The sequence below is a fragment of the Phyllostomus discolor genome, chromosome 15 (genome assembly GCF_004126475.2).
Source record: "Phyllostomus discolor isolate MPI-MPIP mPhyDis1 chromosome 15, mPhyDis1.pri.v3, whole genome shotgun sequence".
NCBI classification, from domain to species: Eukaryota; Metazoa; Chordata; class Mammalia; order Chiroptera; family Phyllostomidae; genus Phyllostomus; species Phyllostomus discolor.
The window spans coordinates 13,113,275-13,174,222 of NC_040917.2; the positions used below are offsets into that span (position 1 = coordinate 13,113,275).

At 44.9% G+C, this 60,948-nt stretch overlaps 1 protein-coding gene across 1 annotated transcript; it reads left to right on the top strand.

Annotated features, from left to right (window-relative positions):
* The first annotated feature begins 3,631 nt into the window (after positions 1-3,631).
* EFCAB2 (EF-hand calcium binding domain 2) lies at positions 3,632-60,482 on the top strand. Its single transcript, XM_028531380.2, has 7 exons — positions 3,632-4,278; positions 31,154-31,238; positions 48,363-48,435; positions 55,362-55,441; positions 56,056-56,098; positions 56,195-56,261; positions 60,068-60,482. Exons 1-7 carry the CDS (start codon positions 4,248-4,250, stop codon positions 60,181-60,183), a joined length of 495 nt encoding a protein of 164 aa, XP_028387181.1. The 5' UTR covers positions 3,632-4,247; the 3' UTR covers positions 60,184-60,482.
* The last annotated feature ends 466 nt before the right edge of the window (positions 60,483-60,948 follow it).

Sequence of the window (60,948 nt, forward strand, 5' to 3'; positions counted from 1 at the left end):
CTCTGGCACTGAAAATGCTCTTGGCCAGGGATGTAACACAATCTTCCCTCATTACGGGAGGATAGAAACCTCGGTGTGCAGGAAGGTAGGGAGGCAAGCGAAGTAGGTGAGCGGATGAGTGCTTTTTGCCTGCTCTCCTGCTGTGCAAGAGCCAGGCCCGTTAGTTGAACTATTTGTCTGGCCAGTCAAGGACAACGTGTGTGGCATTATCTGGTCTCCTTAAAGTCTCTGAGTCCCAGTCAGTTGTTCTGATGTTTTGAAGATGTAAAAATAAAAAAAAAAAAATAATAAAGGTAGGATGAAGATGAGTGATTTCCCCCAGAATTTTTGTCCTTAGCATAGCATTCTTCTTGAAATATTCAGGTTACTAAAGAGAATAGGACAATGCTATCTTCTATTTATAAACAAGTAGTGTAGCACCGAAACCAGGATACCAGTATCAGCCTCATAAAGAATGAAAGAGATAATGTATACAAAGTACTTAGAAGTGTTATTGTAATTACTCTAACTGTAATGAAACCATACCGTTATTCTGTTGTATCCTGATAAGGTTTCCCTTTTGAGATCACAGCCTAATGCTATTTGCATTATGGTTGGAGGTAGTGTTTTCCTTGAAGGAAAGACACTTGATGCTAATTATCCAGGAAAGGGGTATATCCTCAGTTAGGAAACTGGGATTAGACCAGGGAAGTAATTCTTTCCCTCTCATTTTACTGGGCCTAGAACTCAAGAAATCTAGATATGCTTAAGGCCACTCCTGCTTAGTAAGGTTTAAAAACGCCAAGGTGGGAAACAGGAAGGGGTCAGAAACTGAAGATGGTGAGCTCCATCGTGTAAACTAGACCGTCGTCACACAAGCAGCAGATTCTGGGAGTGGCGAGTGTAAGAAATGGAGTCAGACCACCTACACTCGCTGAGTAGCTGGGCCATAGGAAAAGCAAACTCTCCAAGTGGAAGCCGAATCTTGGGAAAGAAGCGGGGGTTTATTTCACGTAAAGAGGGTAGATTTCTTTGCAAGTCCTTCAAACGTTCCAAAACTTTCAGTTACATCTATTGAGTCTCATGAAAACTCTAAGGTAGTTTGGACACCAGTGTCTGTTTTTCTGAGTTCAGGTTCAAAGAGATTACGTGACTCGTCTGTGATCGTGAAGTCAGCACACAGCAGTGACTGAGGAAAATCCAGTTTTTGTTTTTTCACCAATTCCTAGTGCAAGATTTCAATGATTTCTACACTAGGAGAGTCAACATGCTGTGAAGGTTTTTCTGCCTACCATTTTGCATTATTCACATTACTTATTATCCTTTCCATGTCACCCATATCTTTAAAAAAAACTCTTTAAATTGCATTTTTTGGGTGGCATTGGTTAATAAGTTACAGAGGTGTCAGGTATACACTTCTATAATACATCATCCGTATACTTTAGAAGAGATTTTATTTATTTTTAGAGAAACAGGAAGGAAGGAAGAGAAGCACCAATGTGAGAGAGAAACATCGATCGGTTACCTCTTTTATGCCCCTGATCAGGGACCAAACCCACGACCCAGGCATGTGCCCTGACTGGGAATCGAACTGGTGACATTGTGCTTTGCAGGATGATGCCCAACCACTGGGCCACACCAGTCAGAGCTATATTTTTATGTCTAATTAGCTAATTAACCAATTGAAAAGTATGTATTAAGCTCCTCATATGTGCCCCAAATTAGGTGAGGTACTGTGGGTATATAAAAGGTGTATAAAAGGCTTTTATCCTCATACCTAATTGGGGGGAGGTGTTAATGAACATATATTAAAAATTTTTTAGCCATTCAAACTTAAAAGGAACAGTATTGTCTTAAATATGCTGTAGGAGTTCAGAGAAATAGAGACTAATGTGGTTTGGAATAATCTAAATAATAAAAAGCTTTGCTTCTCGGGAAGCCATTGAGAAGACTAACTCCTATCTTAATTTTTAAAATATATATTATTTCAGACACAAAAATTGAAAACTTATTCTAGGCACTGGGGATATATGGACAAATAAAGCACTTTCTGTCTTCAAAAGCTTAGAGTTTGGCAGAAGGAAACAAATAAATAAACTATTAAAAAAAGAGAAACAGCAGGCCAAAATGGAGTCCCTTTTGCTAAGCATGTCACTGAACCAAAACTTAATAAACTAACCTAATTGCAGTCTCAGCTGTTTCTAGGAGTGACATTTTAAACCAATCATTCTGGAATTTCCTGACCAACCCTAGTTAGTTAATATGCGCAAGACCCTCTGCCTTCCCCTAAGGGAGAGTGTCGTTGCCTGAAATAACCCAGTGTTTTAGTTTGTTATTCCCACCTCCTTTCAGTCTATAAAATCTTCCATTTTGTTCAACTCATCAGAGTTTCTGTCTCGTTGCTAGATGGGATGCTGCTGGATGCATGAATTGCTTAATGAAGCCAATGCGATTTTCAATTGTACTCGGTTGGATTTTGTTTTTTCACAAACCAAAGCCATTGCATATCTAAGTGAGAAGTTCTATGATATGAGTACAAGATCACAGAGGAAGAGGTTGACCGGAAAAGCTTCAAATAGTAACTGACCTTCAAGGAGGTCAGGGACAACCAGGAGGGGACAAAATGCCTGTGTGGGCCTGCTGGTGAATGCTGGGGCGGGGAGAGGGAAAGGAAAGGCATTCTAGCAAAGGCGAACTAACTGCAAACAGCTCATGAAAAGGCAGGGAGAGTAGGCAGTTAACCTGAGAGCAACGTTGAGCTTTGCTCTATTAATAATTTCAAAGCCCTTCACGATCTCTGCATGGCAAAAAGGACTCTTTAAAAACAAATAACTGGACCCCCGCATAGAGTGACTATGACATTTAAATACAAATTAATGCTAATGATTACTTTTTCATATATTGGGGTGTTATGAATCTACTGTAAAAAATTGTATTCACTTTATACAAGTACCTATCTTCCAATATGAGCCATTTTGAGATGATCCATCATTTATTTTCAGTTTCAAAGAGAATGCTGATCACAGCACCATAAGAATATCTTCAACATAAAAATACTTATTTTTAATAAATAGTAAGTTTGTTTTAGGTTTTACTGAGATTATAGAACCAGAATTAATAAAAAGAGCATAAAACTTAAAATCATTGAATACTAATACCTTGCATTTGGAAGGCCTTTTAAAATTTACTTAACTATTTATAAACTGTTTTTACATAACACCCAGTCATTTAAATGAATAAATATAAGCACCGAAGATCTAAGACTAACTTTAAATATATATATAGTCATTTGACTCTCATCATTAGACATATTATGCAAAAATCACTTTTAAAAATAAAATACTCTTGTTTAGTGAACTTGTCCGTAAGACGAGACCAAAATTTAACATCATGCTCCAGCCGCAAAGCTTCAGAAAAGTGTGATTTAAAGCTTTTCCATAGTGCAACAATAAACACAACGTGGGCATGTTCTCGTTGCTATGAGACCCTTCTATTTTGTATCAGAAATTGCAGGCAGCCCTGACGACGCAATGCTTGTGCCTTTTTTTACACGTTTTTCTCCAGCTATTCCGCTCCCCTAGTAATAACAGTCTAATGGCTCTCGTTTCCTCCCGTACCCGCCCGTTTCCGTTTAGCTCCAGTTCTACTGGGCTGCGCTGTCGCTGTCCCTGGGGGCCGGCGGCGAGCCCGGGATCAGAGCAAATCCGGAGGGCGGGAGTTGGGGCAGGTCGGTCTCTCCGTCCAGCCGGCCGCGGACGCCAAGGCGGGGTGGCGGGCGAATTCGGTCACCCCCTCGGAAACTGAGCACTGCACCCAGCTTTCCAGCTGCCTTTTAAAATCTGCAATTAAAAAAAAAACCGTCGTCCAAATAGAAGGGGAGGGGGAGAGCAGTGTGTCTAATGTCCCCAAATGGATCAGAAATCAGGGAAAGGAGGCGCGCCGAAGTTTAGCAAATAAACCAGGGCTCGTGCTTGGATCTGTACGAAAAGGACTGCAGCCCAGGGTGTCGCGCGGGGTCTCAGGCTGGGAGACAAGTGCTTCTGATCTCGCGGGAGCGAGAGGGTCGCGGCGGGGATGGGGGAAGGGCGCACGCTCGCAGGCTCCCCGCGAACCCCCTTTACCCCCCCCCCCGCCCTAGGGTCTTCTCCCCTAGAGATTCCGAGTCCTGGGCCCCGTAGGGCCCAACTCGCCGCGGGGGGTGAAGGGGGCGAGGACGTCGCGACCTGGGTTAGGGACGGTCGTCTCCCGGGCAACGGGCTCCGCACAAGATGGCGGACGATAAAGAAAAGGAAGGCAAAGGTAAGAGGCCGCCCTGGTCGCCCGCCGCGACCCCGGCCGCGACGAGAGGCGCCACGTGGCGCTGGGCCACCCCCAGATCTAGAGCTCCCACTGCTGGGAGTGGGGTGACTGTGGAAGGGGCCGCTCTGCAGGGGACGCCGCCCTCCCCCCCTCCCGCAGCTGTCACGGCGGACGCCTGGGCCCCGCCCTTTCCCCCTCCCCCTTTCCCCCTCCCCCTTTCCCCTCCCCCCCCGTCCCCGCCCCGCCCCGCCCGTGCTGTTCCCCTCCCTCCCGCCCTTTCTCGGGCCTCTCGGGAGACCGATCCTCGGTGGCCGCGGGGCTTGCGGCTCAGGCGCCGGCGAGAGAGGGCCGTGATGGCGTAGTTCCTCGTAGTCGCGGGGACCCTGCCTCCAGACTTCTCGGGGCCGCAGACCCCGTGCGGGCGGCGGCCCGTGCTGTGGGCCCTTGGCCGGCCCGGGTGAGGGCAGGTCCGCCGCCCGTAGCTGGGTAGCCCTCTCCGGCCGCGCCGCCACCCCGCCCGGCCCCGGCGGCGGCTTTGGCGGCCACCATTTTGCCTCCTCCAGGACGTGGGAGGGCGGCCCCGAGGTCACGGTCGTCCCCTGCACGCCTCCACCCTCTGGCTGCGCCACCCGGCTGGTGGTCGGTCTTATAACACAAAAACAAAACACAATCTTAATAAAGACGAAAGCAAAGCGGGGCGGGGACGCGCATGACTCCAGTGTGCCGGCCGAGCCTCTGCGGCGCACTCGGCCGACTCGGGGCAGTCGCGGTCACGGTCACCGGTGCGGCGGGCGGTGGAGGGAAGGGGCTGCCCGGCTCGTGGTCTCTAGAACGGGGGGTTGGTGTGTTTCGTGTGTGGAGGAGGGCAAAGCGATGATCCACGTTTATTTGCAAGATCCGATCCTAGGTTACCATCCTGTCAGTTACTCATGATAGACTTTATGTTTGGTCATTGACATCGCAAAAGAGCCATCAACAGTAGAGATAAACAGTTTAGAAAGGAAAATATTCCACATTTGTTTCCTTTCTTGACTGCTTACCATATCAACATAAATAAGAGGAGGAAGTAATTCTGTCTATATAGGAAGTAATGACTTAAAAAGCTGGACAGATGGGTGCAAGATTTGTCAGGATGATCACTCACTGGGGTGTACACCTGAAACTAGTATTATAATGTATGTCAACTGTAACTGAAAAATAAAAATATGATTAAAAAAAGATGGATGTCATTCATTCAGTTAGTACAGATACAATGCCTATCATACGGAGCTTTGGAGAATATAGAGGTGGAGAAAACCATCATCTTCTCTCCCAGGAATGGTGAGGTCACTAAAGGAAATAAGACATCACAAATGGGAGGGATGAGTGAACTGGGCTGAGCAGCCTGTGTGCCTGGATGCTGTGCCAGGTGTGTGATAGCCCCTCCTGGCCTGTGGCTAGCGGCCTGCGCATCACTGGGAGTTTATCAGAGAAAAAGAACCCCAGTCCTTACCCCTCACTTGCTGAATCAGAATTTGCATCTTAACAGATCTGCAAGTGATTTCATATGCACTCCAAAATTCGAGAGGCACTGTTACGTGGTATATCTCGTTTATTCTGAACAATTTTATGAGTTAACTAGAATGTAGTCTGAAGCGCAGGATCGAAATAAAGGTATGTTTGTTGTCTGAGGATAAACTGGGGTCTCATTTGATGATACATCTTGGTATGGGTATTGCACTTCTGTTATTTGATTCTCAGCTCTGAAGGGTTAGAAATTACATCTAAGCAATTAATCACAATTACTTAGCTATTGGGGAATTACACAAGCTATCTAAGCCCATGAACAAACCGGATTAATGGTTTATTAACATAAATGGGGTATGTGCATACACTGACCAGAAAGCTGATCTCTGCAATGTAATACAAGGTTTTCCAGGTTTTGGGGAGGATGGATTTATATTTCAAAAGTTGCTTGATGAGCATGGAGTTACACAAAAGAAAGGATAATTTTTGAGGATGTATACGTTACCCTGAAAGCGCCAGAGGGTGGAGGCTATTTTCTGACCTGTTATTCTGAGTGTTTTTCAGAGTGCCAGCACATGGTAGGAACTCAATATTTGTTGAGTGTAGATCATTTGAAATGAAAGATGTTAATGTTTTAACCAAAGCGTTACTTGCTGTTTCCCAAAAATCTATTCTATTACCTAAAGTATATAAAACTATTTTAAGGGGTTCCCCCCTTTCTTACATGTAAGCTACATGCTTCTGTTTCATCTCACTGAACAAACGTTTTTTTGAGAACCAAAGTATTCACTGGCCTGTCTTTCAAAAACAACTATTATACAGAAGTCCTCTTTGTAGAGACATATTTTGAGGGTTTTTATAATTATAAAAGAGGATTAAGTTTGTGAGTAGCCATCATATCCAGCTCTCTTCAACATTTAAGGATTAATCTTGATATAAGTATTGAGACTACAGGGGTGGGCAAAAGTAAGTTTGCAGTTGTGACACTCTTTTGAGTTAATAAAGCTGTTGTAATAATCATAGCCCGCCTGTCTTTTTCTGTACCAATAACTGTAAACCTACTTTTACCCATTCCTGTATTGGTCAGGGGCTGGTATGTTTTAGTTATGAAATTTTCTGTAAGATTATGTACTTTGAAGTTGTTATGCTTATTTGTAGCATTTTTGTGCTTTAACATAGTATGATTTAATTTTTCTTATATTAAAAAGTGTCTGTTTAAATGGAGAATCAATGCAGTTGTTGATTCTTTGGATCTTTGAATCTTATTTTGGTGTGTGTGTCTCCTAGAGAGTTTTATATAGGACTGGAAGGATCTTCTGTCTGTAATTAGAATCATGCCTAGGAAACAAACCGCTTAGAAATAAAATTTCACTTTTGGCAGTCCAGTGAGCTTTGGAAGGTATGCCAGTTTTTTTGAGTAAGCCTCAAATACCCAAAGCTCTCTCTAGGATGAGCTATTTTTGTTTGTATGGAAACGTTCTTTGTTACTTTGCATGCTTTGATAGCATTGCTTGGTGAGTGCTTTCTATACAGTTAATTCCAAATCGAAAAGGTTTTACAAGTTCATTATTGTTATTATTTCTCTGCAATTGTGACATTCCCCTTGAAAGCTAACATATGGAAATCTAAAGTGAAAAAACAGAAGTTACAGGTGAATATTACTTTTTGAAAAAGGAAACTATTGGTGGTGCAGAACATAGTGTGGGACAGCAGGACAGGCGAGCTTTGGAGTGAGACCGGAACTGAAGTTCAGCTTCCCCAACCTCCGTCTGATCTGAGCCGAGATGTTAGACCCAAGGAGCCTCGGGTCCCTCAAACGTAACGTGGGAATAATTACACGTATTTCATAGCGTTGCTGTGATGGGGACAGTGTCTTCTCATTCCTCTTTACGTCCCCTGTGCCTACCGCAGTGCCTGACACTAACACTAAGGGAAGTGCTGAGTAAGTAGGAAGGCAAGTGCTCGCTGCACTTAGGGAGTAGGTATTGGTCAGTGTGTGACATGGAGTCTCAGGGGTAAGAAAAACCTAAATCTGAGTCTTCCCAATTATTGATCACATATGATGCATTTGTACGTATATTTGGGGCCATTTGACAAGTTTTGTCCCTGCTTTGGACTGATAAACATTTAGGTAGAGACCAAATGAAGAAGAAAACTGGCTTGTTGAAACTTAATTTACTTCCTCTAATTCAGAATTAATAAAATTTGCAGAGGAACTGGATTTAAACATATCTTTGACTAATCTATAAAAATTTGTCAAACACTCATCATTTAAAAAATCAAACGGACATGGTGATAACACTTCACACCTGTTATATTGGCTACTGTGAACACGGTTGGAAAGCATGGGAAAACGGGAATCCTTGTGCATTGTTGATGGAATCCAAAATGGTGCAGCTGCTGAGGAAAACAGTGTGGCGGTTCCTCAAAAAATTAGACACTGAATTACCATGTGATCCAGCAATTCCACATCTGGGTTTGCTCCCAAAATAACTGAGAGCAGGAACTCCAAAGAGATATCTGCATGCCCAAAGTCCATTATTCATTGTAATCAAAAGGTGGAAACAACTGAAGTGTTCATCAGTGGAAGAATGGATTAAAGAATGCATTATATACATACAATGAAATATTATTCTGCTTTGAAAAGGAAGGGGATTCTGACATATGCTACCACAGGGGTGAACCTTGAAGACATTATGCTAAGTGCATTTAGCCAGTCACAGAAAGACGAGCAGTGTACAATGTCACTTACACGAGGTACCTGGAGTAGTCAGATTCATAGGAACAGAGAGTAGAATGGTAGTTTCCAGGGGAAGGGGGAAAGGAATAGTTATTTAATAAGTATAGAGTTTTGGTCTTGCAAGATGAAAAGAATTCTGAAGATTGTTGCACAATAATGTGAATGGACTTAACTAACACTACTACATTGTACACTTACAAATGTTTAATGCGATTCATTTTTTGTTATGTCTATTTGACCACAATTAAAAAAAATCAAGTGGAAATGCTGAGCATATCCAAAATGAAAACAAACAAACAGTGCATCATTTTTGGAAGGCAATTTGGAAATTCCTATTAAAAATATCTACATGCTGTGATTCTTTAACACACTGCTGAGTATTTTATCCTTAAAAGTACATTCTGAAAAGAAAAAAAGCAAGCACAAAAATGATTAAAGTGATTTATACATTTGAAAATATGGACAAAATCTTCTTGTCCAGCAAATGGGGGCAAATAAGCCAAATAAGTTGTAATGTATTGACTTTCTGGGTTGCAGCCATTGAAAGCAGTATACCGAAATTGTGTGTGTAAATGGGTGAGGATGACAGGGGCATGGAATATGATGTCAGGGTGGTTCGGTTTTCAGGAGCATTTATTTTTGTCTCCTTATTTTCATGTCATTTCTACAAAAGTTTTAAAACCCACTTAGTGGGCAACAATTGTTATATTTTAAAATCTGTATGGTAATTATAAATTATTCTTATCTATTTGTGAAAACGTTTGCCACATCCTGTATTTGACAATGCTTTGTAAACCTCTAGTATGGATTTTATAGATATTGAGTGTGATAAAATAATTTATTTTTTAAATGCAGCAATAAATTAGGAGTCTAAAGACCAGGGCTTGAATTTGGACCCTGCTCTTCTCCCTGCTTTTACTTGGGCATCTCATTTAATTTCTCTGAACTTCAAAGAGTTCCCGGCCTAATGAGCACTTACTCTGAGGTAGGCCCTGGGCTAAATGTTTACCTTAAATGACCTCATTGAATTCCATGTGTGAGACAGCTCTGTTACAGTAATCCCCTTTCTGTAAGTGAAGGAAGAAATACGGGGCTCAGAACGTGCTATCAGGGTGGTTAAAGGGACTTCTACTTTTAGCTCCAACAGGTAAGAGCTTGGAAGTCATCCCGTCTGTCACTATGAACTGGAGGAAACCCTAGATCATGGCTGCAAATTGCTGGAGGCTTTGTGGACTACCCTAAGTTTGAGAACCTTCGGGAGCCTGTAGTCTTAGGAGGTCCCGCATACTTCCTTGGGCTTTACTTCTGGGAAACCCACCGGGTTTTCTGGTAAGGAGCCAAGAAAAACCTACCTTGTAGCTCCAGTAGCTGAAGGGGCAAAGTAACCTTTCTGAAATATGAGTGTTCTTCATAACAAAGAGCCTTTGCCACAGCCTTATCCTACTTACCTGCATTTAGCCTGGAGGAAATACTTCCTTAGAACTTCATTCTACATACCACAGTGACTCAACTCCCTAAACTCTAGCTCCCTAAAGCATTCCTGTCTCATCTAAAGGGGTGGGGAGAAGATAAAAAATACTCCGAGAGGTCACAGCACACAAAGACACAGGTCCAACCCTGGCTGGGTAGCTCGGTTGGTTAGAGCCTTGTCCCAATACTCCAAGGTCACAGGTTCAATTCCCTGATGAGGGCACATAAAAGAATTAACCAATGTGGAACAACACATTTATGTTTCTCTTAAAAAAAAAGTCCACTGAAAGACTGAAATTTAAACATGAGATTATGAGAGATTAAACATGAGGAGAGAGAATACTTCTCTCTTCTCCCACACCTTACACCACATCACAGTGCCACGGTACAGTAACAGTGGGTTACAGCAGAAAGAGGCGTGCGGTGCAGATTCTTCTTCTTTTTAAAAAAATTGTATTTTTTTCCATTACTACCTATTCCCCTTATACTGGTGCAGATTCTGTTTAAGGAGTTCTTAGAGGAATCTGGTACCTACGGCTACAGCAAACATTAAACACAGCCCTACTCCTAGGCAGGCTGACGTAAAGGCTCACACTGAGGACCTCCAGTTCCTATTACCTGGTGCATCACGGTCAGCTCTCAACAAAAAATTAGAGGGCATGCTAAAGGCAAACAACACAGTCTGGAGATAAGCAAGCATTGAGACTAGACTCAGAGATACGATACATATTCTAGAATTATCAGAGAATTGAAAAGAGCTATGATTAATATGTTAAGGCCTCCAATGGAAAAAAGTAGACAACACACAAGAACACATGGATAGTGTAAGCAGAGAGAGGGAAACTAAGAAAGAATCAGAAGGAAATGTTATAAATCGAATGCACACTAATGGAAATGGAGAATGCCTTCGATGAGCCCATCAGTAGATGCAACTTGACCGAGGAAAGAATCACTTGAAGATGCTGAAAACAGGAACTTCCCAAACTGAAATGCAAAGAGGAAAAAGAATGAAAACAAAACAAAACAAAAAACAGAGCCTTCAAGAACTGTGGGACAATTGGAAAAGGTGTAAAATACACATAAATGGGATACAAGAAAGAAAGGAATGAAAGAACAAAGCAGAAGAAATGTGTGCAGTAATAATGACCAAGAATTTTCCAAAATTAATGACACTACAGCAGGTCCAGGGAGACAAGAGAACACCAAGCAGAGTAAATACCAAAAAATCGATGCCTGGGCATATCACATTCAAACTGCAGGAAACCCAAGACAACATGAAAGTCGTTAAAGAAGCCTGGGGCAGCGGGGATGCGGTGCAGTGGGAGACCTTACCTAGACTGGTCAGCAGCCATGTAAGTCGGGAGAAAGCAGAGTGAGATATTGGAAGTGTCGAAAGGTAGGTAAAGCAGTGTGACCACAGTTGCATGGCTAAGTGGCGAAGTGAAGGCTCACATTGAAGTCTGACTCCAAAGTCAATGCCATGGCCCTCCGTGCCTTACATAGGGAAGTGAAGTGGACATTTATTTAAGGAAGAAAAGAAAATTCACCCAGGGTCTCATTATCTCGAGCTTTAGTGTGATAATTTGCATTTCTAACAAGTTACCGCTCACCATTGTAGTGTATTTCCTTTAAGGTTTTTTCCTAGGTAGATTTGTATTGTGTTTGTTTTATAGAGTTGAGGTGATATTGTATATAGTTTTATATCCAGCTTCTTATTGTCAAAGCACTTTTTCATAAGTATTTATCAAAAATATATATTTTTTGATATTTTGGTCACTACCCTCTACCCACTTTGGAAGAATGACTTCATTTACTCCCACCTCTGTTGGTCCTTAATAATTACTAATGGAGGATAGTCTAATTTCTGAGTTCTGTGAGTATCTTCTGATCCTTTTTGTACTAATGACATTAGTTTCCAAAGTTTTTCATTAATCAAAGAGGCACAACTGCCAATCAGTTTATGATAATCTCAGTGTGGAGAATGTAGTTAGTTACTATAAACATTTGTTGAATGAACCAGGAGTAACACACTGAGTAAGGAAAGTTAATGTCACGCTACATGGTTATTATGGGTAAATGTATGTCTCTGCTAACTTTTTATTTTTTATTATTTTTTTCTGCTAACCTTTAAAAAATATCGACAAGAGCTCAGTGCTACCCCCATTACACGTGCAGGCACTCAGGCTGGAAATCACGTATCTGATCCAGCCTTACCATGTAAAAGCTAGAATGGCACTTCCACTCCAGCATGGTGATTGAGCACACATATTTATTGTTACCCTTCATGAAACCCCACTAAAATGACAGTAAGAGAATAAAATAAGACATAGGCCTGTAAGCATAAATAGGAGAGGAGATGATAGTAGTTTGTAAAAAGACATTAGGAGGAGAGATGCTAAATTATTCAGTGGATGGATGGGTGGCAACCAGCCTAGCAGAACCAAAGGAAACAAACACAGGCCTGTAGAGGAGGGAGCCGGAAAGAAGCAAAGCAGTGGATCTGTGAAATCCCGGCAAGGCTCAGGATTGGGGGCAGCAGCCATTTCTGAAGGTGTGTGTGTGGAATGATGCTGAGTATAGGATGGGAGGTTTGGATGAAAGTCATAAGGCAAGTGACTGGGTCTCCCATCCCCTGGAGTAAGCTGGTGATTACTTCCCCTTCATCCATGCGGATGACTGGAGGTTTATGCTCTATACTTGAAATAGGAGAGGCTTAGGGTTTAGGGATACCTGGTCCAGCTGATGGTAGAGAGTGATGTGCCATAATAATTATTATTATAATCTTTATATAGTTACTGAAATTTTAAAATTTGCATGAAATTCAGTATTATCACATAGATTAAATATTCTGAGTAGCACCCAAGATCATAAACCTGAAAAGTGGTAGTATGTCTAATAAGATGTCAAAGAAACAGGGATCTGAAATTCTCTTTAAGATCTTCATTAGCAGATGAAGGAGGAGGAGGAGTTACGTACCTCTTTAACTGGTCAGAAGATTTGCATTGGTAACTACATTATAATTAGTATAAGCACTAAAATCTTCAAAAGAAAAGTAAAGGGGAATTCAGAGGTTAAAAACTTCAGATGAAATCAGTAAATAAAATGAAATTTCTTATGAAACTGCAGTATAATGAAATGAGGGGGAACTGTCAAATGTTACCTCTGTTTCGAAGACTTATGTCCATCACATCTCAGTCCCCCACTTCCATGACTCAACCGCATGGTTGCCCTGACCTGGAATTGTGTTGCTTCTGAAACTCTAAGTCCAGACATTGCATTCTTGGCCTGTACCTTACTCAGGGTTAGTGACTGAAAACATCATTTTGGAGATAATTCAAACTTCGTGGTTCACAAGAAGAGTATAGAGAATTCCCACATTCCCTTTACCCAAATTCATTAATTTCAACAACATCTTGCCACATTTTTATTATTCTCTCACATGTAACATAAAACATATTGTAATATAACACTGTACATATTTATTTTTTACTTGAAACATTTGAGAATATGTTATATACACTTGTGCCACTTTATCCCTTAATACTTTGGAGTGTATTTCCTAGAAACAGAGATAGTCTCTTATGTAAAGTCCGTGATAATTAACTCGGATACAATCTCTTTATCGGATGCTGCAGCCCATCCTGCGCGTGCGTCCGCGTCCCGGTGGCCCGCAGCGCCGTTTGCAGCACTTGCTGCAGGTCTGCCTGTGGCACATTGAGTCCATCCCGTCTCTCTAGTGCCCCTTGGGCTAGAGTGGTGCCCGCGTCTGTCTGCGTGTGCCCCGCCGGCAGGGTGTTCGGTTTCTCCAGTTTCTTTTCCTGATCACATGTCTGGTACCGCCTTCCAGGCTTTGCACACTCCATCATGGCGAACACCTCGCCGTTTCCACAACGAAAGGGCATTTGGTTCCTCACCCCAGGCTTCATTTCGTCAACTGTACGGCCGAGTGAGTGGTTAAGAGCGTGAAATCCATGGGAAGTCCTTATGGACTCACATTCCAGCCCCGCCGGGGAGCTGAGCGACTTTAGCGGGGGCACCTAACTGTTCTAACTTCTTCGCGTGTCAGACGAGGAGTGGAGCAGAACCTACTTCGTTTGCCGGTAGAGCGTGTGGCAGAGCTTCACGTGTAGGAGGGGCTCTATACATGCTGCCAATCATGCCCCACTGTGCCAGGCACTGTGCTAGACATGAGGGCAAAACCGGCCTTGGGCCTTGCCCTCTTACAGGTTCTAGTACTGGAGAGGGGAGAACCCTAACTACAGTTAGTTATTCAGCTTCATTTGGGGTAAGTACTTCGAAAAAGTTCCCAGTTCCAGAAGAGGGAGGCCTGACTTAATTCTTTTCTTACTTCAGGGACTTTGCATGTGGCATTCTTTCTGTGGAAAGCCTACTAGTTTTCAGCACAAGGAAGTGCAAGTTCAAAAGCTGGCACAGCGGTAAAGGAGCATGGCCTGTTAGAGGCACCGAGTGAGGGCTGGTGTCCCCGCAATGGAGAGTGAAGGTGGTGAAGTGGGGTGTGGAGGAGGTTTGTGAAGTAGCCAGAGGCTGGGCCTGCTGGACACCAGGTCAGGGGGAGCTGACATCTATTTAAGGGCAAGAGGAAGCTGTTGAAACTTTTTATTCAGGGATATAATACCATTCGGTTTATGTTTGTAGAATGCCACCTGTCTGCACTATGGCAGATTGGAGCGTGCCGGCAAGAGCAGATGATGGTGGTATTTTGGGCTAGATGGCCGCAGAGGGAGCGACTGAGAAGGTTTTAGAGTTTAGAGATTCTAAATTTCTTTGTGACTGGGTTTGGGGTTTGGAGGTAAGGATTAGGGATGAATTAACACCTGTTCATTTCAACCTCTGACTCCCTTGGGCTTTACCCAAGTCCCACCCTCAAGGCGGGGGTAGATGCCACCCGTGTGCTTCTGCAGTGCTGTCCGCTCACCTGGCTGGGTTTCAGCACATCTACTGTTACCGCTCCACCGTAGCTGGGTTCTTTTCTTTTTAAAATTAGAACATATTTGTAGTAGATTATCAATAAACATTCGATAAAATGGAAGCACAAATTAACATACAGGTAGGTGATGAGTGAATATAGTATTTCATTTTTAAGCCAGGCAAGTTGTTTATAAAATAAGGATTTATGAAGAACGGCTCCCTCCTCCTCCCCGCAAAAAGCCTGGAACGGGGCTGACCGTGCTTTAACTCCGTGTCTGGAATAGGTGCCAGTGTTACTTGGGTCTACAGAGCAGTAACAATATCTGTGCTTACAGTTAATTAGCCTTCAGGGCATTTCCTTACCTCCTGTGCTGCGTGTTTTAAACCGTTCTCATGGTAAGGGTTCCTTTTGGGACTTATTATTTTATCTTAATTTCTGTAGGTAGGGTTTTGAGCACCAAGTTAAATATTTAAATATGTATACAGACAACTTAGCTTTAGGAAAAAAAAAACTTCAGCTGCACTATTTGTTTCAAAACTTCTCTATAACCTTGAGGGCTTTGAGTTTTATTTTGGTTTTGATAGCTCTCTCTGTATTATTGATTTCTTCTTTTGCAATTAAATATAATTTTTTTCTGTAGTTGGGTTTTAACTTGGTAGAATGGCTAGTTTTTAGCCTTAGCATTTCCATTGTTAAAAAACAAATATGTCAAATTGTTGGCTCTGGTAGTGAATTAATTTGGACTTAAGGAGAAAAAGAAATTACTATACAATAATAGAACTTGCCTCTGTGACTTTATCACTTAAAAAGGCATTTTTAAAATTTTATTGATATATTAATTTACTTGTATTTATTTTTTAAAAGTTAAGTTTATAGGGGTGACATTAGTTAATTAAATTACATGGGTTTCAGGTGTACAATTCTGTGACTCATCATCTGTATGTTGCACTGTGTGTTTACCACCCAAAGTCAAGTCTTCCACGGATTGCCCCCCTTGACCCTTTGCTGACCCCTACTCTCCTTTCCCTCTGGTAACTGCCATACTGTTCTGTGTGTTTAGGAGTTTTTGTTTGTCTTGTTTTTATTTGTTGCTTTCAGTTTTATATTCCACATATGGGTGAAATCATGTGGTTCTTGACTTTTTCTGACTTATTTCGCTTAGCATGATGTTCTCGAGATCTGTCTGTGTTGTTGTATGTAGAAGTATTTCATCTTTTCCTAGGTCTGGATAGGATTCCTTTGTACACATATGTACCACGTCTTCCTTGTCCGATCACCCACTGAAGGACACTTTGGTGTTACGAAGCAGTCTCTGGGAGATGCCCCTTTGGTATCATCATGAAGTTGAACAGTCGTATGTGGAACCATCCTAAGTCAGGGAACATCTGTGTGTTTGGGGGGGTGGGCGGATGCCCCTTTAAAAACTTGGGTTGTTAGTTTTCTTCCTGTTGAGTTAATAAAAATAACTTCTAATAGAAAATTTCTTTTTTGTATTAGTCTCATTATCATTCTGATTGCATTCACTGAGATCTTGTTTACTATGCACCGACTTTATGATAATCCCTTTATCTACGTTATTACATTCAATCTTCATCACAACTTTATGAACTGTTCTCACTTTACAGATGGAAAAAAGGCTAGTGGGAGGCAAGGGCTATTTGGTCAAATACATAGTTAGCGATAGGCAGGCTCAGGCTCTGTTTGGTCAGGATTATGCTATTAGCTGGAATTTTAAACTTTTATATTAACACTACAAATTTCTAACAAAACCACATAAAAACCTTGACATTTATTTTTAGAGAGAAGGGAAGGGAAGGAGAGAGAGGGAGAGAAACATCAATGTGTAAGAGAAACTCTCACATACCCTCAGTGTTCCCTGGCTGGGAATCAAACCGGCAGCCTTTTGGTTTGCAGGCCAGCACTCAATCCGCTGAGCCACACCAGCCAGGGCCTGACATTTCTTTAAAATCAGTAAATACAAATTCATAGGGAAACTCAAGCCTTTTAAAAAAGGTAATTTTTTTTTCCTGGCTTTTATGGTGTAGAAAGTAAAGAAAGGTGTTAAAGTGGACTTTCTGGACTGGTAATTCAAGAAGAAATCAGCTGGTTTTTAGAGAAGTTCTTTCAGACTTTGTGTCTGTGTTTTTTAAACTATAAAAACACAGAGTTAGGGAGAGCCAATGGGGAGTTGCAAACTGCAATATGACAGACATCTTTATATAGACATGTCTGTGATTACATTCTGTTTTTAGGCGTGAAACTTTTTTCATCAAGAACCTTTCCTCAACATTTGTAAAACCTGTTGACAGTAAAATAGCAAACTATGACAAGACAGAAACCTACCCAGCTCTTTTCAAAGCTCAGTCGGCCCTCATTTCCCTCAATGTGTAGACAACAGAAGCAGCAGAACACAACTAAATATATGTTTAGTGAGGGAAGGGTTTTTTTTCTAATACTTCCAAAACAATTGTTCAGACCTTGAATTCTGTATAAAATTGAGAAAGTGGCAAATCCAGATGAGAGAAGGCAGGGAAAGGAAAACTAATCCGATTTAGCAAAATGTGTTAAACTGAGATTGCAGAGATGAAGGAATGAATTTGACACATTCCCTGTATCAGATAACTATCATTTTGAAACTATTTACCCCCAAACCTAGAAACCTAGCAGCTTAAAACAACAGACACTTACTGTCTCACATAGTTTCCAGGTGCAGTTTTACTGGGTGATTCCAGATCAGAATCTTTTACGAATCTGGGCTCGCCCACACGGCTGTTAGTAGGAGGCCTCAGGTCCTTATTGGTTATTGGCTAGAGACCTCAGTTTCTTTCTTTCTTTTTTTTTTTAAGAGGGAGAGAAACAAAGAGAAAAGCAGTGATTTGTTGTTTCACTTATTTATGTGTCCGTTGGTTAATTCTTGTATGTGCCCTGACGGGAATCAAACCCACAACCTTGGCATATTGGGACGATGTTCTAACAAGCTGAGCTACTCAGCCAGGGCTTGGAGGCCTCAGTTTCTTGATATATGGATTCTCCATTGGCCATTTGACTGTCCTTATATCATGGCATCTGGCATCCCCCCAGAGTGAGTCATCCAAAAAACAGAGACAGAGATCAAGACAGAAGCCAGTCTCTTGTACAATCTAATCTCAGAAATGACATACTGTTATTTTTGCCATAGTCTATTAATGACATGGACTAACACTAGTCTAATCTGGGAGGCGGCTCTGCAGTGGTGTGAGTACCAAGGGGTGGGAGTCATGGGCACCACCTGGAGCTGGCTCCCAGTTTCCCAGTTTCTGCTCTCAGTGCTTCACACCCCTCCCACATGTGGGATATGCTCACCCTTTCCCAAGGCCACCAAAGTCTCATTTGATTATAGCATCAGCTAAAAATCCAGAGTGTCATCTGGGTGTGGATGGATTCCCTTGGCTGTAGTTACGTAAGTACAGCTCCTTGAGTACAGCTTCCCGCAATCTGGAGACATGTGAACTAAAGACAAGTTACTTGCCACCCGACATACAGTGGTGGGAAAGGTCAATGATGACCTCCATACACACTTCTATTAAAAGGGGGGAATAGGAGGTGCACGGAAGTCACTGGTTCATAAAGTCCAGTGGGGCAAACACTGGAAGGTTCTTGAGTAGGACTTGGTCGTACCACCCTGAAAGATTCTAGGTGGCTTTTAGCTCTGTCCCCTGGCTCTTGGTTCTGCCTGCTGTGTCACCATCCTTTTTATGAGAGACAATACATGTTTTTAGCTAAACAGCTTTCTAAACCTATTTACTACCAATAGAATTTTTGGGAGCCCAACTGTGTGGGGTTTTTTTTGTTGTTGTTCATTTTGCATTCTCTTTATCCTCTTTCAGTCCATGCTGGAGGTGCAAATATAATTCTCCTAAAGTCATCATGGGTCTCCTATGAATCTTACTGTCTGTTAGATAAGAGCCACATACACCCGTTTGTCTGAGACAAGCCGTTCTCGACTTCGGGCTTCTGCTGAGACAGCTGAGAGACTTTGGGCTTCCTCTGAAGCCCTGTCGTTTGATTGGTAAGATCTCTGAGTCACACCCTCACAGGCCCAAGAGGTTCTTTTGCTGGTTTGACTGTTGCCCTGAGACACCATGTTTGACTCTGTCCCATGCACGGACTGTGTTTTCCTGCCAGTGCCCCAAATTCAATTTTTGCCGAGAAGCCATTTCTTATCTTAGCATCTGTTGCTATCCGGGGCGGCAGGGAATTTCATAACTAGCAATATCTGGCTTTTTAAAAAAAATCACTCTTTCCTTTAGGCTGTCTTTCTCCTCCTCTATTATATGCAGCCAGAAGGAATGACGGTGCATCTTTAATAGTTTTTCTAGACACTTCTTTATCTAGACTACATAACTCATCAGGAATATTTCCTACTTTGCATGTTAATAGCACATTTTTTTTTTTGCTATTCATAAAAAGGATTCCCCTTCACAGTTTGCAATGTGATTTTCTTCACTTTCCTTTAAGCTCTGACCTACGGCCTCCTCAAAGGCCAGCACTTCCTGACTCTGAGCCCCCTCCCACATTTCTAGGCATTTGTTACAGCACCATCTCACTCTCAGGCACCAAAACTCCGTGTTATCTAGTGTTAACATTGGGTAACTATTGCCCAAGTGGTGTACTCTTACTTTTGCCATATTGTGTTGGTCACACCATCAGCCCTGGTATAACGTGAAAGGGGACTAAAATATGCGGGAAAAGCAAGAGGCAACGATCACGGGGAGCCATCTGGAGGGTGTGCGCCGTGTTCCTGCCTTTAAGAGTCTAGTGGCCCAGTGAGCATTTACTAGTGCCTGCAGGTTGTAAGTGCTGTGCTAGACTGCCACGTGTTCATTCGGTATTTACAGTCCTGGAAGGCGCAGCCACCCCAAACTGAAGCTTAAAGAGATCAAGCAACTCATCAAGAATTCACCAAAGAACCCAGATTTGAATGTAAGTTTGGGAAAAAAGACTTAGAAGCCCAGGCCTTAGGTAAAAAGGTGGGAAAATATGCTATAGGATTATTGTCTTTGTATTTAATATCAATTGTCTTCAGTAAACTTATGTTCAGCTGTTTGACTTCTGTTTCATGGGCGGACATCTCTGGTCATTGTATTTCCCTGGAGTCCCTTCTTTGTATAGCTCTGGCCTTCTCTACCTGTCCTTTCTCTTCCTCCCACTGACTTCCTTCTCACTGCTTGGTATGGAGTCCTTGGTTCCTGAGACCTACTCCAGTGTAAATAAACTTGACAAACACTCCTTTTATAGCACACCCCTCATCTCTTTTTCCTAACTTCATCTCAGCCTTCTCTCTGGCACACCACTTCTTTGGGTGCCTTTCGAGTAAGGGCTGTTCATTCTCCCCCGTCCCTTTGCCTTCAGGCAGTAACGGCGAATCGGCCCACTTCCAATTCCAAATTATTGCTCTTTCATTCTTACATAAAAATTCTCCCTTTGAAATTCCTTGTCACTGTCTCCCTTTTGCATACTCTTTGCTGATCAAAGCCTTTGGCATTTCTTTATCAGTGTTCTGTCCGTTCCAAATTCCATCGTCATTCTGGATGACTTCAGTGACTAGGTAGCCCAACACCAGTTTTACAATTCTTTATTCTTTTCAACTTCAGGGACCTTCATTTCCATTCTTTTTCAGTGTCTTACTCTCATGGCCAGATCCTGTGAGACACTTTGAAATCTTTACTTTTTTTATGCTGTCCACTGACCATTGTTTCCTGGATTTCCAGTGGTGCTCTGCTGCCTTACATATACAATACCTGCTGTTGGATCTTATCAAGACCTCTAGTTTCTTTGATCCTTCTATCCTTTCTCCCCTCCCAATTTATCAGTCAGATGAAACAGATTCTGGCTAGCATAAGTAGAAAAGGAATTTATTAAGAGATTGCAGGGAGCTCACAGAGTCAACAGAGAGTCTGGAGAATGAGCCTGGACAACCAGCATGAGCCAAGGAGGCGCACCAGCCTGCACTGCAGCCAAGGTCATGCTACAAGGACAGCCTGGCTAGTTTTTCACTGCTGGCACCCTGCCCTTGGACCACCGCTACTAAAGTTCTGCTGTATTGCTTTTGCCATCCTCACATGTAATTAAAAAACTATCCCTAATTTTTGTATTAACTTCTTAAAATTCAAAATTCAGCACAAGAATATTTGAATGGCAGAGCCTGAGTCACATTCATGTTCCTTTACTGCCAGAAGACTGGGAGAGGAAAGATCTATTCTCTGGCTTATTTAGGAAGATGACATTGCATTCTGCTAACGTACACAATAGGGATTCCCTCAAAATAGGAGAGTTTGGATCCTGGTTGCCAAAAACAAACATACAAAAAACACCCCCCAAAACAAGGAAAAGGTGAGGAAGAAAAAGAGGAAGAGGAAAACAGAAGGAGAAGGAGGTAGAAGATGAGGTGGAGGAGGAGGAGGAAGAAGAGGAAGAGGAGGAGGCATCCAGAGTGTCTCCCTTAGCCGCCCACTGGCTTGGGGCTGGTGCTGGTGGGGGAAGTCTACTTAAAGTGGTTTGGTCCAGTGTCAGCCTCCTCGTTCTCAGTAGGTGATCTTGATTTGTACCCCTGAAAATGGTAAACCTTAGCCCTGAGCTCCCTCAACTTGTTGCCTTTAAATATAACTTCATCAACACCCTCCTCTCCTACCCTCCTTTAGTTATTTTAGTAGAAGAGCTGTTCCTTCTCTCGTTCAAGGCCGATTTTCTCATTTGTGTTCATGAGCTCATCCACTTTTGTGTTCTCCAGGACTTGCCTTCCTTAATTAAGCCTTTCATCTCTTTAGTTAAGATTATTCATTAATATCCCTTTCATGCCAGACATTGTTCAATGCCAGAGATGTAAAAATGAACTTGATGTAGCTTTGAAGGACTTAGTATTTAGTGGGGAAAAGCAGACGCAAATAATTGATTGCAGTGCAATGACTTGATCACAATCAAAATTGCTTATGTAATTTTTAAAATATCTTACTTTTCACTGGAATGTCAGCACATCAGTTTTGTTCTCTACGGTGTCTTCAGTGTCTAGTACGTCACAGGTGTGCAGTAAACGCTGCGTGAATGAAGAAGGGAGGGTAACACAGGGTGCCGGGTAATCCCAGAGGATGGGTACTGGGCCCAGCCTAGAGGACGAGAAAAGGAGGATTGGGCTGTGTGAGGGTGGAGGCTTGGTGGAAGAGGACCCTCTTGGTGGAAGAGGATCTTAAAGGTTCAGAAGTCAGCAGGGAAAGAAGGAGGGGAGAGTACCAGCTTGAGAGAGCAGCATGAGCAACGGTAGGGAATGCGGGGGCGGGGAAGGTGGGTGGTTTGTTATTAACAGTTAACACGGAATGTTTACATTCATAGTTAGCATATGTTTACATACATATTATAAAAGTATTTTATATGCATCTTGGTTAATACTTACAGTGTTTTGTGAGTAGGGTATTATTCTCATTCTAGGAAAGAAGTGTCTTTGATCCTGAGGGAAACTAAATAACTTGCCCAGACCCACTTAGTCCGTAAAGGTTAGAGCAAGGATTTGTGTTTTGGGTTGTTCCTGGTGCAAAGCCTGCTGCTCTTTAAAACTATGCTGTTGTATCACTGCAGCGATTCCCGAACGTGGCCGCTCGTCACATGCCCTGAGGCACGAGGTGGTAAAAATACAGATCCCTGGCCCCATCCGGGATACTGACGAGCAGGACTACCTGATAGGTGGAGGCGCTTTGCCGTGTGTTGTGTTGCTGAGGACCTTTGACTCGACCCTGACGTGACGGGGCCTTTCTGAAGGGCCGCGAGCTGGAATCTGGTGTAACCAGCTGCGTGTTTTTAGGCACACTGCTTTGGGAACAGTGTAAAGGAGGAAGCTGGAGGTGCAAGGCTGCAGACACTAAGATCACTTATATGTGCAGATTTCTGTCTTCATTGATTTCTTCCTTTTTGCCCTTCGATGTTCTCCAATTTCTAAAAAATTTTCTCTTAGTCCTACCAACCTTTCATTTGTGTGTTTCCTCGTTTTCCTTGCTAAATTCCTGAAAGAATCCACTGTGGTAGTCCCCCCTTACCTGTTGGGGGATGGGTTTCAAGACCTCCAGTAGATGTCTCGAACTGTGGATGTTACCAAACACTTAAAACCTTCCATGTACTATGTTTTTCTTACACATACATACCTATGATGAAGTTTAATGCCTTTTCTGTCTTAATTAAGCATTTACGCTGTGGCCGTAACTTTTTCAGTTTGAGGTGAAACAGCAAAACTAGCACAAACTTCTTTATCCTTTTCACAATTTAACGGGCAGGAGATTTGTTCTTCCTGTGGATCTTAGCAACCACAGCATACGATTTTTTTTTTCTTTATTTGGTTGAGAACTTTCTTTCACCTTGTCACTTGAAGGAAACACCTCATGGCTTCTCTTTGGCATGTGCGAATTGCCAACATCACTGCTCTTGCACTTGGAGGCCATTCGTGAGTACAATGAGGGTGACTGGAATACAAGCACCTGGGCCGTCGGTGCGATAACCGAGACAGCTACCGAGTGACTGACAGGCGGGGGAGCTGCAGATGCTGGACGAAGGGACGAATCATTCCCCGGGTGGGATGAAGCGGGGCGGTGGAAGAGCCCATCGTGACAGTCACAACAGCGGCCAGTCTAAAACTTGTGAATTGTTTATTTCTGGAGTTCTCCATGTAATATTGCTGGATGCAGTTGACTGGGGGTACCAAACTGTGGAAAGAAAAACCACGGATAAGAGGGACTACTGTATACTCAGTGCTAGGTTTTAATCAGTTCAGGAAATATTTCTTCTCATTTTCTTCATGACTTCTTCACCCTTAACAGTCCAGCTTTCACCCATTACTCCATGTCTCCTCCAGAGTCATCTTTCATTCAAGAAGTATTTATTGAATGTTGTTTGTGAGCATGGTCATTTCTCAGATTTTGGTTTGACGTATTAATATCTGGGATCTACGACTGGTATCCAAGGGAATAAAGAGAATCAGTCAGTGGTGGAGAAATCAGTCAACAAAGCCTTAAAGTATGAGCCTATTTTAGAACTGGGGGTGTAGCTCTGGCTGGGTGGCCCAGTGGATTGGAGAATTGCCCTATACACCAAAAGTCTGTGGGTCCAGTCTTCGCTTGGGGCACATACCTAGGTTACGGGTTCAATCCCCAGTTGGGGCGTGTGTGGGAGGCATCCGATCGGTGTTGCTCACATCAGTGCTGCTCTCCCCCCGCCCCGCCCCTTCCTCTCTCTGAAATCAGTGACTGCATCCTTGAGTGAGGAGTAAAACATAAAAAGGAAGAGCACTGGTGGCTTAAGGAGACGGCCCACAGGCAAGTGTAAACCGAGGGCCCTCCATCTGGACGTGGATGAAGGAGGGGTCTGATGGACGCTGGAACTCCGGTTTGTGTTGGGGGAGTTGGAGTTTGGGGGAGCTGAGCTGCGCAGTGGAAGCACAGGGCTGTCGCTCCGGGGGGAAAAGGGCAGCAAGCTAGAGAAGTGGACTTGGTGGTCCAAGTGCTCAGACTACCGGAGTGCGCACTTTATGCATTAAATTCATGAAATGGTTTTGTAATAATTTGTATATTTGTTCTTGTTTATACCATAAAAACAAATTCTCCTGCTAAGGAATGACAAATGTATCAAGAAGATTTTAGTATATTATGACACAGTAAAATTTAAAATTATATAGGATTCACTTCGATTTTTTGGCTTGGAGCATACTCATATAAAAATGAGTATGGTCCTATTTTACCTGAGTAAAAAAAGTGCTGTCTCTTGTATATTTTATACACTGCCCCCATTTTTATGTGTTTTCTATTCAAGCTCCATATCCCTGATTTTGGTTTTTCTGTTCCTTCTATATTTCTTTTTTCTTTTGCTTTATTCCCCACTAAGTTATCTCTGTAAAGAATGAAAATCAACCTAATTCTGTTCATTAAAGTTTTGGGTCTATTTCTACTCTTTTTTTTGTTTGCTTTTTATAGTTGTTATAAATGTTCCCTGAGAGTGGGTAAGCAGAAATGTAATAAAATAAGACTTGTTTGCAAACCTTCATGTCTGGTTAGAACCCTTAGTTTGGTATTATTGCATGACCTATAATTTTTAAGACCCTATGGTAGTAACATATTAAAAATGGTCTATAAAACTGTCCATAGTTGGAGCAATTATCTTCAATAGGAAATAAAAATTTAGGATCCCCAAATCCTATTTTATCATGTGCCATATATTTAATGTGAAATGAGGCAGTTCTTTGTGTCTTTTTTAAAAACTACTGCATATACAAGTAATATGAAACTTATAATGTAAACATTCCAAAGATTCAAAACTTTTTAATGAATTATAGATATATCAATCTTGAAAGTCAAGTCAGTTGTGTATATATTTAGTTGTAATCTAAGCACTTCATAAAAAAGCAATGAGAGGCAGAGTAATATAGTTTGAAAGAATAGAATCTTTGAAAGCATACAGACTTGGGCTTGAATCTTCAGTTTTCGATTTACTATTTGTTTGTTTTCAAGTCATTTATTTAACTTTCTAGGCTTCGATAACCTTCTCTCTCAGCTAAGGATAGGGTACTAATGCCTACTCCTGGTAATTTTTAGTGAGACAGAATAAGGGCAACTCACGTCTCACGGGTACTCCTGTGCTCCGGGGTCTGAACGTGCCTGGTCCCCTTCAGTCCTCACAGCAGCCCTGGAAGGTGGCTGTCGTCGTTGTCGTCACCATCCCCACTTCAAGGAAGAGGAAGCTGGGCCTTAGGGAGAGTTGGCGGTTTGCTGGAGTTAGTAAGAGCTTCAGGATCTAGCCAATTGTGCTTGACTCCAGAACTTTGGCTTTTAAATATTTAGTAGAATCATGTACATAAAACACTTTTTTAAACAAGGTTTTATTTTTTTATCTTTAGAGAGGGGGGAAGGGAGAGAGAAAGAGAAGAAGACAAAGATCAATGTGTAGCTGTCTCTCACGCACCCCTGCTGGCGACCTGGCCCGTGCTAGGCACATGCCATGACTTAGAATTGAACCTGCAACCCTGCAGTTTGCAGGTGGGCACTGAACCACTGAGCCACACCAGCCAGGGCTACATAAAACACTTAACCTGGCATACACTACATGCATAAAATTTCTTTGTTCAAACCTGTTCCCCACACCCATCATGGAAATGGAGCTAATGCGCCCATCTTTGTTTCACATTTTCGGGTACAATGTAAAGGCAGTCTCCAAACAAATTCCCAATTTAACATAATAAAAGTAACTTATGTTTTTGAGTGTTCACTGTGTTCCAAGCACTTTCCGTATGATAGTCAATGCCCACAATAGCCCTAAGGGATAGGTAACTACCATTAGGTCCATTCTATGGACCAGGGACTGTGGCACAGAGAGGTTAAGTGACCTGCACAAGGTCACTGCCACCTGGCAGAGCTGGGATCTGAACAGGGAGTGCAGAGCATGCGCACTGCATTGTTCACAAGTGCTCTGAAGGGCACAGTGCCCAGTATACAGTTGGGACTCAACACATTTGTTAATCGAGTGAATTAATGAATAAACTAGTGAATGAAACAAACACGGCCATTCCTTTACCCTTCTCACTGTAGGCCTTCAGTTACTAACAGGCTTATTTGGGTAGCACCATCTGAAATTATTTGAACTGTTCCGTCCTCATCGCCGTCTTCATTCTTTCTAGGCAAGAATCATGCAATCGCTGTGTTTGCGGTCTCGACTGTGGCTGCACGTGGTGGCGTGTGTCCGTTATTACAGGGCCTGGGAGGGCGAGGCTAGAAACTTGCTTGGGCTGTAGTGTGCAATGCTTATGGTTTAGCATCTGTACAGTGTATTTATTTATTTACTTATTTATTCATTTTTAAATTGAATTTATTGGGGTTACATGGGTTAGTAAAATTATGTAGGTTTCAAGTGCACAATTCTATAACACAGTATCTGTATCCTGTACATTCACCACCCGAAGTCAAGTCCCCCTTCTTCACAGTTACCCCCCAAATCCCCTCTTCTGCCTGCGCCCCCCACCCCCTCTCCCTCTGGTAATCACCGCACTGTGGTCTGCGTCTGCGAGGTCTTTCATCTTCGTTATCCCCTCACCTGTTCCACACGGCCCCGCCCAGTGTGTGTTCTCTGACAGCTGTTCTCTGGGTCTGGGAGTCTGTTTCTGTTTTGTTTGTTTTGTTCATCCGATTCCACGTGTAAGTGGAATCTACGGTATTTGTCTTTCTCTGGCCGGCTTATTTCAGGGAGCGTACTACGCTCTCAAAGTTTACTGAGCACTCAGTGCCCACCTTGTGTTTGCTGTCTGCTAGAGGCCTGGGGATACGGCGGTGATGAGACGAGACGAGGCTTCTGACGTTGCTGAATGTGCGTCTAGTGGGGTGGAGGGGAGCAGAGGAGCAGTTACCGTGTTATGGGGAGCGTGGAGTGCAATGGGGAGCATTGATCCCCTTCCCAGGGTCCCTGTGAGTCCCTAGCGATCCCTTACCTCCGGTTGCAATTGCCCTTATAGCAGTAAGACTGATCTTCCTGACTGTAGAGCTAACCAGACAGATACTCCCTGCTTTGTAAATCTTTGCCTGCTATCTGTTGCCCTTGGGATGGAATCCAAATTCCTTTCATGTGTTTTACAAAAACAGACCCTTAATGATCTCCAGACTGTCCCCGCCTTGTGCTCTCTCATAGCTACTTCCCATTATAAGGAAGCTCAGAAGCAAAAACTTGAACTTTTCCTCATGCTTTTTAGTTTTTATTTTTCCCTGAAACTGCATTGTAGTGCAATTTTGCTTTTTATTATTTTGAACTATTTTTTAAGGGAGAGAAAAAATGGACCAAGTTAATATAAAGGACATTGTTTTTAAAAGCGCACTTAAGAATTAGTATCTAGTAAACGCCCATAAGAATGCACGGGGAAAGGAGGATACACAGTAATTGCCGAGTGTTCCTGTTTAACCCCCAAATACCTCTAAGATTCTTATTTTATCAATGTTGATAACCTTTAGTCAGGTATACAACACACTTTAAAATACATAAGATAGTCTGAAATAAGGCAGGTATTGCAGTGGTTTTTTTTTATAAAATGTGTTTGTTAACGAGTATTTCTGGTATTATTTCATGATCTGACCCTCTTATAAAGTGCTTATTTCCACATACGGTCACTTCACTTTTCGCTAGTGGGCACTCTATAAAAAGTAACGTTTTCTAGAACAGCTGCTGAACACGATAGTTCTGTGAAAATAAGTGTATTATTGCTAATATTTTTATCCAAGCTTGCTAAAATTGCATATACCTTATTGAAAACCTACATATCAATTTTAGCTTCATTTAATAGTTTTAGATAATACTACTGATTCTGAATTGGATGTAACCATGGATTAGATAGAATTACTTGGATTATCAACCGGACAGTTTCTCATATATGTTAAGGTTATAGTTTAAATATGGTCTGTGGCAAGAAATTGATTATTTCCAGAGTACAATTATGAATTACAGCTTTATTTGCATTTCTATTAACATGATTAGTCAAGAGTTAAGTTTAAATAAGATAAGGAAACTGAGTATGGGTCTTTAAACACATTTTTAAGACCGCAGTGAACACATTTTTCACTTGTGGTGGCCACAGTCAGCACAGTGCTTTTTAAAAACAAAAGTGATGAGACCTTACAGTAGAGAACGGGAGGCCAAACCCTGACGCATGACCGCAGAAGCATGATGTTTCAGAGGGGATTTCTTCACTCGTTGAAAGGGCCAAATGACATCTAAATTCTCTTTCAGCTCTCAATCCTGTGGTTTTTAATTGATTTTTAGTTTCCTACTAACCTAAATGTGTCATCAGCCAAACACTTCATGGAAGTTTCTCAAACTTTGTATAAAATCTCAATCTGTGATGTGTTAATAAGAATTAAGGAAGACATAAGGGACTCCAGTTAGCACTGTCAGTGGCAACATGGCACCCGAATGTTACTGACGACTGGGCCTCGGTTCAGCCACCTCAGTCCCGGAGCTCTGGCTCCGAGGGAATTCAGGGCGAAGACTCCAACCCGAGTGAAGTCCATTTAGAAAGGCACAGAGGTAGGGAACGTGAGCCTCGGGAGAAGTGAGCAGACAGTACGTAACGCAGGGAACAGAGGTGGCGAGCAAGCCTGTGGGTCGTTACTCAGACTCATTCGTAATGCAAGAAGTGTAGCGTTAAATGACACCTATTTTTACTTGCTATATCAGCAGAAGTTACTCACTGCCATGAAAAATTAATACCAATAATTGTGATATCTTTCTTTGGTACTATTGAAAATGGGAGGTTATATAGATTATGTTGCAACCTGGAAAAATATAATACTTGAGTGAAGTCATTAGGAGTTGTGGTTTTCACACCAGTGAGGTGGGGTGGGGGCTGAGAGCGAGCAGGACCCCACAAGTCAGAAGAATCTGGTTCAGTCCAGCTCTGCCACTCAGTAACCCAGTGGTCCTGGGCCAGTGCACAGGCCTTCCCGAACTTCGCTGGTTTTCTTCTGTCCCTGAAAGGAGATTCCGCTCTGCTTGTAAATGCAGACTCAGCACCTGACACAGAACCTGATACAGCGTTTATTCAGTGAGTGTGTGTTGAATGAATGAATGTGGTTGTTAAATGCTTTAGATGGAAGGTTGTGTATGAAGGAAGATTAGAGGAAAATACAGCAAAATGATAATGCCTATGTTAGGGTAAAGAGGATATGAGTTAATTGACATTTTCCCTATTTTCTATAATTTGATAGAATTTATAATTAAAAGAATAATCTAAACTTATTTTTAATCTTTCTCTTTTGGGTGTCCTAGCATACTTACTATTTGAAGAACCAATCTTGGGACTTGATTAATTTTTAAAAATTCAAACACCTTAGAGTCAACCTCGACCCTTTTCTTTCTCTCTCCACTTTACCCTTTCTACCTTATATCAAGTCTGTCGGCAAGTCTTCTTGGCTCTGCCCTTCAGAGTATGTATCAGAAATCCTGTCATTTGTCACCACCTCCACTGGTACCTCCTGGTTCGAGCCACCATTGGTCTCTCACCTGGAATACTGCGGTAGCTTCCTAGCAGGTCTCTTTGACTCCACTGTGGTTCATTCCCAGCGTATCCTCAACACAACAGCCAACGCGAAGATAAGCCAGGCCATGTCGCATTACTGCTGAGAGCCCTGCAGTGGCTTCTCGTGTCATTGGAAGTAAAAGACAAAATCCCTAACGTAGCCCAGAGCTCTTACTGCCTCTCTCCTCCATCCCCAAGCTCACATCCTCCCTTCCTTATTTCTCACCATTCTGCTCTTCTGCTCTCTGCCTAAAAACTCTTCCTGCAGGTATTTAAAGGGTGGGCTCCTTCCTCCACTTCAGGTCTGCGCAGATGTCTCCTTACCATGGAGCAGGCCTTCCCAGACCATCGCACCACCCTTTTCCTCCACCGACACCCCCAGCACTCTTCCGGCCCCTTCTCGGCTTTATTTTCCCGGCACCGTGGGACTCACTCCGTGTCTTTTACCAGGTGCGCGTAAGCACATGTATCTCCCCCAATAAGAAATCCCACGGAGGTGGGATTTTTGTCTGTTTTGCTCCTTACTATAATCTTAGCACCTAGAATAGCATCTGGCACATAGTAGGACCTCACTAAATATTTATTAAATAGATGAGTTTTTAATTGCTTCATATACGTATGTCTCAGTCTCAAATTAGTTTGGAAGCTCTTTGAGGGAGTGTCCGTCACATGTAGCTCTGGTATGCCCCCTCCCCGCCCCCCGGACTTGGCCCTCCGCAAGGGTAGGGAAGGCCAGGCAGGCGGGCACCCTAATGCACTGCGGTCAGTGTCAGTGGCACTGGACTCTCCGGCCTCTCGGGCTGGCCCTCGGCCCAAACCGCTGGAGGCAGAGGACAGGCCGTGCTGGAAACGTTCTGTATCTTGATCCGGGCGGGGGCTCCATGACTGCATACACGTGTGAAAGCTCACGCAGCTGTGTGTTTAAGATTAGTGCGCCTTTGGTACTAACTTGGATGTGTGTTATGACTCAATAAAAAGGTTTAAAAAAAGTTTGTTCCATCCTTTGATGTCGCCAGAGGAAGTTACATGTGCTAAATGATACATCAAGACAATGAGGAAAGAGTTCTGCATGTTCTTCCCCACTGAGAATTTCTATAGTTTATTGAAATTTTTTGTGTCGAATTCAAAATTAAAGTAAAATAATTATTATTTCCTTTGTCTTTTTCAGAGCTGGAAGTAGCAGAATTGCACAGAAAAATCAAAGAGGCTTTTGAAGTGTTTGATCACGAGGCGAACAATACAGTGGATGTGAGGTTCGGAAGTATTTTCTTTGCTCTCATTCTGGATTAGTGATAGAACTCATAAATGGAAGAGGCCCCTTTCGTCTCTTTTTTTACGTTCCTTGCATTTATCATGTTAATTAAAGTATTTATTTTGCTGTGCCCTATATAGGATCTTTTTGCTAACTGTTGTTTCATATCAATACTCTTTCTCATTCTTTCTAGTCTGGGGAAAAGAATGTATCTACATTGCCTATTCCAACCTATGATGCTCACTTCTGTGAGTCAGATAAACGGTACTGTAGCTTTGGCGTTAGACACAAATTTGGTGTTCAGTAAATTTTTGTAGAGTCAATGAACACAAGTTTCTTTTAAAATAAATCGGTATGTGTTATCAAACCACGAGTGGGGTACGACACAGAAAGATTAACAATGCTTAAGCAATGATATATTTCCCAAGTAAAACAATGAAAAGAACCAAAACAAAAGAATATAAGATGATGAAAGACACGAATAGTGGTAGATTAAGAATTGAGGACGGGAAGCAAAGAATAGGTTGAGACCAGAGAGCAAAATAAAGGCAAAAGGTCAGCACGTCACCATTCTTCTGCTGTCCCTTCCCCTTACCTCTGCTTTGCACACGGGGAAGAGTTAGCGGAAGCTCTGTCACAGTAGACAGCGGGGTGTCTGGTGCTGTGACTGCCTGGCAGCCAGTGGGATTTCCTCGCTATGTACAACACTATGAACTGAGCCCGCTGCTTCCCACCGGTCTGCCTGGGGCTGCCTGGGGCTGCCTGGGGTCTGGAATCTGACCGCCTGGGTTCCAGCCCTGGCCTGTGGCGGCGAGTGACTCATTCATTCCCCCTGCGCCCAAGTTCCACGCTCGCCTCACGGGCCTGGTGAGAGTACTCGGTGTTCCCAGCGCGGTCTGGAGACCTCTTGTGTCCCAGGGTCCCTTTCGTGGGTCTGTGAAGTCGTAACTATTTTTATAATAAGTCAAAGACAGTATTTGCTATTTTCATTCTCATTTTTTCACAAGTGTGTATTGGAGTTTTGAAAAAGCCACATGATGTGTGATATTGCAGCAGATTGATGGCAGAACCCAACAGGGGAGTCCAGCTGTCTTCTGTGAAGCCAGACGTGAAAGAGATTTGCAAACATATAAAGCATATAAAAAACCTTAATATACTGAATTAATCTCCCATCAGTGGATATTTAGGTTGTTAGGATATTTAGGACTTTTGCTATAATAGCCCATGTCGCAGAGAATATCTTGGTGTGCATGTTATTTTGCAAAAGTAAGAATTTTTCTCTAGAATAAATTAATTCTTAGAAATGTGTCGAGGCGTGTGAGGGTTTTTGGTAGGTGTTGCTGTCTTCACAGTAGTCTCTCACTTTGTTACCTGAGCCTGCCTGTCCCCCACTCCCTCTTACACAGACTTTAAAGTCAAACGTCAAGATTTTTGCTAATCTGATATGTGAGAAACAGAAACTTATGTTAAATTTCATTTTTGTAATTATGGGCATCTTTTCATATGTCTAAAAGTGACTGTATTTCCTTTTGTTTGAATGGGAAGTTCATGATCTCTCCCCATTTTCCCCATTGAATTGTTTATCTTTTTATACATTAAAGATCTTGGCCTCAGTCTGTGAAATGTATGCCATCTGTCTTTTGACTGTTTTTACTTTCTGATATTCAGAAATTTTAAAAAATAGTCAAATTACACATTTCTTGAGTGTGGATTTCATTTTTAGAAACAAACAGAAGTCACTGGAGTGGTTTTAATAGAGTAAATTAAAGTTACCCAGCATTAAGATTGTTTGATAAAAAATAAAAAGCATATAAATACCTCTAAAAGTAAAGAATACCTCTAAAGTGAAAAGCTAATTAGCTCATAGATTTAATTTGAAAGTCACTCAAATTGTATTCACAAAAAGTGTAGTTTTTTTACAATCTTTTTTTAAAAGAAATCTTTGGTGTTAGCAGAATAAATGTGCTCTAGAAGTCAGTAGAGTCCATTGCTGGCTCCATCATTGATTTTTTTTTATGTGCTACTCTCTTATTATGTCATTTTCCTTCTCTATAAAATGGAAATAATAATACCTCATCACATAAGACACGGGAATATTTAGGCTTTCAAGTGAAAGAATATGAACACGGTTTGAAAAGTATATAAGATGAGATCAACTTACGTGTTTCTTAACGACCCATTCTAACCAGTTGTGGAACAGATGGATGCTCAGGAACCTGGTGAGCGAGATGGCGTGGGGTCCAATTCTGGAAGCCAGGGGCCGGTCTTTCCCTCTCCCCAGCCACGTCTGCCTGTGTCACAGTGGTCTTATTACCAGCATTCCAGACTGTCCAGTGTCTACTCTATACCCGCCTCGCCTGCGGGAGGTTTTCCCTGAGGTTTTCTGAGTCACGAGGCAGTGCGTGCAGTCCGGCAGCTCCTGGTATTGTCTTGTTAACACGGAGTCTCCTTTTTCTCTGCTCCCAGTCAGCTTGGAGTGTCTCTGAGGCACACACCACCCAGTATTCGTCTGTCTTGCTGTTAAGGAGACTTCAGTTTCTTAAGCAATGGGCAGGGACCTTCAGTATTTTACGTCTTGTCTAAAATTCAATAAGATGTAGGTAATGAGAACCTTTTGGTAATGTATTAGAAATGACTCTTCCTAAGAGGACTGAGGTGCCATAAGTAATACTTCTATTTTTCACATTTAATACTATTGTTGAAGATAAGTGAATAAACATTGTATAATTCACTTTTATCAGGTAGTAAAGAGTCTGAGTAATGTGGAGAAATTGTTTGGACAGTTTCCCCAAACAATTTTGAGAAGGTTTAAGGCTACTAAGAGAGCTTTTGAAAAATGACATAGGTAAATGGGTCTGCATTGTGCAATGGAAAACATATTATAAATTACAAAAGAGGAATGAGATTGTTGGACCCACAGACTCCTTGATAGGGAAGAAATTCTAACACCTGGGGTTTATTCATGCAATGACATTTCACACATATGAATGAAAGGAATGGTGAACTGTGACTACGTGTGTAACTTAGATAAGTTTCAGAAAAATGTTGTATTATAAAACTTCAAAAGGAAGAAAACATTATATATAAATTTTCAACACACAGATTAATCATATCTTTGTTTATGAATCCAAAGACATCCAGGGCCCCGGTCCACATTATCCTCGGAACAGTGGCTGCATCTGTGGATGGGAGGAGGGGTGGAGAGTGGGGCTTTAGCTGTTTCTGCAGTGTTTTATTGTCAAGGTAGAGGTCTGAAGCCAGTGTGGCAAAATATTAGTGTCTGCTAAATGTTGGCATTAGATATATTACTGTTATATTTTTTCTGTACTTTTCTGAAATATTTCACAATTACACAGAAATAAATATTTTTCAAGGGTGGTCTACATCTTGTCTTTTCACCATCTTGCTTTCCAGTTGCTTTGTAACAAATCAATTTGCTTGTAATAGCCTTTTTAATGTACTGTGATTAAAAGAATAACAAAGTTTAAAAAAATCATCCGAAATTCTATCTCCTGAAATAACAATTGTTAACGTTAGAGAACTATCACTGTAGAGCTCTTTATATCCACAGGTAATAGGACACATGGATAGAAAGAGAGGGAGTTAGTAAGAGAGGAAGAAGGAGAAAGGAAAGAAAGGAAGAAAAAATTCTAGACAGCAGGGTGTGGCAAAAGTAGGTTTTCAGTTATGAGTATGCAAAATTCGGAGTTTACTCCGGTATTGTTATTCATTAATTATTGTATTATTTCCCACAGGAACAACTGTGGTATAGACCTTCTGCAAGGGCAGGAGTCTGTCTGTTCTGTTTACTGCTGTATTTTCAGCAACTATACTGTGTTTGTGCCACAGATGGTGCCCAATAAATATTTATCAAATGAATGAAGGAAGAGACTATCCTATAAAAATCAGATCATCATAGCCATACCTTTTAAAAGTAAAAAACATTATCCTGACTGGGTAGCTCGGCTGGTTAGTGTCATCCTGATGTGCCAAGGTCGTGGGTTTGATCCCTAGTACGTACAGAAACGAACCAACGAATGCATCAGTGAGTAGAACAACAGATGGGTGTTTCTGTTTCTCTCTCTCTAAAATCAATAAAAAATTAATTGTATTAAATGAAATTAAATTAAAGAATTTGCGGAATCTCATATGTTTGTTGACTGTGAGAGACATTATTTATTTTAAATTCAGAAAAGATAATGAGAAAAACATTAAGGTTATAATCTGTGTGTTTTAAAAAAATGTCCCATTTCAAATATAAAAAGTGTCAGTTGACTCCTTGCCATGGAAGATACAGACATTAGCACTTAAAAAATTCCTTCCACTTTTTTCTTTTAATTCTCTAATTTCTTTTATCTTAGTTATATTACTATTTTTACATTGACAAGGTAGAATATTCATACTTTGTTTAATTTTCACGCAATTTTTTTGTATATTTTTCCTGTATTTGAATAGAATTACTGCTAAGCATTATTTCTCCTTCATCCTAGAATTCTTTATTTTGATTTCTATGGTCAGGATTCTCTTGTCATTTTTTTTTTCAGAAAGTGTTCATGGGTATTTTTCCTTAGTCCTTTTGTTTAAAATGTTCTCTTTATAGTTAAATACTTTGTACTTGAATGACATTTATAAATTTATACCAGCCTTAGTAATAGTTGCAAAATGTTCCAGTGTATGGTTATACCATTATTTGCTATATCTCCTAATTTTGGAAATTTGGATTTTTTATACTATGATGCTACTATTGTGTCAAGGTTGAAATTACTAATGTGTAATTGTTCCAAGACTTTATCTCTTTCCTAGACTGCCAAAAGTGAAATCTTGTGAGTCCAAGTTCTGTTCTCTTGCCTTTTCCTAAAGAGGAAGACAGTCTTTCCTGTTGGGAGACAGGGTATCTTGCTCTACATAACTGAATTCCGAGAGGAGGGTGGTGGTGGGCGCAGGCAGGAGACTGCTGAGGTCTGGATGTCTGTGTCCCCTAGGTTCCTACAATGGCATCCTAACCCCCGCTGTGATTGTGTTTGGAGGCCGGGCCTTCGGGAAGTGAGCAGGTAATGAGCTGGAGCCCTGTGGGCAGGATTCGCCCTTAGGAAGGAGACAGGGAGCTGGCTGGTCTCTTCTGCCACCTGAAGCCCAGCGAAAGCATTCATTTAATAAATATTTATTGGGCATCTACTGTGGCACAAACACAGTTGTAGTTGCTGAAGATACAGCAGTAAACAGAACAGACAGACTCCTGCCGTTGCAGAAATTCTATACCACAGTTGTATAGGCAGCACCCAGAGAATGCTGTCTGGGAAGCGGCTTCCCACTAGACGCTGAATCTGCCTGCACCGTGGCCATGGGCTTCCCAGCCTCCAGAGTTGTGGGAAACAAGTGCTTGTTGTTTGTAAGCACTCGATTTGTGCTGCTTTGTGATAGCAGCTCACACTGATGAACACAGAAACCCAGAGGAGTGTGTTCAAAATGCCAAAGGGGGAAGTCAATTTGAGAGTGAGAGTCGTGGACCTTAGTTTATGATACGAAAGGGTTAATCAGGAGAGGGAGTTAAACTCTTAAAAGCCAGCTTTGACTAGATAATGTGTCCTATTCATGGGTTGGAATGGAAAGAGAACAAAGTGTAGAGAAAAGTCCCTCCAGTTCCCTTTTACCAGCTGTCCAGAGCCCCTCCAGAATATTAGCCGCTATGGTGCTGATTTCTAGGGATAGCTCCAAAAACAGTGGGCACTACAAGGAAATACGTATACATATACACATGCATATACATATACTATTTTTTTTTACCACCCCACCCCCTTTTTTTACTCCAGTGGTTACATGTTCCCATAGTATGGTACTGTGCCATGGGGTGGGGTCCGACCCATGATGAAGTTCATTTTCATGGCTGCCTCCATCCAGAAGTCTGGAATGGGTGTAGCTTTCTAGTTCAATCTCAGTATGAGTGTGTAAATGTCCCCCGGTTTTAGTGTGTTGGAGGGTGACACAAAGGGCATGGGGCCTGGAAATCCCAGTAACTGTGTCCCAGGATTTACAGATGGGAGCTGACGGACAGGAGGGTGTTGTGGCAGAAGAAGAACACTTGGGTTCAGGCTACTCTGCTGAGGGCCCTTCACTGGCTGCTGGGACAAAAAAGACCCTTTCTGCATTCGTTATCTCTGGAGGCCAACTTCGGTGGACTCTGGATTGTAAGCATCTGACTGTTGTACTTCCTGTGCTGTCTCGATCAGGAGCAAAACTGGCCGAATGGCTACCGCACTTCGGAGCCAGAGGCCGGGGTGGGTGGGTCTCAGGGAGAGTACTTCCTGGGGCCTCTGGGCGTGGACCCCCTTGTGGCTCCCAGGTTTGTACTCCCGTAACGCCAGCCTCTGCTCCTGGACACAGGAAGTAAACTGCTGGATCCACTCGAAAAGCGTCAGCCCTGTTCCGTGTGCAAGACTTAACGCAAATACATAATACAGAACAGTTCATGGCAGCATCTTCGTTAGTTCTGAAAGGCAGAGGGATACAAACCCCAGCATATTACCACGTGCACAGATGCCCGCGGGCGTGTTTAGAAACCTGGTTCCCTCTCATTTTTTCTGGCAGGGGCCAGGGGACCACACAACCTTTGCGGTTTTCTCAGTTGATGCCAGTGTCCTATTAAGATATGTTTGGAGATAGGACGGAAGAGGTGGTTATTCCTTAGATGCCACCTGCGTGACTACGGTCCCGAGTCACTGGGTGCTGGAGTTTGTCACAGCACTGACCACTGTCCTCACGGAGTGGCCTGACTGAACTGTCTCCACGGGAGCCCAAGGACGGGCTCAGGGCCCCTAGACGTCTCGGTGAGCTGGGCCCTAGACTGAAGTTGGTTGAGGGTGTGGCCTGCTCAGGGGAGGCTGACGGGCGTAGAAGAAGAGCCATTGTTGTCTTGCTACTCCTGGCCAGCATGCCATGAGGAATGTTACCCTTTGAAGCTTCCTGCGCAAATCAAGGGCTGTGGGCACTGGATGCATTTGTAGTCACGTAACAAAGTCCAGGAGTGTTTGAAATTGCTCCAGGTGTGCGTGGCCGGTGGGCAATGAGAAAGGGCAGTCGCGGTAGTAGCTAGTGGCTCTGCCTTGTACACGAAACCGGTCAGTCCATCTTCACACAGTCAGGTGTCGCGATGGAATTCGGCGTTCTCTGTTCTAGATGAAGGAGTGACAGCAACTTGATCCCTTTCATCTGCCGAGATGGTGAGGCAAGATCTCCGAATCTGTTCTCTCCCTGGGGGAGGGGAGACAGGCAGGGCCGGGTGCTCTTCCAGTGGCCGTGAAAGGGGATGTGGTTTCGTTACCAGGGTCCCAAGGAGCATGGTGTGGGGGCGGGGGGTCATCATCCCTGTCTCCGAGGGGCTCAGCGTGTTCGGAGGCCCCTGCCGAAGGCAGCGGTGAGCCAGGCTGTAAGCGAGCTCTGGGCGCTGGCACCCAAGCGTGTGTCTGGCTAATTAAAAGGCGTGGTAGCTACACCGGCAGCTAACCCAGGGCCTTCTTCTATTTCAGTTTTTGCGTTACTGAGAGGTGCCACTCAAGTGTCTACTTCTCTCTGAAAACCACTCACGCATTTAAAAAATAATTATCAACCTTCCACAAGAGCTTATTTTAGGGCCTCTTTCCTTTGCTCACCTAACTTTAAGAGTATTTTTGTTTTTAACCAAAAGTTTATATTTCTTGTCTCTCCTGAGATAGAAATGTATTAAAGACAAAATGGACTTGCTCTCTAGGTTCTGGAACACGTAGCAGGGGTGTTCACCCTGCAGTCCGTGGGCTGCATGCGGCCCAGGACGGCTATGAATGTGGCCCAGTACAAAATCATAAACTTACTTAAAACCTTTTTCTCTGCTCATCAGTTTTCCTTAGTGTTTATGTATGTAATGTGTGGCCCAAGACCACTCTCCATCATCCAGTGCGGCCCAGAGACACCAAAAGGTCGGCACCCCTGGTGCAGGGCGGTCTTCTGTCTACAGACAGCGTCGATTACATGGCAGAGAGCGTGCGGCTAGTTCTGTGGGGTTACTGGGGAGTGCACGAGTGAAGGTGGGTCGGGGTCATTCAGTGACTGACCTCGTCCGCTGCCCGAGGGAGCCTTGGCCTTGTTCTGTAGGCAGTATTGATCCGTACGCACAGAGAAGTGGTAAGACTGGATTTGGGTTTTTAGAAGGAACACTCTACCTATAGGATGGTAGGTAAGTTGGCATGTGGACTAGAGCAGTGTGGTTCCTCTTTCAAGGTGCTCCTAAAAACAAACGACCAAAAACACCACACACACACACACAGAAAAAGCAAAGACTGAAACAGGGACTTGAAGAACAAACTTCAGCACACCAGCTCTAACAAGTAGTGGCTATAAACAAGAACATGGAGCAAGTGGAATCTCAGTGAGAGCTTGGGGAAAATTTGAGTCCCCGTGTGGGCACAGGTGACCAGGTTCTTGGTGATCACGGACAAAGAATTGACCTGAACACACAGAGTTTATAGCATAAAGAGAGAGAGAGCAGATTTATTAAGTGATAGTACACTCCACAGAACATGGGCGTAGGCCGACTCCGAGCAGAGGTTGACCTCAGGGGCTGGAGGGATTCTGTTCTCATAGGCGGCCCCTTCCTGGTTACTTTTGGCAGGCTTTTACTGCGCATGTGCAAGTGGTTGTATTACTTTAAAGCTACTGAGCGTGTGGTCTCCCATGATTTTCCTCGACTGGCCACCGGAGAAGGGGGTTGCACAATGTTAACTTATTCTAATGCTATTATAATGGAGCACGGGTCGTGCAGCATCTTCTGCGCAGGTGCATTCATGAGTCACCGTGACTCGGTGCCTTTCCGGAAAGCAGGAACAACCGGTCTTAGAACAGGGTCTCTCTCCTGTATGAATGTCCTTTGTCTTAGCCCTGGGGCACCCCGGGGTTTCCTCCTCCCTGACTACCTCCTGCCTCACAGGGGCCTCGCAGCTGCCCCAGGAGCCCAGCTCTTTCAGGGCGGCACACAGAAAAAAAGTGCCACAGAACTGGCCCCGAGAGCTCTCCAACCTGAAGACCCACCTGGTGGCGCTCCTGATCCCACAGCCTAGAGCCTGGCAGAAACAAGGACCCCCCAGGGGCAGGCGTGGAGAGGGAGGGTGTCTTAGCCACGCCCTCCCAGTAACAGCCCCTTTGATGACTAAGCTTTCTTTGCATTCACCCTTATCTCTGTGTTCTGAGGTGGCCTCTGGCTCCGGCCCTGACCTGGGATGCCCTAGCAGTCTGGGCGGGGGAGGGCACACATACTTACGTGGAAAGGTCTCCATTGTTATTCAAAAATAGTCCACTCCTTAAACAAAGCAAACTACAAAAAAAGTCTGCCTAATAACCAGCCGCCCAGATAATGTCCTATCATTGTCTTTCTCTTCATAGCTAAGCATCTTAATAAGAAAATGAGTTTGCTTTTATGGACCATCTTCACTATGTTAATACTGTGTGATTCCACTTGTGTGTGGAATCTAATGAACAAACTGAACTAACGAGCAAAATGGAGACAGACTCGTAGAGAATAAATAGAGAGCAGGCTGACAGCTCTCGGGGGGGGGTGTGGAGGGGGGTGGAGGGATCAAGCGAAAAAGAAAAAGGACTCATGGACATGGACAACAGTGTAGTGATTGTGGGGGGAAGAGGGTATAAGGAGGATAAATGATAATGGAAAAAATAAATAAAAAATAGCCCTGGCTAGTGTGGCTCAGTGGATTGAGTGCCAGCCTGCGAACTAGGGAGCTGCCGGTTCAATTCCCAGTCAGGGCACATGCTTGGCTTGCAGGCCAGGTCCCCAGTGGGGGGCATGCGAGAGGCAGCCAGACATTGATGTGTCTCTCCTTCTCTTCCTCTCTCCCTTCCCCCTTCTCTAAAAATAAATAAATCTTTAAGGAAATACAATAAAAGTATTTAAAAAATAACATGCAGTTTGTAATTTAATTCTTTCTCCCAACTCCATCCCCATTTGAACTGTGCTTCCCGAGGTCACTAGTCATCTCTTTCCTTGTTTCCCATGACGTCACCTTTTGTTTTCTCCAGACATCATCTTTGCTTTCTCAGCTCCTTTTGGGGACAGCAGTCCCTTCGCTTGGCTTCTGAATACCCACCAGAGTCTCACCCCCATCCCTCTGTTCACTTACACCCTTTCCTGGGAGGTCTCCTCCGTACCCAAGTCTGGACCTAGAAAACATAAAGGATTAAAATATACGTGGGTGAATTTCTTTATGCCAGTACTGTAAAACTTAACCTTTTCATTCTTTTAAAAAGCATTTTGTTTTGACATTAATTGCAGAGTTACAGACACGCAAGAAAAAATCGAGTGTTCCTGTGCGTCCTCTGCCCAACTCCCCGGATGGCTGGAGCCCGTGGAGCTGGTCCCTAAGACCGCCGTGGGCTGTGTTACCAGCTTCCCCACTGACCTCCCTCCTCCCTTCCAGAGTCCGACTCGGAGCCCTAGGTTGCGTTTGTGTTCTTGTCTCTGTAGTCCTCCAAGCTGTGACAGTTCTTCAGTGACCTTGATTCTGTTGAAAAGTCCGTGAAGGATGTCCCTCACTTGGGGTTTGTCAGGTGTTTTCTCGTGCATAGACTGAGGCAGTGCATTTTTGGCAAGGCTGTCGTAGGCCTGATGGTGTGTTCCTCTCAGAGCGCCGTGGTGGGGGTGCTCGGTGCTGCCATACACCCTTCCCGATGACCCCAGTCTTCCTCACTCGGTTAAGGTGGCGTCTGCCAGTTCCCCACTACAAACACTTATTTTTCCCTTTGTAATTCATAAATATCTTGGGGGGAGGTACTTCCAAGACTATGCAAGTATCCTCTTTCTCCTCAAACTTTGCCCACTAATTTTAGCATCCGTTGGTTGGTTTACCTGTGACAGTGATTACTGTAGTATTTGCCAAGTGGTGTCTTAGTGTTGCTTTGAAGAAGGAAACTCCGTGACCATGAACTTTTTGTTTGGGCAGTGAGCAGCCATTTGGCCGTGCTGAATTTGGAATTATTTAATTTAGACCTTTCACAACCACAGAAAATGCTACAGCCCATTAATGTAGTACACATTTATTTAATCCTTGTTATCCCCAAAACACCTGTGAGAAATATGCAAAAGGCACAGTGGTTCTGGTCTGCTCTGAGTCTTTTTCTCTGCCACTCCTCTCCACCTCGAGTCACACTGGGCACCCAGGTTTGTTCTAGGGCGGTGTCATGGCAAAGTCTGCTGAGTGACAGGAGCTCCGGAGTCGGAGGCTGGGGACAGCTTCCAGCAGAGCTCTGTGCCGGTTGCGTTCCCAGAAGGCGAGTCACGCGCCTTGGCCAAGTTCTAGTCTCCTCATTGGCAAGAGGGGGGATTCTAACACGGATTGATGTGTGAGTTAAATGAGTGAGTATCTATGAGTATTTTTGAATTGAAAGGCATTTTCTAACTGTAAAGTGTTCCCAAATTCATCTGTTATTTAACAAGTCAAGTATGTACTGAGTCCCCATTATGTGTGAGCTCCTTCGGGGTGTTGGGATGTGGCGGTGAGAGGCCTCTGTCCTCAGGGGACTCATATTTTAGGGAAAGAGATGGACAGTATGCCAGTACACAGAGAAATAAATGCACTTGCAGATGTAGTAAGTGCTGTGAAGTGGAAAACCAGGATGGCGTGATAAAGTGCGCCGTAGAAAATAAAACAGAATGGCGGGTTGGAGAACAACCAGTCAGGTGGGATGAGACGGCCCAGACACCCCGGTCAGGGCAGTGTCTCTGGACGTGACTTCTGAGTTGCGATCATTCAGGTTAGGAGTCAGCAGACTGCAGCAGACTCTCTTAAGATTAAGGTTCTTCACATGAAGAACTGGGGACAGCAGATACGAAGGCCCCACGAAGGGGGAGGGGTTCGGGGTGTCAGGGAAAAGCAGAGGGCGCGGGGTCGCTGCGGCGCTGTGAGAACGCGGTGGGAGAGCCAGTCCAGCGGCCAGCAGAGGCAGCGTTGTGGGGCGCCTGGGAGGCCGCGCACAGGAGTTCAGGTCGGCCGTGCAGTGGGAGCTCGGAAGGTTTTAAGCAGGGGAATGACAGGACTCGATTTTCATTTTGAAACGATTGTTCTGGCTGCTATGAGGACCTGGACGAGGTGGTTGGTAAGAGCAGGAAGAGACGGACTGTGTGGAGACTATTGTGGTGGTCCCGGCAAGAGAAAGGTGGTCCAAGTAGGGCTGCAGTGGGAAGAGTCTTGTGGTGGTGGTGGGCTGAGTTTTGACCCCTACAAGTCCTGTCCCTGTCACCCAGTGCCCCAGAATAGAACCTGATCTGAATATACGGTCTCTGAAGAGGTGATTGGGTCAAAATGAGGCCATTAGGTCAGGCTCCAGTCCAACCTTACTGTGGTCCTTCTCGAAAGAGGGAATGTGACAGGGGCGCCAGGGATGCATGTGCGCACGGGAAGGATCAAGCGAGGACACAGGGAGACGGCGGCGGTCCGCAGGCCGAGGAGAGAGGCCTCGGGAGAAACCAGCCCTGCCACACCGTGATTCTGGGCTTCCGGCCTCCAGAGCCTCGAGGAAACACACTTCTGTTGTTCAAGCCACCCGTCCGCTGCGCTTTGTCGTCACCTCCCTGGCAAACGCACGTGGTGGCGGTAATGGTGACGGTGGTGCTTTCTTTGTTCACGGCTGTGCCATTCCCTACAGTGAGCACCCACGTGTACTTTGTGTCTGCCTCCCGCACTTGATGGTGCATGCATGGCGGGAGCAGGGGCCTTTCTCCCTGACTCGTGACAGCCCCCCCCCAGCGCCTGGGGCAGTGCCTGAGCCAGGAGACGCTGAGTCTTTTTATTTGGGGGCCACAAACTCTGGTAGGTGGGAGAGCGTAAGAAACAGTAATGTAGCCAGTTAGAACCAGAAGGTTTTCCGAAAGCATATGTTAGCGGTGGAAAAATGACCCTCACTCGATTAGAGGGATACTTGGAACAAGAGGCCTTTAAAAAAAAAAAGTAGTTCTGTAAATAAGGAGATTTAGCCATTATTTCAGCTTCACTTCACGGCTTTGTCAGAATAAAGCTAATCCGTGGGAAACACCCTCCCCAAGGGCAAGGCTTCCCCTTTGTTGTCTGCCCCGGGCATGCAGTCGTGTTCAATCACTGTTTACTCAGTAAACGGGAATATTTCAAATCCTTGTGTCTTCCTAGAACATTTTGAATTGCTTTTAACGTTCTCTCATATCTATCCCAGTATCAGTTATTCCACAGAGAAGGTAAAATATTTTGCCTGTTCTTTCCTCCCGCACAGTTGCATCAGTGGTCTTGAATCGGGTCTTGACTTGTCCCTGTCTTTGACCTTAGACTGCCCTTAAACGGAAGACTCGCAACCCAGCTCAATGGCACTAGCTCCACCTTGTGTCGGAAACGAGGTACCGCACCCACTGAATGCGGGCACGCCAAGAACCAGCCTGCCCCGAGGTCAATTTTAAGTGGCCCAAATGCTGTACACAAATCAAATGGTGATATCACTGCTGGGCAAGCTTGTTGTGACTCATTTTTTCTGAAGTGACTTTGTCTCCATGTTTAGCACTCTCGGTGTAGGACAAGTACAGAAACAAATTCTTAGTGTTTAACCACAAAGGGTTTTGGAGTTGTTTTGTAGTCCTTACTAAGATTGATGGCCTGATCTTTTTCTGGCCCCTGTCTTTTCTGGCCCTGCTCTTGTCTCCTTAGCTCGCCTCTGGGGGCCTTAGTGCTCCCGAGGCTGAGCTGTTGGCCGTGTGGTTGCCTCCGGAGCGGCAGGTTGCCCGCCCCACCCAGAGGCCATCTGGCGCGCTGGGGGCCCACCTGGCCCCTTCTGCTGCGTGCCCAGGTTCTTGGCACCAGGGCTACGGTGTGAGCTCATGTGAGCTCATCTTCCTCAGTGCCTCCGGCCTTGTGTTTCAGGATCTGAGAACAGGAGAAGCTTAGAGTCGTCTTTGTTTTTCTCCTGTAATTTCCCTTGACTTTCCTCTCAGGGACCTTGTTTAGGAACTTGGGAGGCCTCTGGGTATACATTCACCCCATTGCATAACCTTTGCAGGAAAGATCACATTTGAGAAGAATGGGCTGTTAGTATTTAGACATCATCTCCCTGCCTCTCCCTCTGCCCTTCTGAACCTGCTTCCCAGGCTCCCCCCACCTGGCCTCTCCTGGGCCGTGCCACCAGCCAGCCTCCTTGGGCCAGAGGTCGCTCTGCCACTCTGCCGGAAACTGCTTGTCTGCCCAGAGCCTGCGCCCAGTGCTGAGCACGCGTCACTCACACGACCCGGCTCCCCTCCTGCGGCAGCTGGCACAGAGCACAGTGCCGCCTGCCTTGTTGTTCGGCCAGCTCCCCACACGCCTGTCCTTCCCTGCGAGGAACGGCGGACCGACAGCCAGCCTGCGCTCCACGCGTGCTGCGTGGTGTTCTAGGTCTCATCAGTGTGGCTGGGTCTTTAATTTTCAGTTCTGAAGTACTGAGTGAAAAGGCTGTAACTCATGTATTTTACTGTGAAACTGATGGTTTAGACATCCTTGATAATCAACATTCCAAGCAAAAACGATAAAAATAGTGTGCCACAAAAGAGCCAATGATTTTTTATATGTAGTTTATATGAGACAGGATTTCCATGATTATTTCTTATCACTTGGGTTTGTATGGCTGCGGCTGAAGTGTGCTTATCTTGTTTTGTTTTTAATAAAAAACTTTTTATTAAAAAACTTCAAACTTACAGATAAATAGGAAGCACGGGGCACTGAGCAACTGTTACGCACTCTCACCTGGACGCATCTGTTCCTAACACCCTGCCGCGTGTGCTGCTGCTCGCACGGGCTCCCTCTCTGTCTCCACGTTCTTCTCATTCTGCGGTTGCGTTGAGAATGAGCTGTAGACACTGCGACCTTCTCTCTGGAATACTCCAGGGTGTGTCCTCTGAGAACAAGAACACTCTCTGACATAAGCCACAGGCTTTGTGTGTGTGTGGGGGGGGGGGGTTAAAGATAATTTTAGAATCAGAGCACTTCGGGAGGACTTGGGAGAGTCATTCGCTCACTCCTCTGCTCCTTGCAGGTAAATTCTGTGACAGAACAAAGCTGATCTTTTCCGAGAGCGATCAACTCGCTCCTGCAGGGACCAGGCCTTAGCGTGAACGTGTGAGTTAGAAGGCATAGGACAGTTTTCGTGGCAGGTGTGTGCGTGCCCCCTCTAAACAAACACATAAACCAACACTATCCAAACGAAACCTTACCCGAGGGCCACATGCGTCCCTTGGATCACAGCCGTGAGCCCTAGATCCATCCTCAAGGCTCCCATAGGGTGGGATTCCACAGCTTTCTTTAGAAGCACCTGTCACAGGACATTCTCCTTTAAGTCTAATTAAATGCTCTGTTGTGATTTATGTGAGTCAGCAACGTGCAGTGGTTAAAAATGTGAATTCCAGCCTGCCGGTGTTCGAGTCCATTTCCACTGTTCACTGGGATCTTGGAGAAAAAAGTCACCTAACTTCTCCTCATTATTTGTAAAATAATAGTACCTTCCATTGACAACTGCTGTGACAAGTAATTGGGTGTGAATATTTAAAGCCCTTTAAAACAGAGCCTCAAGGACATAATAAAAATTTGGTGTCACTGTGTCCTGCTCATGCAGAGTAGCCTGGAGGGGCTTCTTCTCGCATCCCTACAGGCCCTGCACGATAGGAAGGGGTCTGGGTGAGCTGGGCGAGCTGTTCTTCCCCGAAGTCTCGGAGGTCCCGTCCGTTCCTAAGCCAGAAGGCTCACTCCCAGCCCTGTCTTCCACTTCCCCACTCTCATCAGACTTCTCCTCAGCTCCTGAGAGTCTGCTCGTCTGGAGGAGACTATCGCTTGAACAGATTGGCTGGAGGGGTCCTGGGCAAGTTATGTGGCTGTTTCCTCGCCTGTAAAACGGAGCCCCAGAAGCACGCACCGCCTGGGGTTGCTGTGAGGACTGCATGGGTGCTCTGTGCACTGGGCCGGAGCAGCGCCTGGCACCCAGCGAGTGCAGGACACTGCCTGTGGCTGCTGGGTGGGGCGCACAGTTGTGTGCTCTGTAGGTGTGGCCTGAGCTTCCTTATCACCAGCACTCTTTAGGGGGTTTTCTTCCTTTTTGTGTACACCTCTAAGAGACTCCTAATTCTCTCAGCCTTTGGTAAAGTTTTTAACAAAAGGGATCATTTTGTTAATGATGCAGGGAGGGTGGGTACAGGGTAGGAGGCAGTCCCGGCGGTTACGGGAGGAGAAGAGATGGAGGAATGGGAGGGAAGGGGGTGGCGAGAGAGAGCCTTGGACTGCTGGCTAAGAGAGAGCTAGTGCTGGCAGGATTTGGGGGAGGGGCTGGGCGTGGAGGGGTGAGCGGGGTAGTTACCAGGTAAGTACCTTGGGAGGAGCAGTGGGATAGGAAGAGGAAGCTGCGGAGTGGAATGGTGGGAGGGGGTCTGGCGCTGTCGGAAATCTGTCCTGAGGCCGTAGGTTTAAGTGCCCTGCGGCTGCGCAGGGTCACCTTCAGCCTCTGGGCAGACACTGTCATTCCCCTTCACAGGTGTGGGCGGAGGCTCGGAGGAGCGAACTGACACTTAACAGAGTCAGCTCATAAGCGACTGGCCTTTCTCGTCCTTCCTCCTTTCTTTTCAGTTTCTAGAACTTTCGGATTTTGGCCTAGGGAAGGCTTGCATTTACCGACCAACGCAAACACGTCTTTCTTCTCTCCTTGGTTTACTGGTCCACCTTTTACTTTCCCCAGAAAGTATCTTCCACCCTCTCAAGGAGACATTCACCGAGTGACTTTGTTTGCTGGGCCGCATCTGCTCTGACGTGACCTAGAGCAGCGACCGTCCACCGTTCCCGTCCCCAGGCACACGCGGACCCATCACCGCGATTCTGCCGCACAGTTTCACGTTGTTTGCTGCCCTCACAAAGACCGTTGCATGATTTTGACTCCTTCACACCAGACAGCTACTGCTGTGGTGGCCGTTGTCATTTTCTTATTTGGCCGTCAAAGAGAAAAGAGGGCAGTGTTTTAAACATTCCCGCAGCACACCGGGTGGAAATCGCTGACCTAGAGGAACAGCACTAGCCTGTTCCGAGTTTCTGTTCTAAGACTCTCCACCCCTTTTCCCCAGGGAGATCGGAACTATCGTCCGGTCGTTGGGATGCTGCCCCAGCGAGGGAGAGCTGCACGAGCTGATCGCGGAGGTGAGTGGGGCCGAGGAGGTTTTGTCCCGCGGAGTCCGTGTGGCTCCGCCTCCTCGTAATGGAGAGAAGGGTTCCTTCCCAGAAAGTGAAAATGCCCTCAACTTCTAAATGTGCCCATGAGAACATCAGGGTGGCTTGTGAGCCACCCGGCCAGCAGGGTCTGAAACACTGCTACCAGATCTCAAGGAGCGCAATGGGTCAAGTAAGGCCCCCTTTAGGCACCGCACTCTCTAAACTTAGTTGGAAAGGCCTGTAGCCACAGGGCCTGACTGTATGCAGAGAGAGGGTTGGCAGGTGACAGATGATAAGTAATCTGATAAGTAATATCAGTTCAAGGGGGATAGAAGCAGAAGTAGGGACTGTAAGGAAGCTGGAAATGAAACTAACTTTCAGAAGGAGTAGTACACATAATATAATAACCAGAACGAACTTGGCGTTGACCAGGCAGTCTAAGAATTTTCAGAGCACGATCGTGTGCAGTAGAGTAGGCGAGTGGCTGGAGACGTAGCCCACACAGCGGTGCTGAGCAGCCCAGGGCCAGCCAGGCAGCCGCACGCTCGTCGGTTTTCCAGAGAAGTGTCTGATCTCATTTCACGTGCAGCTTTCAGTTCAACACAACTGAGCCCTGAAGGGAAAAAAGCTCCCTGGGCAGCCAGCAGGAGAAGGGTTTTTTCAGAAATGCTTACCTAGGCGTGTGGGTTCAGGGGGAAGCCAAAGACGACAAAGAGAACAAGGTGAAAAGGCAAGGAGATGGGATTTTGTTTCTTTATTCCTCACACTCAGGGCAGTACGTGCTCTGCAGCGGGATAGAGAAGGGCGTGGGGGTGCCCGGGTGAGGTGCGTCAGCTCTGGGAGCGGCGGCCTCTCCACGGTACCGCTGCTTCAGAGTCTGCTCCGAAGGCCAGTGAGCTGACGCCGAAGGAGACGTGGTCTGAGCCCCACAGCACGGTGCGAAGTTCAGGGATGGGAGATTGGGAGGATGATCCTGCTGCCCCTTGGTAACTAATAAGCAGTACCAACTTTTCATTAGCATTTAAAATACCCAATAAAGCAGGAAATCTTTACATTGTTTTTCTATTTGGAGGTCCAATAAAGCTAATTTTACCAAGAGTAGAGGAAGACGCACTGGTTTGAATAGAATTTCTTTATAAAACGTAAAGACATATACAATGTAGAAATGAACAATGACATTTAAAATCAATGTGTTATATATGTGATTTTGAACATATCTTTGGCCTGAATAAGTTTATGTCCTCAATTTGACCGGAGTTCTTTTAGGGAGTTTTCTCATTAGGGAGAATGATGATCACTGTTTATTCATCGCTATATTCAGATCTGTGTTGTGTTCACCACGACGTATTTGCTTAAACCGAATCTCAGCTCAGGATGAAGCTTGCCCTCCCATCTCGCTGCAACAGAATTTTAAGCTGTTGCTTTTGTCACGGGGTGGGGGTGGAAGAGTACCCTGGTAGTGACTGTGACCCCAACACTCGTGGCCTCTGCCAAAGGGGAGACACCACGCCTAGGTGGAGAGAAGCTGACCCGGAAGGAAGGGCGTGGGTCACTTGGGGTGGCTGGAGCCCCGTGAGGCCCCCCCCAGAAACGGGAAATGGGTGGCTTGACAGCCACGGACTCCCGCGCTGCTCGAGCTGTAGACTCAGAGTGGGAGGGAGCTTGTCAATGACCTGACTTCGCCACCTGTTGAGTCTTGGCGTCTCTGATGCTCCAGCCAAGAGATGATTCAGTCTTTCTTTCTCTGTTTCTTTTTTTTTTTTGATACTCCCAATAAAAGAAGAGACTTAAACTTCAAAGAATCACATATTCTAATTTTTGCACAATAGCCTCTGGAATGTTGGAGTGAGTAATTTTTCTAAAATAGGCAGAGGTAACAGTTTTTATATTTTACATCTGAAATATCTTATGGTTTTCATACTTCTACTACAAATAGTTAAAAGTTCATTGCACGTCTTATTGGTGACTGGAACTAGTTGAGATGTTGTGCTTTACCAACCATCTCAAGTACTGAGATCACTTGCTTTTGTGGAACATGAAATAGTTCAGTTTGCCGACTGAGTGTGAGGTCATGGGGAGGAATGAATTCTCACTGTGTGTTTTATGGCGCCTGTTCCATGAGCTCAGCCTTAAAATAAATAATGTTTTAGTGAGAGGAGAGATGGCCTGACGCTTTCGCTGTGGGACCGGGAGCAGAGCTTTATTGGGCGATGACCCCACCGAAACACGTGACCGACGCCGAGGACGGACATAGCCAGGCACTCACCCGCGCAAATTTGCTCAGATGCAAAACCGATGAAGAAAATTGATTTTACTGAAGTAGAGCAAGAAGCAGTATTTGCCTCATGCTTTGAGACTTAGATAAAGGTTGATATGCTTTAACATCCTACAGTATTTACATGTTTACTGAGACACCCCCCCCCCCCACGCTGGGGAAGAGGGTGTAAGGAGACCCCAAAGGCACTATGGTGGCCTTACAGAGGTGGGGCCTCTGCGTGTGGCAGGGAGAGGTTTATGTCTCCTTCAGGGTGCCCGTGCCCATAATTCTTTGGGGGAGGAGAAGCGGTGGGTGTGCCAGGGCCTTGGTCTTCCTGGGAAATGTGCACTTACACTATGAAGGTGAACTCACTGTCGACAGTACATGAAGGCCACGGCTGGGGGATCTCCCTGCCAAGCGACTTCATTACACTTGCATTCATAAAGGCTGCCTCAGTACTTTCCCATCACGACCCCCAGTCCAGCACAGCAGCCCTTCTCTCAGGTGAAACAAACTGGATCGTAACACAACTTTGCCTCATTCACGTTTGGAGTGACAGATATGTTTGTTCGGTTTGTCTCTGCCCTTTGAAGAGGAGGGATGCACTGGGGGGTTGGCTGTTACTCCCCTTCTCCTGTCATTCCAGGGAGGCAGGTGCGGAGCCAGCAGCCATGGAGGCCTCGCTGCTAATGAGCACGCCCTGTCCACTAGGCAGAGGCCCGGGGCTAATGACAGGCTAGTGGACCCTCCTGGCAGTTTAACACATTCGCACCACCTGCCTGCTGCGTTTTCTGGTTGGGAGGCAGGGCCACACTTCAGTAGAAACGGTTAGTTCAACGTGGTGAGTCAAGGAGGATGTGTCTCAAATTTGAGCACCAGAAGCTGCTTCTTTGAGGAGGAGGTGACGTTGCGTGACCTGGAGCCCAGAGTGCGAACACTACTGATAGAAATACTGATCACCATAACAGACTCTCGAGGTTCCCGAGGCACCTTCGTGTCATCCCGGGTAACCTTCACGACAGCCACGTAGGGGAGTGCTGCTGTTGTCCCTGTGCTGTAAACGAGGACGCTGTGGCTCAGGGAGGAGTTCATCAGAATGTTTTCTGCTCTCCTTGGTCTAATGTGCGGTTGTGTTGTGATACTTTTCCATGAGAGGACAACAGCATTTTTTAAAAACCCTAATCCATGTTGAAGTGAAGTGGATGTTCCCAGCATGACTTTGCTGTAAGGGAAGAGATGACAATGAATTCCAAGGCTTTCTGGGCTCGTCTGCTGTAATTTAGCACATCTTTCTTGAATTCGTTTCATTATAAGTTGGCTGGCTGAGTTTTCTCCTAAAGAAGGTGGGTCTGAGCTGTACCACTTTCTCTGTATCAACTCTGTAGAATCAGTTCTGAATTTTGAATATCTGTCTTGCTAATCTCCGGCAGGTAAGTGGAAGAAATTATGCTTGACGATAGTGGTTTAAAGTCTTTGGAGGACATACGCCATACACGTTTTAGTAAGTACGTACATCTCACAGTTCCGGAGGTCAGGAGCCTGACACCAGGGTGCCTGCGGCTGGGTTCCTCTGTGAGGGGAGGATCTGCTCCAGGCCTCTCCCCTTGGCGCGGAGAGGGCTGTCTTCATGGTCACGTGGTGTTCGTCCTATGTACTTGTCTGAGTGTCCGAATCCCCCCTTTTTATAAGGATACCGGCTGTGGTGGCTCAGGGCCCACCCTAAAGCGCTCATTTTAATTTGATTACCTCTGTAAATACCTTCTCTCCAAAGGAGGAGAATTCTGGTGCACTGAGGGTTAGGCTTTCAGCCTATGAATTTTGGGAGGATGCAGGTCAAACCTTACCAGTCACTCTTACTCTTTCTTTCTCTCTATCTCTCTATTTCTATATGCTTACTACACATGCATATGCTTGTATGCACACTATGTTTGTGTCTATATATATGGTTCAATATTTGATTGGATCTTAAAGGCATGGTAATGCATGAATCGAAATAATTATTGAGCCATTATTGGATAACATTTCTAGAAAGTCAAGTATTTGTCATATCTTACTGATGACCTCATGCAGTTGGCTAGCTCATTTGCACCAGGAATGGTAGAACCATGCCTTATCCTCCCGTATCTGCACACCTGTCTCCAGGTTCTCAGAAGTGGTGTCCTACTCTGCTCCTTGTTTCACTTTTATGATAGAGGAATACACCATATTTTAAAATCCCATTAGAGAAACTGATGGAATGCATACGAAGCATGGAGCTTAGTGGATAATTGTGTGTTGGTACCGGTTGCTAGCTGTGGCAATGAAGCAGGCAGTTTCACATGCTGTAGTAGCGCAAGGGCCAGCAGTAGGGAAGCCAGGTGGGAGGTGTATGGGAAATCTGTACTGCCTCCACAACTTTTCTGTAAATCCGAAACTGTTCTAAAATAAAAACCTATTTAAATAGTTAAAACCTTTTATAATGTTGAACCGTGCCTGCTATGTATAACACAGTCTACTTCACTGTGTTTAGGACCGCCATGTAATAATTGTATTGTATTCTCACGCCCTCGCTTGTGCATCTTTTCGTACTAAAGAACGGGCAAGATGTGGCCTCTAGAGGGCAGTGTGGGCTCATGGACTGCCCAAGTCGAAGCTGAACTTTCCACTTTTGAACCACAGACTTCTGTTTATTCATTATTGCTCTTTAAAAAGAAGTCAAAATTATGCCTCTCTGCTCTCCTGATTGGTTGGAGATCTGCTTTAATTTTTTTGTGTGTGCAGTTTCGGCTCTACACAGACCCATCAGGCCAGAATGACCCGCAGTTTCACCCTAGCGTTCAGGGCACCAGGGGCTCCTGGAGGTCGGCTGGGAGCCTGAGGCAGGGGCTGGGGGGTTTATAGGCACATAGCACATGTCCATGAATTCTCACTCGGTGGAGAGCGTGCTGTGGGGCTGAGCTTCCTTGGGAAAAACTAAAAACAGTTTGTAAATGGATGAGGATGCACATAAAGTGGGGTTTTGGCCTCTGAAGGCTGAGACTGCTCTACTGTAGTCTGTTGGGGGTAGAGGGAAAGGGAAGCAAGCCATTGCTCTGGAGCGAGTTCCTTGAGTAATCAGCATGAAAACCCAGCATTTTACTTTAAAAATTACCCCGCCAAAGGTAGTCTCTTAAGACTGACATTTTATTTTTAAGAAGCTCCTGGCTTGGAAATTGTAGGGGGCTACTCAGGCACGCAGAGTGTCAGAACCACGTGCCCATTCATTTGCAGAAGGCTCACCTCGGACCTAGAGGCAGCGGAAGACGATTGTTCAAGTGGGGATAGGCTCAGAAACCCTGAATCACCTCAGGGTGCCGTTAGGTGGAGCAGTCCTCTGCTGGTGGTGGAGTCTGAGGGCTCCACGCACACCGGGGGGCGGGGTGGGGTGGAATCTAGCACACACAGGAGGAAATAGCTGTTGTTCAGAAGACAGTGCGTTCCATGGTGCAGCAACCTGTGGGTTTCTTGTTTTTGCTCAAAAATAAATCTGTTGAGTTGGGATCTGTGAGCCTTTTAAGAGGATTTTTGAAAGGGAGTAGAAAATTTAGAGCTCCTCATAAACAGCCTTGCACAGAAGTTCAGATAGGTGGTGCTCTGTTCATTCACGCCATCCCGGGTGGAACCCAGGGGCGGGGTCTTTCTCACTCTCCAGCAGTGCCGGGGACCAAAACTTCTCTTTCCAGGCGTAGTGCTCTCTTCAGTACTGGTGGGAGAACGAAGGTCTGTTGACCATCTAGGTATTAAATAGCTATCTTACAGTGACTGGATGTGTCCGTTTGCCCCTGAGATCACGATTGGTCCCCTATCCTGGCCCCTTGTCCAGTGTCTCTCCTCTCAGGGACAAACGTCTCTCCATCCTGTCTGTGCAAGCTAGAACCCTAGGAGTTGTCCTTGACTCCTCTCGTTTTTCCTCGTCCTTGCCCACATGGATGCAGCACCAGGTCCCACTGACTTTGCTTCTTAAGTGTGTTTTGAAACCATCCACTTCTCTCTCCACGGGAGAGAGAATCCAAGCCCACAGATTATTTCTCAGAAGCCACCTCACCTGCAACCAGTGTAATCTTTCACACATACATCTGTGAGACCTTCGGTGATTTCTCATTGGTCTCAGGGTAACCATCAAAGTCACTTCCACAGACAGTAAGGCCCTGCGAGGTCTGGTCCCCGTGTCTGCAGCCTCCTCTGGAAACCTCCTCCTCGCTCCCCGTGCTGCAGCCTCCTGGCCTCCAGGGAGCCGCACAGGGGCTTCTGCACCACGCCATTTCCTCCGTCCGGGAGGCTTTTCCCTCTGCCTCTGTGGAGTGACCTCCTGCTCATCTTTTATCCGTCAGCTCAAGTGTGATTTCCTCACGAATGCCTTCCCTGATATTTTGGCCCAAGAGGTTTCCTTTCTTCTGTGCTGTGATAGGCCCATGCCCCTCCACTTCACTGTGCTGGCATGAACTTATCATCAGACGCCCGGCCTTGCTGTTTTTTGATTGAGCGTGTGTCCACCACCAGGATATAAGCGCTGTGAGCGGGGTCACGCCCGAGGTTGCTCATTATCAAACCGCCCCCTCTTGGCTCAGTCTTGGAAAAAGTAGCGGCTCAGTGTATTTGTCTGAATGAATAAATGGCTATTTTTGAATTGCCTGTGTAGGTAGAGGAAGAAGAACCCACTGGATATATTCGATATGAAAAATTTCTTCCAGTGATGACTAATGTACTATTGGAAAAAAGGTAAGAAAATGCAGTTGTTGAGGTAAAGTAATGATTATAGTTACATTAATTGCAAATTACTTGTTTTTTTCACCTCATGTATTATAATCAACCAGTATTTTTTTTTCCAGAATAGCTTTCTTCTAACTTTTCACTATACTCTAAACTGCCAGTTGCTATGTACTTAGAAGTATCAACCATTTCAGTATTAATCTAACGAGCAAAATGTAACTAAAGGGAAAGCTACAAAAACATAAGCCAACGACATTCTTACTATATTTTGAACTATCAGTGATGAATAAGAATTAACCCTAATTATTTTTCTAGAGAAAGCATAGCATTAGTTTACCATTGTTGATTTATTGAAGAACTTTTGTTCCCAGATACATTGATTTCTATAATGAGGAAAAAGTAATAAATAACATCAAGCATGCCAGTGATTTTGAATTAAACTGAGTATTTCCCATGGGTGTGAGTGCTTTCAACTTTCATACCTAGAAATCCAAAAAAGAGTTCATGAGGGAAGTATTATTTTTCTTAGTATGTTAGCAGCTTTTGTTTTATTTCATGGGATCATTCATTATGTAGAGACTGAGCTAAATACTGTGGCATTTACACCTTTTTTGCATGATTAGATACAGACCAATTTCAGAAGATACCCTTCTTCAAGCTTTTGAGGTATGTAAGCTCCAGATTTTATGTATATTTATATGAAAAATTCATCATGTAGAATTTATTCACCAATGAAAAATGTAATAGTTATCTTTTCCCTAGGTATTAGATCCAGCCAAACGTGGGTATCTTTCTAAGGAAGAACTGGTCAAGTATATGACTGAAGAAGGTAAGAGTTGTTTGTTACGTATTTTATAACAGTGACTTATTTAAGCAATTAATAATTTAACAAGTAATGCAAAAATTCTAGGAGATACTTTACAATCAATCATTCTGGTTAAAAAGTGTGACTTACTATTTCTATTATTTTGGTTTTGGGATGCTTTCATTTTGTAGTGGGGAAGAGGAAAGAGTGTAGGTTAAGGGGAAATGGATTTTTGCCTTTACAGGATTTTGTGAAGTATAATGATACTTCTACAAATTGAAGGCATTTCATTCACTTAGAGTATTTCCAGAATAACAGGTATGCCACCTACAAAACATGAATTATCAGTCACTATAAATTAATGCCTCTTGTTAGATTAAAGATTTGAATTGGAATATAAAAATTCCTTTTTAAAGAGCTTTTTGGTTGGTGAAGTTACAGGTAATACAGTCTCTAATATGAATTCACACAAAAAATTTCAGTTTCTATGCTCGTGGAACCATACACATTTGCTTTGCCCTTGAACTGTACTCTACACACACACACACAGACACACACAATACTTGTACACCAAATGTCCAACATTTTCCTTTAGGAACTCTCTCTGCTTAGGCTGATGTGTGAACTTGCTTTCTCTGTCAGTAGCCGAATGGGCATTCTCTTGTCCATCCTCATATTGGTCATCTCCCCCTTCTCCCGCACAAAGTTACTAGATTCGTCTCCTTTGTTCGCTTTACTGGTGCGCAGATTGAACCCGAATGGTTCAGAGTTCCCAATCACATGACACAGAGTGAAGAGTGCAGGTGATTTTGCCTGGGGAAGGCTGAGATGCATCTACACACGCAGCTGGCGAGACAGCTTTGACCCGAGCCAATGAGCCCACGTTGGGTGCGAAGGGAGGGAGAGTGAGAGTGACCTGACAGTCACAGCTGCCACCCCCACTCCTGGGACATCGTTAAACTCGCCTTGGGGACTAGCTGATGGAAATGTTGGGAAGCATCAGCCTCTTAATCCTAAGGACTGATTGAAGGGAAGTCAGTCCTAGTTTATATCAGGCAACATAAATTTAGTCAAAGTAGCCCCAACAGCTCAGTGTCATTAGTATGGTGGACCTACTAAGTGCAGTGAGAGGTATGATACTAAAATCTGTTCCCTTTCTCGAGAATATTAAAGTCTTATTGGGGGAAATAAAAGTAACTTGTAAAATAATTTAAAAATATAAGCCAATAGAAAAAAATGAATACCAACCTGGAGAGCTTGGTCTGGGAAGATTTGAAGAGAAAATAGGTTTCTTAAGATGGCAGAATTTATGTGGGGGCGTTATCGAGAGCAGGGGTAAACCTTGCGCACTGTAGCGCCCCACACGAAGTAAGTTTCAGCAGATACTTGTGGACGTAATGAATGCCTGAGCGGATGAACGAAGAGGGGGTGAAGGGGCGGAGGCGAGGAAGGCATGGCGTGAACAAAGACTGGGAGGCAGGGGTGAGCGTGTGTGGGGGGGCCTCTGAGAGCGAGGGCCCAGAGGGGCTCGGGGGCCGCGGTGGGCAGTGAGTCTAGACAGTTGACTGGCAGCGGAGATGGAGGCCTGGGCTCCGAGTGTCGGCTCCACCTTGTGGGCAGTGGAGAAGCATGGCAGGGTTTTGAGCAGATGAGCTGCACGGTGCAGGAGGGGCTGTGGGGAGTTCATCTGGTGCTGGCAGATTTGTTAGACGAGCAAGAAAGAGGTTCTACTGGGGAGACCAGTTAGGAGGCTACTTCAGCATTCCTTAGGTGCCCCAGGAAGGGCCTGATCTGCAGTGGCCGTGGGAATGGAAAGAAGAGATGGATACAGCAGATGGTCTCCAGCGGGCGGGGGGGTTGTGCCAAGTGCAGGGACGAAGGTGGGAGTGGGGTGAAGAGCACCGAGGCTGTGACCTGGATGAGGGTTATGTGATGCTACTGAGTGGAACGGGGAAGTCAGGGCCAGACTGCAGGGGACCTGGGGACAACAGGTTTTCCCAGTGTCCACGGAACACCAGTCAGTTTGAGAACAAGCGGTCTAAGTGCCTAGGAGATCTCTGATGAACCTAATAAATCACACGGGATCAAGCTCCTACAAGACAGAAGTCCACATGTGTCCGGGCATGTGTGTCGTGTCACACGGTATTTAGCAGCCGGGAAGAACTCGGAAACATTAGAGAAGCACATGTTGCTGCCTCTATGCCAGGCGGTGCTCTAAGGACTGTGCAAATAACCACGCTTCTGATCCTCACAGCGGCCCTGTGAGATCGGTAGCATTTTTATCCTCACTGTGTTTTAGACCGGTACACTGAGGCATGGAGAGGCGAAGTGACTTGCCCAAGATCTGAAAGCTAGAGAGACAGCTTAGCAGCTGGACCCAGGCAGTCTGGCTCCCACGCTTGTGCTCTGCATCATCCAGCTGTTTCCCTCCTGTCCTCACCCCAGGGACCAGTGTGACCCCTCCTGTAATCCACCTTGAGCAGGCAGAGTGTGGTCATTGATTCAGACCCCAGTTCTGCCCCCACCAGCGGACAGGCTGTGGGTTTCCTTGTGTGCTGTCCCTCCCCGTGAGTGGGGACAGCAGTCCATCCTGTCGTGAGGCGGTGGGGGGATTAACATGGTCCCTGGGTATGAAGCACTTGGGTCAGGGCCTGGCACACACCGGTTCCCACAAAGTGCTCGTTAGTATTCCTTTAAGGAATCACCTGTGCCCATCCCGGCCACTGGTAGCATGTCTAGTATTTGACATCAGGTATAAGAAGATGCAGAATTTGTCTCTTTCGGCATTTCCATGTATTCTTCCTCCCCCCCCCCCCCCCCCCCCCCGCTAAGGATGTAAGCATGGTTTCAGAAGAACTCAGCACATTCCCTTTGTTTGATAACACTGTCATCATTGTCATCAAAATCCCCACTTGAGAATCCTGGGTTATTCCCTGAACTCCAACTAGAAAGCATTGTTTGTAGAGGCAGACGACTTAGCTCTGGAGGTGGGTAGTCCTCAGGCCTTGGTAACTTACCTGCTCGGATAAGACTCTTGACAGGTAAGGTGGCAATTTGGGTATTTCTGTGCTTTTGTTTAGTATCAGGACGAAGTTCTGTCCTAAATGGTCGATACCTTTCCCAACAGCCTTCCTGAGTTTGCTGCTCGTCTTGGTAAAAACCAGCGTCCAAATGCCCTTGGCTGTTATTCGAATCCAACTGCAGCCCGCGGGTTTCTCTGCCCAACTCCTAGTCTCATGTGACAGCCACCCTGGGCCAGGCCAGAACAAAGAGGGGGGACTCTTGGAACGGCTGGTGAATGGCATCTGTCGCTGGGCTCGGCTGCCAGCAGTGCGCTGGCCCGGCCTCGTCAGGGAACATTCGGGGACGTGATCGCCCGAGTTGCACGTCTCTGCTCCCTGAGCTCCAGCAGTCCCGCACAGCCGCCGTCCATTCCCCTCTTCACACGCGCACGACACATTGCGACTGCACTCCCTATAAGAGCCGAGACTTCGGGTTAATGTTTTGGCAATTTCAATAGTTTTAATTTAAATAGATAAAGAACCAGGTGTTTATTTGTGGTGTCTCTGTGTCCTCTGCAGTTTCGGCTGCAGTGATCAGTTCTGTAGGCGGCCTGAGCTGCGGGGTCTGCTGGGGGCGCAACTGCGTTCCCCGGGAGCCCTGGGGCTGTCGCCACGTGCTGGCCCGGGGTGCCGGGGTGGGGTAGGAGCTGGCGACATGGCGGGGGCCTGTGGGGCCCCGGGACAGTTCAGCTGGCAAGTGGAAGGAGAAGGAGAAGGAAAAGAATCAGAGGGTTGCGAATGATGATTTTCCCCTCTTGTCCCTCCCAGGCGAGCCCTTTTCCCAGGAGGAGATGGAGGAAATGCTGTCCGCTGCGGTTCACCCGGAGTCGAACTCCATTTATTACAAGGACTACCTAGCCATGATGGTGGTGGACGAAAACTGAACACTGCGGGGACTTAGTTCCTAACAGAAAGGGTCGTTTTGAACATTGCTTGTCCTTGTTAACTTCACATTTTACCTTCCAGTTCCTCCATATGCTACTTAATGCCTCATGGCAACTCTTTCAAGATGTTTGTTTTTTAGAAGATGATCATAACAATTTAAAGCAACTTTATTTGATATGTCTTGCCTTGTGGAAGGACAAATTACTAATTATTTTAAAACTATTCTTAATACATTTTAACATTACCCATGGATTTTTGTTAACTTACTATAATAAAACTGAGGTTACCTTCAAATTAATGAAGCTGACAAAATGAAAAATGACTAGAATGACCCCAGGCCTGGCGTAGAAAGACCCTGGGAGAGAGCGGAATGACCGCAGATGGAAAAGGAACAGCAGGGTGACGAAAGCTTCTTTTTAAAAGCAACCTCAGCTCCGCTCGGGTCGCTCATGTGCTTAGAGCGTCGTCCCAAGGAGCCAAGGTTGCAGGTTCCACCCCCGTCAGGGCACGTGCGGGAAGCACCGGCGAGTGCACGGGTAAGTGGAACTCCAGATCGACGTTTCTCTCTCTCTCTCTCTCTGAAGTCAATAAATAAAAATGTAAAAGTGCTATTTAAAAGTATTATTTGAGAAATAAAGAAAAGAACACTAAACACTTCAGCAATCTGAAGGTCAAAGAGAGTTATTAAAATGAATATTAATAATGAATTCCGAATGAGTGCCAGTTACAAATCTCATTGAAATGATACTAACTAGTGTAAAAGT

Excerpts from the sequence above, each read along its gene's own strand:
- EFCAB2 (XM_028531380.2), top strand. The coding sequence starts at position 4,248 with ATGGCGGACGATAAAGAAAAGGAAGGCAAAG. Across the intron at positions 56,099-56,194 it reads CCCTTCTTCAAGCTTTTGAG|GTATTAGATCCAGCCAAACG; the intron begins GTATGTAAGCTC and ends TCTTTTCCCTAG. Across the intron at positions 56,262-60,067 it reads CAAGTATATGACTGAAGAAG|GCGAGCCCTTTTCCCAGGAG; the intron begins GTAAGAGTTGTT and ends TGTCCCTCCCAG.